This window comes from Mastigoproctus giganteus, chromosome 6 (assembly GCF_048544385.1).
Source record: "Mastigoproctus giganteus isolate SK-2022 chromosome 6, ASM4854438v1, whole genome shotgun sequence".
In the NCBI taxonomy this organism is placed as follows: domain Eukaryota; kingdom Metazoa; phylum Arthropoda; class Arachnida; order Uropygi; family Thelyphonidae; genus Mastigoproctus; species Mastigoproctus giganteus.
In genome coordinates, this window is record NC_143580.1 from 65,946,268 (window position 1) to 66,018,356 (window position 72,089).

Genomic DNA, 72,089 nt, shown 5'->3' on the forward strand with positions numbered 1-72,089 from the left:
ACACAAACATCTTTTCGAATTCTTCAGGCCTTTCATCGATCATAATCAACATGGTTTCTGCAGTGGCAAGTCAGTAGTCACAAATTTACTTCCTTTCTGGCAATACACCTCGTTGTTGTTGTTGTTGTTGTTGTGGGGGTTTTCTGGCGCATAAGCAGCTTTGGCTATAATGCGCCTATTCCTTTATTGTAATAATATATAAGAATTTCTTCTTATATCAGAAGAGGCAAAAATCAGAAATGACTATAAACTCCAATTTTCTTCAGAAAGTTAAAAAATTCAGGGATATTTGCATTGTCACCAATGACATTCTCTAGAGTTATTGGTTTGCGAAGGTTAACCAAAGATAGCAGGGTTGTATTTCTGTCTTGATTATAGTGTGGGCATTCGATGAGAATGTGTTTCACAGTCAGATTTAGAAAACAATGTGGACACTGTGGTGGATCATCTCCTGTGAGTAAATGAAGGTGAGTCAAATGTGTATGGCCTATTCTTGATCTTGAAAGGAGTACCTCTTCTCGTCTTGATGAACGGACACTGGAACGCCAAATTCTAGGATCCTGTTTAAATTGAAAAAGTTTGTTATGTGTTTGAGAGTGCCAGAGTGCTGTCCATTCTGTTAGGCATGCGTCACGAATGATTTGTGGGTAGTCTGATGCTGGAACAGGGATAGTGGTTAAATCTAAGGTAGATGGATTTTTTGCCGCTTTATCGGCCAGTTCATTACCAGAAATTCCAGAATGGGATGGAATCCAGCAGAAGGTGATCATTTGGTGGCGCTCTTCAATCTGCAGTAATAATCTTCTAATTTCATTTAGAAGAGGGTGAACTTTATCTGTGGAGTTAGATAATGCCATAATTGAGCTGAGGGAATCAGTGTAAATAACAAATTTTAGTGAGCAGTCAGAACAGAGGTTTTCTAAGGCTAGTTTAATTGCATATAATTCTGCTGAGAATATACTGAATTCAGGTGGAAGGGCTGCTGAAATAGTGGTATTTAGGAACACTGCTGCTGCTCCAACATTTGAGTTAGATTTAGAGCCATCTGTATAAATTGGAGAAAAGTCAAAATATTTGTGAGTGTGAATTGCATGAAGTTGTTTCACATTTGATGCTTGAAGAACATTTTTTCCCCATTGGCAAAGGTAAGTGTCACAGGTGGGTAGAGGAGTAGGAGTCCATGGTGGTTGAGTGCATGTTACTACTTCTTGTACAGAATGAATGGGAACTTTCCAATCTTGCATCAGTTCAAGAAGGCGAAGACCAGCTGGTTTTACTATACTAGGCTTACTTCTGTAGAGGTTTTCTAGTGGTGGATTAAATAAATATGACTGAATTGGATGCGAGGCACAGCTTTGTATTTTGACAGCATACTTCAGTAGCAGTGTTTTCCTACGTAGTGTTAACGGGGGCTCATGAGCGTCAATGTAGAGGCTATGTGCTGGTGATGTTCTGAAAGCCCCAAGTGCAGTCCTCAAGGCGCTGTGCTGAACTGGATCAAGCCAGCGCAAAACACTTGCTCTGGCAGAATCATAGACAGGAGCACCATAATCAAGACGGGATCGGATTAATGCCCTGTATAGCCGAAGTAAGGAGGTGCGATCTGCACCCCATGTTAGGGCGGATAAAGTTCTGAGTATATTTAACTTTTTTAAACAGGAAGTACGTACATTTTTAATATGGTCTAAGAAGTTTAATTTGTTGTCAAGGATTAATCCTAGAAATCTGATGTTACTATTGACTGGGATGGAGAAGTTGGAAATTTGGAGTTCAGGATCCAGATGGAGTTTGCGTTGTCGACAAAAATGGATGGCGACTGTTTTCTGTTGTGAGAGTCGATAGCCGTTTAGGTTGGCCCATTGTTGTATTTTATTCAGTGATATCTGAAGCTGCCTTTCAATTGATCTCATGCTTTGGGAATGGCAGGAAATGGAGAGGTCATCAGCATAAAGATATGACTCAACTGTGTTTGGAAGCTGTTTAGTGATGGAATCTATTCTAAGAGCAAAAAGAGTGGCACTCAGCACAGATCCCTGAGGAACACCTTCTTCCTGAATGAAAGTTGTAGAGAGCTCATTTTGGTATTTTACTTGAAACGATCTAGTGTATAGGAAGTTCTGTACAAATATGGGAAGGTTTCCGCGTAGACCGAGAGAATAAAGATCACTAAGTATGCCATGTCGCCAGGTGGTGTCAAAGGCTTTCTGTATATCTATAGTAACCATAACCAGATGCTCGTGTTTAACGAACGCATTGCGAATGGCAAATTCAGCCTTGATCATGAGATCTAAGCATGATCTGTTTTGTCGAAAGCCATGCTGACTATTGCTCATGAGATGTTGTGACTCTATGATCCAGACGAGTCTATTGTGGACAATTTTTTCAAGGATTTTGCTGAGGCAGCTTGACAGAGATATAGGTCTGTAGTTATGGGGATTGGTTGGGTCTTTTCCAGGCTTCAGGAACGCCAAAACAATAGAGTGGTGCCAAGAAGCTGGATAAGTTTTTTCTAAAAAAATACGGTTGTAAAAGACCAGGAGGAGGCGCAAAGCCTTGTCATCAAGATGTTGCAGCATGATATAATAGATCCCATCTGGTCCGGCGGCACCATTACGAGCTGTTTTAATGGCATGCAATAATTCAGGATATTGTAGAGGTTTGTTATATGGCAGAATGGGGGCAGTTTGGAAGTTAATAGAATACCGTTCTCGACTGTTTTTAATTCGTTGGAAAGATGTAGTATAAGCTGATGTTGCCGAGATCTCAGCAAAAGTATTGCCCAAAGCGTTAGCTATATCCGAGGGACTAGTTAAATCTCGCCCATTCCATGAGAGGACTGGAGAGGGTATGGTTGGAAACTTGCCAGAAAGCTGTCTAATTTTTTTCCAGATTAATTTGCTGTCAGTATTTCTGTTAATTGTTGATGCAAAGCGAGCCCAGGATTCTTTTTTGGCTTGCCTCTGTATGAAACGTGCTTTTGCCCTTACTTTCTTATAATTTATCAGATTGGCTGTGATTGGATAACGCCGAAACAAATTCCACGCTTTATTTTTTGCTTTTTTTGCTTTGGTGCATTCCTCATTCCACCAATAATTATAGTGCTTTCGACCCGGTGGGTTTGATAATGGTATTGTATCTTTAGCCACGTTTAAGAGATGCGACGTGATGTAGTCTGTCACATCATCAATATGATGGAAACGGATTTTTTTCTCATCGAAAGAGATTGATGACTTAAATTTTGCCCAGTTTGCTCTTGTAAATTTCCATTTCCTGCAGGGTTTAGTTAAAGGAGTCTGTGCTATCAATACCTTGCATACGATTGGGAAGTGATCACTGCCCATAGGGTCGTTTATAACATACCACTCTATGGTCGGGACCAGTACTGGAGAACAAATGGAAAGGTCTATTGCTGAAGTATTTCCAGTTGGGAGCTGAATGTGAGTGTGCGTGCCAGTATTCAGTATGGTGAGGTTTAGTGCATCTAAAAGTCTTTCAATGAGTCGACCACGTGTATCCAATTTAGAAGCACCCCATAGGGGGTTGTGCCCATTAAAGTCCCCTAATATACAGACAGGTGGAGGTATCTGTATGAGGAGGTCTTCAAGTTCTTTTAGAGAATAAGTATGGTTTGGCTGTAAATAGATTGAGACTAGTGTTATTGCAATATGGAGAGTTATACGAACTGCAACAGCTTCTATTTCAGTTCGAAGTGCGATATGCTTTGTTGGGATCTTTGAATTTATCAGGATTGCTACACCACCGTGGGCAGTATTTGCTGTATTGCGATCTCTTCGATAAAGGCAGTAGTTCTTTATCGATGGAGAAATTTGCGAGGTTAAGTAAGTTTCTTGGAGACAGAGAGCAACTGGAGAATACTGGTTAATTAGATTATGGATATCATCTGTGTTGTAACGAAAGCCTCTACAGTTCCATTGTACAATTATGGCCATTATTTGTGTTTAATTATTTGAGATGTATCTGACTGCTTTTTGAAGGTGATTGGTTTATGACGTTCCAATTTTTGCTTATCTTTTTTTAGGAAAACTGGCCGACCAGTGTCCATTTCTTCTTCTTCGGCATGAATTTCTAATATTGGATCTTCCGGTAGAGTAGGAGATGTCGCTGGTATTGTAAGAGGAGTGTTACTTGCCTGATCTGAATGCTTGGGGTTACTGGACTGTTGCTGAGAGAGGACAGCTCGAGCCCAGTCAGAGATTGATATGTTTGAGGGGACGGTAACTTCAGTTTGGGTGGATACTGTTTGTTGTTTTTGTGCAACATTTGCATAGGTACGTTTGGGCATGGTAGGAGCAATTATTTTCCTTGCTTCTTGAAAGCTTACCTTGTTCTCAACCTTATATTTAACAATTTGTTTCTCAGTTTTCCATCTCTCACAAGTTCTAGAATATGCAGGATGGTTACCATTACAGTTGGGACATGTCTTTTCTGTCGCCAAACATTCAGCCTGAGTATGATCGGAAGATCCACAGTTTGGACAAACTGGGTTTCCTCTACATGTTGTCTGAGAGTGACCATACTTTTGGCACTTGTAGCATCTCAAGGGATTGGGTATATACGGGCGAACACGACAAAGTAGATAGCCAGCTTTTACTGTTGATGGTAGGTTTGGGGAATTAAATGTAAGAATGATATTCCTGGTAGGCATAAGGTTATTGTCTTTTTTAGTCATGATCCTTCTTGATGCAATAACATTTTGATCCTGAAGTTCTTGGGTTAATTCATCCTCTGTCACGTTCAACAAATCCCAACTAGAAATCACACCTTTGGATGTATTTAAGGTAGCATGGGGAGATACTTTAATTGGTATCCCAGCAAAATTTGAAAGTTGTAAGAGTTTCTCTGAATGTTTACTTGTTGTTGTTTCTAAAAGAAGGTCTCCAGATTGCAGCCTTCTCACAGTCTTCGGAGAACCTGCAATACTCTCCAGGTGTTTCTGGATGAGGAAAGGAGATAATTTGCTGAGAGGTTGTTCTGAAAGTGAATGTAAAATTAAAAAGGAAGGAAACTCTTTGGTTGTTGAATTTGTTTTCAACCTCTTGGGTTGTGAAATGTCATGATCAATTTCAGTAAGTGGCCGAGAGCTTGTCGGCTCTAAAGATGGATAATCATTTTGCTCCATCTTTGCTCCTTTTCGCCCTTGGCAGATGAGCTTTTCTGCCAAGGTTTCCGGCCCCGCCACGGGGAGGCAGGAGCAGTGCCTGGTGTGACCAAGCGAGAAGTAGTAGGGGGTTAGTAATAAGAATATGAAAAAAGAAAGGTGGCTTGCCCTTCTTGCTCTGTACAGGTACTTTTGTAGCAAGAGCAGTTATAAAATAAATAGATTACTTAACGAGAGGAACGCAAAAGAACTATATATCACTTTTTGGAAATCGCACTATAAGGCACAGATAAATCGCTCAGTCACAATCGCTTGGCACCCGGGGCCAATACACCTCGGAAGCTCTTGATAACCACTTACAAGTTGATGCAGTCTACACAGACATATCTAAGGCATTTGATAAAGTCCCGCACGAACAACTTCTGGAAAAACTTAAGCTATATGGTATCCGTGACCCTTTGCTCTCATGGCTACGCAGCTATATTACGCATCGTTCCTTGAGAATTATCATCGATCAAGTGAACTCAGACTGTTTTATACCACTAAGCGGAGTACAGTACCACAAGGCTCTCCCTTAGGTCCTCTTCTTTTCATTGTTTTCGTAAATGATCTTCCTTCTTCCAACTACACCTCCAATGTTCAGGTTGCTCAATATGCAGATGATCTTAAGATCTACTCAGCAGTGAAGGAGATTACCGATGCTCAACAGCTTCAATGTGCTCTCAGTAAATTCTCTCTGTGGCTATCTCTGAATGGCTTGTCTGCTAACCCCTCGAAGTGCAAAGTAATCTCTTTCTCATCTTGCAGATCTCCACAACTAATGAATACGGAGTACACTGTTAACTCTGTGATCATCGAAAGGTGTGACCAAGTTAACGACTTGGGGATTCTCTTTTCCAGCAGTGCTAAATTCGATGCCCATGTCCTTAAAATCACCAGAAAAGCATTCAAAACACTGGGATTCATCAAACGGAACACATACAAGTTCAAAAACTACAGATATGCGGTTATCCTTTATAAAACTATTGTTCAGCCAATCCTTGAATTCAGTTCACCCATCTGGAATCTTCACAGAAAGACTTTAACTAACAAAATTGAAGCAGTCCAAAAAAATTTGTCCGTTACCTTACGTACCGCAATCCTTTATTCTATCACTCAGTGTATTATGAATCGCTGTGTGATTACTTTCATCTGAGGCCTCTGTGCACTAGAAGAGTTACTGCTGACATCGCCCTCCTAGCCAAAGTAATCACTGGAATTTATGAAGCATCTGATATCCTGAGTAAAATAAACTTCAATGCTCCTTGTAGACAAGTCAGGAACCTTACATCGTTTCGCCTTGACTCTGCCAACACGGACTTTATGAAGTTCAGTCCACCGAACAGAATCAGCAAATCAGCAAATGACTCTCTCATTGACTTCTTTGACAACTCCCAATCACTGATGAACTCCATCCACAAGTTTGCCTCTTCTCTCAAACTGCAAAGTGACTAGCTCACATCTAATTATTGTAGTTTATTATTATTTGTTATATTATTTTTCTATTCTCTAACGGATTAATTATTACTTGTTTTACCGGTAACTTAACTTAATACAATCCTCTTTTGTACATATGCTTTTATTGTTTGAATCTATATCAATGTTTATCGTCCTGTTGGATTTAATATTATTGTTATTATGTTTATTGATCTGATCTCAGATACACTGTTAATGGTTACCTGTTGTGTATCTTGCTATTAATAAAATAAAATAAAAAATAAAATAAAAAATAAATCTGGGCTTAAGTACAGACTGGGCTTAACGTTATTTCATTTTATATTTAATTAATTCATTTGAATAACCATGACAGAGCGTTTCCATTTATAGCTTCATTTAAAATTATTCTTGGTTGGTTTAAGTTAGGTTAGGGGTTCGAATTCAGCCTTTTCCGTTCTGTGTAGGTTCACAATACTATTTTAACTACTGTACTATACTCTCCCCGTGGGTATTCTTCATGGTGTACCACCTCTTGGAAGATCTATTAACGCTGCATGCATGCATTATCGAAAGTTTGTATTGCTCTGTAAACTGTTGATTTTGTGGGAATAAAATTTTTCTTCACCTATTTTCACTCTATAACGTTTACATTTTCATATTTTGCATTATTTGTGTCCTGCCTTCATTCGATATTTTTTTCAGTTATTCCGATAATGCTTTAAAATATCGAAAACAAAGAAAAAGACAGCTTACAAGCTTTGTATGAAAAAAAAATATTATGATAAACGACCACAAACCTCGTGTCCCATGACTTGTGGTGTCCTTTGTAAATCCAATCACAAAATAAGAAAATTAATCTTAAAGTTTTGGTAATTTCAAAATGTTTCGCGATATAGTGGTGGTCATTTTCACATCTACCGCTTCCTGATAGCTACTGGAATCTTTTTAGTTTAAAGAAATGAGTCTTAGAGGAAATATAGGTCCTAAAATCGCGTTGGCATTCTTCCATCAGTGTAATCAGATTTGTAGTAATTTCTACTAATACTTTCTCAACGCAATGCCATTCTAACTTAAAGCAATTCGTGACTGACATTTCTTGTAAGTATTAACGATATAGAAGAGGAAGACCGCTTTCGCTGAATACCACAATAACCCACTGTTTCGTAGAAAAGAAAGAAATAGTGTTCTAATAATTTATATGGACCATTATTCTCAGATTTCTTTTTGTATCTAAATAAGAAACACTCCTTACTTGAATGGAAACCTTTTAAGTACATCTAGAATTTCTTCCTCCAGAATGGAAAGCGAAATTCTTAATTACTTGTGGGGGGGAAAAAGAGAAACTTTTGTGGTAGCAGCTATTATGACGTTTCCCCGTTTTTTAAATCTCGTTACACGAGCAGGGCGTGTTTTATTCCAAAACTGGATTCGAAATCATGGGTCTCACGATTTCGTTAGCAGTTATGGAGGACGAATGATTCGTGATGGTACACGAGTTGAGAAATGCATTAAAAGAATTCAGAACTTTTGTATATTACATTTTTTTTACATTTATTTGTCCTATTCCTTCAGCATCAGCAAAGAGAATGATAAAAGAAGTCTCATTGCAATGATTTTCTGTAGAAGTACATTTGTTATCCTAACGAATACGGCAAGGGAGGAAAATTCTCTCACATACAATGAAATTAATAATATATTCGTAACAGTAATACATGAAGTTTCGCAACAGCGTGAATTCTTTGTTATAATTTTATATATACCAATTAGAAGACATAAGATATTGTCACTCGGATATTATTGCAAAATATAATTGTCCCTGTTGTTAGTAATAGGATTTTAGAAGCATCAACAACTAAGGCCATATTGCTCAGTATATATTGCGTGTTCTGTGATTGATTTTCTGTTTGCTGGATGAAAAATCCAAGTTTCCGGGAGAAAAACCCATGCCACCCTCAACTAAGACCGACTAACTCAGCCACGTTTTGAAAAAGGCCAATAAAAATTCCTCACGTCATCAACGGGACTCGAACTCAAGTCTTCTCCACCTGGTGTGGGGAGGACGGCGACCGACGAAGGCCCCCGGTTGTTAGCTATTGTCACATCAGTTGCTGCAGCTACAATACCCCCTCCTAGTTTTCTCTGAAGTCTAGTCTAAGGTTACTTTTTAATACCAACAGGCTGTGAGAGTGTACGGTCTCGATCACGCAATGAGCGTACTTGTGTTGGGGTATGTTATCCCAGGACCACAGCGAGTCCTAAGATGAGCCAGCTAAAGAACACCGCACGAGCTATAAGCTTTGGATTTTTTTGAATTCAATAAATTGATATTGAAAAAGCGAAAGAATATCCTTTGAACACAAACAGTCCTAATTTGATTTCTCTCAAATAATTCATCCTATGGAAATATTTGATTTAGCATCTCAACATTATGTATCATCACCAATTCTTTCCTAAAAATCAAGACTCCAAAACCTACAGATTCATTTTGGAGATGTACGTAGAATCAGTTTTAGTTTCATTTTCATCTTGTAAGCTTGTGATTTAAATTTCTCTCTCTCAACTCCACCCCCAGACCATATAAATTTTCTGTTTTTTACTTTACCTTCCCCGCAGTGAACAGTTTCCCTTGACCAGTTAAATGCTCACAATTTCAACTAGTTCTTTCTCAGTTTTACTAATCCAGCTGGTGCAATTGGTGAGGCATCCGCTACCACTGATGGTCAACACAAATTATGCATTGACCTAAAACAGAATCAGAGTACAACAGGACCCCAATACACTTCTCTTTTTTTATCACCAATTATCCTTTACGCATAGATTGCAGTTGCTAGCTATCATCCTGGTAACTCAGAACACAACGGCGTTAATATTTTTTGTTTCGCACATTTGCCCCACAACCAATTTTCATCTTTCTCTTATTTCCCTTCCTTTTTATCTTGGTTGTATATATATATCCTGATTCCAATAGATGCTCCACCCCATTGTTGCCCTCGTAGGTAACACAGTTGGTAGAATCGCCAAATTCCTGGAGTCATTGACGAGATTCGAGCTTTGCTCTCCAGTGTGGAGAGGACGGTGATTATACCAATTGTGCTACCCACGAGGGCGACTGTGTGAGTTTTAAATAAGACACGATTGTTTTTCTTTTGCTCTCCTTAAATAATAATTAGAATCTTAAATTAGAATCTACTACTCCAAAGACGCCTGGCTGCACTATTACGTTCAAGATTGAAGAATTGAAGAGATACCACGTGTAACAACCGGTGAAGGACTGCCTCATTTCTTTATATTTTGTATATTTCCCTCATGCTTATGTAATTTATAGCAATTTAGAGAAAATAATATCCTTTAATTCTTTTAATTATGTAAAATAATAAACACTAAGTTCTGTACCTGTCGGGTTAAGCATACATGGGCCCCATGTAACCACCAGGCACATGTCCCTGTCTTAACCTCTGTGTGTAATATCACCCCCCTAGCTTCTAGCTGTCCAGGGGGTGGCTCTTTGGCAGAGCAATAAACAGATTTAATAAATTTAACAAATAATAACCGTTCAAAACATTATCATATTTCCCCGATTGCAATCCTGAAAATTGCATTTTCAGAAATTCAAACGTAATATTCTTCTTATTTTATTATTTTTTGACACTCCCTCCTTGCATAATTCTAAGAATATCACAGTTTGTCTCTTTATACGCTTTATGGTGCAAGGACAACAAGGCCATAATGCGCCTAACTATGGTAATGTTAAAAACAGTTTTATCTGTATAAATGTCGTTCAGCGTTGTACACATGTATCCGTTTCAGGAAAGTAAAAATTTTGACCACGTGCGGTGTATCTGCTAGAGGTCAGCAATACAGAAAGAAGTATAAAGAATACCACAGATTCATTAGCATTTTATCTTTAAGATTATCATGAAATATGACGAAGATTCTACAATTTAGTACTGCGCGTCTTTGAACCCTAAGATAAGCATAGATTTGAAAAAAAGGAGGTACATTTACAAAGACATCTATTTCTGAAAGCAACTGATTCCTAGTTTGAAAAAAAAAATTAATTATATAAATATATTTATGTTTTCATAATTTCCTAAAAGTATATTTTTAATTTAAATTTTTAAAAACTACAAATTTTTTAATTTGTAGTTCTCTTAGCTTGAGGAATAATTTATTCAGAAATAGAGAAAGAGCAAAGATAACACTATCCGAGATGACATCCTTTATTGGACTTTTACAGTAACCACAGCACACCAAGAACATTGCCCCTTTGAAATGACTTTACTTTCTAAACAGCATATGGGTCACTCGTGAAAACTCAAGATGCATAGTTAGTTCACGTCTTACCCTCGTATCTTTACATTTATCTTACTGTCTTCTGTGATTTGTGGCTATTATCCTTTTGTCATTTGAGGTAGTTTTTCATCCGTTCCATTAGTTTGTTGTTATTAAGGAACTAAATGTGTTCCTCGGTAGCATCCCCATTATTTTTTATAAACTTGTTTACGTGATTGCTGCAACTTTTCCGATTTTTTTTTACTTCCTTTGTGTAAGATTTAGAGAACCTGATGTACTAACATTTCATTTCTTTCGTTCTTTCAACTTTATCATTAGCTAATACAGCGTTGACAATTATACTTACATGTAACGTTTTCTCTTAATTATTCTTCCAACTAGGTTATTATGCGATCTGAAAAAGTTACGCCTCCTCCTCCTGTGTTCCAACTTCCACCGACATGCGTGCCAGAACTTCTAATTCTATGAACTAACATCCTTGTAAATTAGTGTGCATTTTCTACACTTATCAATAAATGTTTACAAAAAAACGAAAACAGCTTTAATTTTCGGGTCTACTGAATAAAAGAACCTTAATTTTGAAATATTGAACCTAAAGTCTTCACTTATTGGTTAATAATCGTATATTACGACAATTAGATATATTAATACAAATATATTTAACTATTACGATTGAATAAGTAAAAAAAAATCATATTAAACTATATTTGTAAATTTTAAAAATCAAATATTTTTTCTCTAATATTCCATAATATTTAAAAGTTTTATAGAAGCCCCATTTATAATTTAACATACCTAATTTCTAAATGAAAAGTGTTGGGATAGTTGCTGTGATTGTTTTGCGTTAAATTTCGCTGTGGTTTCCCATAATTTTTCTATAATAGATTTTAACCATGATCGTTTAAATTAGACTGCTGCAGAATCATACACGAGTTCAGTTGAGTTCAGTACACTCTCCCTTTTTGCATGTTACCTCAATAAGATCCTGTTCCTTGAGAAATTCGCTGGTCCCTATCATGGACCACATAACGCCCACAGGTTTCCTACCTAAACTACAACTAAGGAATATATTTGACTGTTGTCTTGGCGAGGAAGGTTTCGTCAAATGCTTTTGGATTTCTGAAGGATTTTGATCAATGTAGAAGGTGCGAAGAAGACGAAGTGATGACAACAAAAACCACAGATTGATTAAATCAAAACCTTATGCTTCAGACTGTACAGATAAGGGAAAGCTGTAATAAATAAATTCGAAAATAAAGCAAAAGAACAAGTAGATTATAAAACTCTTGATTATCGGCTAGGAATATCAGCTACTAATTTATTTAATCCATAGATTATTTTGCGGTGATAAGATTTCTCATTTACAGGTGTATGACGTCCTTTATTTTATTTATTTTTTTTTTCGTCCAAAGAATTTCCAGCCATCGATTTTAATTTCTTTGATATCTCTTATATTGCTTGCTAAATCTTGAAATTCGCAGATGAAAAGATATGCAGTGGTGGCGGTTGGTGGTTTTTTAATGACGCAAAAACGATTACGTTTATAATGCGTCACATCACAATTAAAGTTTAAAAATATCGAGATTTTGGTAACCTTTATCCTCTTTCTATATGTGGTGTTGCAAAGTGGGTTTGCTACTTAGCTCATCGATTTCATATTGTATGAGCACTTCACCACAAGTTTCCTTGGTGTTGTACTACTCTGAATTAAAAACCTTACTCCAATGGAGCTGTATGTTACTTTTTTGTTTCATACTTTGAGGTTTTTCCTCTGAATTTACAGTTTTTATAATTACTTAGAGGGTTCCAAACATTCTTTTGGGAGACAATTTTAAAGTTTTATTTTGATCGTGTTACCTTTTCATGTTTTTTTTTTTTTTTATAAACGACTTCATCAATACGTGTCCACAGAGTTAAGGTTATTTTCCGTTCTCATTTAGTGGTAAATATTGGGAATACTCGAAAGTATTCCCAGTATTTACCATAAATACTGGGAATAAGCATAAAATTAATCAGTCAATGTTTAGTGAATTTAATAAAACTTCATCACTCACTATTAAAATGTTCTTTTAAAATTCTCTATTAAAATTAGCGATTGAGAAGAGCCCACTTTGACCCCCGTAGCGAACTGTAGGGCAACACTTTAATCACAAATGTAAAATTGCAGAACCAAAATTAAAGCAATTCACAACATGCAGTTTCATAAATTAAATTCGATAATCCGAAATCTCTATCATTCCTGAAAAGTTATATTTAAAAATGCTTTTTGCGTAATTTATTTAACATATTAGGCCTTTAACCGCATCAGTGTACCCACATTATAACTGAACGGCCATCAGAAGGTTGGTTGGTAACCTTTGCTTCTTCTTTTAGCCCAAAATACATTTAAATATCAAATTTCAAATTACAACCAGTTCTTTTACAGAATGGCTCACGTACGCTTGTCTTGCAAATCATCTAATGAAAAAAAAAAGAGAGAAGAACGAGAAAGGAATTGTAGATATATCTACAAAGTCGTTATTATGAGGTGTCTTTCCTGATCATGCGATGCCTCATGTTAATGTAAAGTTCATTGACTTTAGAAAAGTATCACCACATCTTGAGTAAACGTAAGATATTTTTATCCAAAAATGGATGATGGAAGATGGATAATAATATTTTCCGGGAAGGGGAGAATGTCATTAATAGTTAGTCGTGATAGATAACATTCGCAGTATCTTTTTAGAGAATTTAATCGTCTGAGAATGTTATATTTATTCACAAGTGCCTTCTACACCAAAGAGAAAACATATCTCAGTCTTCGTATGAATTGTTTTGGATTTAGTTAATGGTAACGTACAACGTTGAAAAATAATTCGTTTTCAGTGTTACTTCAGTGTACAGTTTGGTGAAAGTAAGTACCGTTATTTTAAGTTATCTAAGAAATTTTCCCTTTTCTGTCTTCTTAGAAGAAGACAGAAAAACGATGAGCTTATAAGAACTATAAATTTTAACTATGAGCTCGAGTTATTGGTAAAATTTCTGAAATTCAGTATCTACCCAACATAAATAAAAAAAAAAAGAAATAATTTTACAGAAGCCACTTTCGTGATATTATATATTTAATTACTAATTATGTATGATTTCTTAAATTTGATTCCGTTTTATCTTTAATTTTATATCTGTTGTTATTTTGTTCATTCGTTTTCTTTTTCGCAAAACATAATGATAGGTTACATCTTCATAAAGGAGTTGTCAATCGTCTTCTTCAAGGCAAAACATGCCATTAATGGTTTCCTTCCAATAGGTCCATTGTTTCTTACTACGTTCCTTCTTCAAATTAGATTGTCATAAAGGTAAACGAACGGGAAGCAAATGTTTTATTTTAAAGTAGTACCATGCTACCAAAACGTTGTACACAAATTCCAAAATATATTTGTATTCCTGAACAATATTTTGGATAATTAGCTACATACTGTTTGTAAAATTTCATATGGCTGTACAGAATTATTTAAACAAGCCTTTTATTATTTTATTAAAACTTCTATTATAAAAAAACAAAACTAATACTTTTAAATATCACATACACCGAACCTAAAACAATATTTAAACGATGTACTGTAATACAAGGTTTAATAATCTAAAAAAAAAAATACACAGGCCCATTACTCTGAATACAATTCGATATGATAAAAACAGTCTACAGTTTCCATAAAAAATATATCGAATTAATTTATTTTAGACTTATATTTCGTTATTATTTGAAATTATTTATTATTTGAAATATCATTCACCATTTTGAAAAATCTTGAAGCAATTTATTAAATGTAAAAATGCGATTGTATCAGCTTGGAGGTTACTTGTGACAATTCAACTGGAACAGTAATCATAATTGCAAGTTTTTGATTGTAAATTGTGTTTTTATCTGTAAATTAGCACTTTGTATAAATAAGAGTAAATACTCAACATCAGAGATTCCGATTTCAAATTAGCAAGAAAAATAGATGGTAAAAAATAAATGTTAATTATTTTTTCCTCTAAGTTGTAAACCGCTGCTCAGATAATTAGTAAATTTTCTATTTATATTTTTTCATGACTAAGGAGGTAAAATGTAATAAACTATGAAAAGTAACTTAATTATCTATCAGTTTGAATGTGTGCTCCAGATAAGATAAGCATCAAAGCAAGGATGCAATTTTTATATTCATTTAACGATGCAAAAATAAATATTTATTTAATATATGTACCTTTATTGCTATGCAAAATAAGTATTTTATCCTTAAATAGCTTCATTGGAACCATTTACTGAAATTTCCAATTCTTTCCCCCCCGCGCCGTTCCCAAAACCGTAGGAAAAAACCCCCTCGTGTCTAAGGTCATGTACTCACTCTGGATATTTTGTCCCCTTTTCCTGGTCCGTTCCAATAATTTTTATTTCGAAGGTAACAGGGTTCACCTCTGGGGTTGTCAGTAAAGCGAACAAGTTTGACCAGGTGATAAATGCGATGCAATATTCGCTCGTGCCATGCGTTTGATGCATATGCCGTTGACGAATTGTGTTATTGCGTTTGACAATCGGGAGTCATTTCCGATGCCCTAAACGTAATGACTTCCTTATTTCTTGATAATCACCCACCACCGCTGTACACAAGATCGTTGAGCATGGAACGTGGGCTCTCTATCGCGTCACGTGATTAATGTGCGCGTTCCATAATAGGTTATCATTGACATGTGTTGGTATGTTTATACTTTTTCCATTCTCCCACCCCCCCCCCTCTCGTCTCCCTCACTCGTAAAAGACAAACCAGTCCTTAGTTGAGGAGGCGGAAGAGGGGACTAATAAGAGGGAATCCAATGTAGAGCGGTCGTGTGGCGGAAGAGGTGAAAGAATACCCCTTGTCCCTCTTTGGGAACTGGTGACCTACTACGATTGTACAATGGTCGGGGCAAGCCGCCCATTGCTGGCCATCCTTCATTATTGAAACGCTGAATATTAATGGAGCTAAACAAAAATATATATCCTTCATGACAAAACCATTAAATTTTCGGGATCATGGACGTTTATCCCGATTTACCAGGGGCAGTTATGACGTCATCAGTAATATCAATGGTCAGTAGAGTGCAAAGATTATGGTCATGACGTAATAAAAATTTCGTATAAAAGGAACCCTATATCTCCACTCAAGCAACAGTCCTTTGTCTACTGCTTCTATCAACGAGCCATGGACAAGGTAAGTATTCCTTTAATTCTGTTCTGCGGTTCTCATATCTTCAGTGGGATTGGGTGTTTCTTGAGTCGGACATGAAGTCCGTTTCTATTTACGAAGGATTTACAGTTACTGCACTGGCATAGCCGAAGCTCAATGGAAGTATCCGTGGCTTTTCTTCTCACTGATTTTATAATTACCAACATCGCTACGTTATTAGTGATTTTAAAAGGTTCTTTCTGAAGAGTTTACTTTAAACCTTGATAAATTAGCTAACTGTCGAAAGTCTGGTGAGCTGACAAAGACCCAAAATAGCGACCGCAACACTGGTACAACAATTTATTTATAAAATAACGAATTTTCTTTTTGTAAGCTAACAGCAATTATTGCTCTTCACAGAGCAATAACTTATAACAGTAACTTTTCCAAGTTGTTCTTAAAACGTCTTTAGATTCATTTATATATATAATCTTCATTGTGTACAAAAGGATGAATACAATGTACCCTTCACAGCAGCAATGCCAAGAGCATTGGCTGATGTAAAGGACTGATTGGATTGATTTATACAGATGGAATACGTTGGTTGTTGTTGTGGTGAGGATTTTTTTGGCACAAAGGCCGCCTGGTCCATATTGCATGGATATATTAGCTGGGAACAGTATTTTAATATGCTCCTTTGGATTAAGAAGAGACTGAAGTTTCCATTTGTCTGTCTGTACGTAATAAAAACATCCTTCTAGCTAAATTTTAAATACATGTATATTTTATCCTCTTGAAACCAATTCCTTCGTTTTCCAAGCCAGACAGGCGGTCAATTGTCACGGGTTTGGAAAGATCTGAATTGGGATCCCGACTGGAGGAGTTCCTAAGGTCTCTTCAATGGAGGAATATGCGTATGCGGACCTTGACTTATTGAGTACTTCCTGATCTCTTCTTTATCCCGAACATTCAAATAGGCTGGTGGAAAAACGTTTTCACAGAAAAAAAATTATGCTTTACGTGTACTGAAAATTTTAAACCAGGTGGATTTCGGCTATGAAATCTGCGTATGCTCAACTGCTTTCCTTCTAGTCATGCACGCAGCTTTACAGAATTAACACTGCACTTAACGACACAACGGCTACTGAACCAAATTGTGTCTGTTCATGGTTTCTTTACATGCAGCATATTGTTGGAGATGTTAAATTTTTTTTTAAGCTGTGGTAAGTGAATTTGATTTACAAGAAACGTTATAATTCTGTATTACAATTTTAGATAAGGGATGACATTTTAATTTTTATTATATTAAAATTTTAATTAAATATTTATTATTTCCTAGATAATACTTTTTATCAGCTGTTTGCTGGCTGTGTACGCAGCCGATGTACCACATGTTCATTCAGGTCGGATAGGTGCATACCCAGGGGCGTATCTAAACGGTTACGCTGGAGGCTATCTAGGTGGATACCACGGAGGACGCCTGAACGGTTATCATGGAGGATATCCAGGTGGATATCGTGGAGGGCTTCCATATGGTCATCCAGGAGGAGATTATGCTGGTCATTACAGAGTAAGTAGTAATGTTTTAGCAAAATGAAAATCAGCTAGAAGGCTCAACAAGACTGATGTTAAGTCCACATTAACGTTACAAAACATCACAATGTCTAACTCACCAAAATAAATATTTTCTTTAATTTTGTGTTAATATTTTTCATCTTCCATAAGATTAAATGATCAGATACGAAATTATGTTAGACCATGACAGAATCACTTCAGATATATTCAAACTTTCTCTTTCAGGGTCAACCCGATCCATACTATGAGGCTCCCAAACCATTCTCTTTCACATACGATGCTCCAGCAATCGGAGGCTCCAGCTCAAGACAGGAAAATGCTGATGGCAGCGGGCGAGTTGAAGGTTCCTATACTCTTTCTGATGAAGATGGACGTAGCAGGGTTGTCGAATACGTAGCAGACGAAGCCGGTTTCAGAGCGACAGTGCAGACAAACGAACCAGGGACAGAGAGCCAAAGCCCAGCTGATGTTGTTTTGCAATCCTCCGTCTTACCTCATTCATATTCCGATGCTGGTCATCCAATCGCACCACCCGCTCATGGTCTTTATAATGGACGCTACGGTGGATACGGATATGGTCATCCCTCAGCCTATCATGGACTTGGCTACCCTGCAGCCCATCATGGACTTGGTTACCCTGCAGCCCATCATGGACTTGGTTACCCTGCAGCCCATCATGGGCATGGTCACCCTGCAGGTTATCATGGACCCAAGTCACCCCTAGCACCCATAGCTCCTCTAGTACCTCCAGCTAATAGCATAAGTCCTGTTGTACCTCATGCACATCCATAAGATTTTCTCTCGAAGAAAAAAAAAAAGTCCAAAGTATTCCTACCTGAAAATCTTTAAATTTGCATATATGAAGCCGTATTTGAATGTTACATGCATTTTGCCAAATACGTTTTGTGAAGTAGTGGTTGCGGGTTCGCTTGGATAAGACTGTGCTTCAGTTAAATATTTCTTTTTCTTTCTTCGGGTGCTTTTTAGTGATGCAGTTGGGGATGAGTTGGCATTATTATTAAAACTGTGTTGTTATTTAAGTTATGATTCATGTTTTACATCCTTTGCTCCTCGCTAAAATGCCAAAGTGAAATACAAAATAAAATGTAATAAATCATTTTTATATTTAAATTTGTGTCTTGCTGTATTCTTCAAAACTTTATCATTCCTCTGTACCAAAAACACTCTTAAACAAATATTCGAAAATTATTTTATTCTTTTAAAAGATGAGACACAGTTATCTCGTCCTATTTTCGGAATACTAGTCTCTCATCGTAGTAGGAAATCTCTATTGACTATATTGTGGCAAAATACCAATAACAAAGTTGATTGTATCACAGAATATTCTGAAAAATAAGAAAGCATTCCTCAATGACTTAATCTTGTTCATGCTGATTAAATATATAATAGTCGAAGATGGAAGAAAATCCTGGACTTAAGAATATCTAGACCAGCAACCTAAAAATGCTTATGCTATTCTTCAAATTGGTAAAAACCATCACAAATACTGTACTTTGATTGTAAGATATCAGACCACTAAATCTAGAATTATTCGCAGAAGAATCGAGATGAATTTCTTATTCAAAATTACACTGAATCTTCTGAAATTATTCTACAAAATATTAGAGGGGTAACACGCATTCCTCATTATTCTCTTTAAAGATTAAGGTTAGTCAGAAAGTGACCAGGACATTGCGGTTCGCTGCCTGAGATACAAACTGCCTCATTACATGCGACATATTTCCTTTGCCAGATGACACTCCTAACTTAGACCTCATTACACGAAAAAGGGTAATGAGAGCTGAACACGCATAGAAAGAGAGAAAGATGCAGGGGGGAAGAGTTAGCTTTCGCAACCACCGATAGCGTTCGGGTCAAATAAATTGTATTCTCCCTTTCCCCAAAGAAGGGCTTAATTTAAATAACAGCATACATTTCAGGGATGGTGAATAAACATTTCTGTCGTACGGAATGGTGAAAGATACTTTGTCACTCAGTACAAGACTGGAATTCTAAACAGTTTTCAACTATAATTTGAGTGCCTTTTACGTTCTTCAGACACTTAATAACCCTAAGAACAAGAAGTGAATAGCAATTCAATGCTATGTTTTACCATTGCGAAACAAGCCTGGGTAGGTAGTTAATGTTAATGACTACTCCTGTAAATGATGCACATTCTTTCGCTCCTTGGTTTTGACCTGAATGAAACAGACACTTAAGACATGATGTAGTACGAATCGTAACACCTCTAAAAAAATAGACCTTTTTTGTGTAGATAACTACTGGGTGTAGCAGTCAAGCAAACGACCATTTACAATTTAAAATTTACAATTAAAAATTAAATGGAAGTTCAGTAGCTTTGAGTATTCTTCAAGTGAAGGACGTGAGTTCGATTCCCTCTTGGTATTGTGTGATGTCCTTCATAAATGGACCAACTTAAGAATTGAGATAAAAAGGGATCCTCATCAGAACAGATCTGCGAAGTGTAAGATGCCCTGTTTATTTTAAAAACGCTAGTCCTGGAGAGGTTTTTCATTATGGGAAAGAGTTGGAAGTCGCAGGGGACTCATGATAGAGAATATAGTGGATGCTCAAGAAGTTTCTATTCCCTTACATCATCGTAAACAGAAATGTACCGGAAGTCATAAGCAAACGAAAGTACCGTTTTGCTAAATTTGGAGACTCTATGGGCCTGTAGTATTAAGGGATTTTCTAAACCAGAAGTGAATCTGAGATTTATGTCCTCGATGGCAATTAATGAGTAACACCTTATTATTATTTGAGAGTGCCCTTGAGGTTTCTTTTCTAAGAAATAAAGGTGTTCACTATCTGCCCAAGAACTTCAAGAATAGTGGATTCTCTGGTAATTTTCAAGAAACCTGCCTGCATGCAGTACCGTATATACTGTATATAAAATACTTTATATACACTGCTCGAAAAAATTAACAGAATATAATGTTTTTCGTGAATATTTTATTGTCAACAATGTCGCTGAAGGCGAATATTTGATATAATAGGCATCCTGGTATGCAAATCCCGAGTATCCAATAGAAATCGATTTCCACCTTACAGAGTCGCACATTATGCTAAAAATTGTGAAGAAATTTTCCCATATTAATGATAAGCATTTCTGAGTGAACTTCATATCATCTAGGCTCTGTTTTTGCTATTTTTATTTGATGCCCGTTTTCCATCTTTCAACAGTTTGTTTTCTCTCAATCTCTACCTCACTCTTCGAACAATAATATTTTTATTTATCTTATGAAAATCTAAAAGGGAGTCTGCTATTACCCACAGAAGTCAAATAGTCTATAAAACATTGCTTTCTCATTACCCGGGGCAGAACAAACTATGTCATTAGGGCTGTTGACCTAATTCCCCTTATTAAATCACCCTACTTAACCATATGTAATTTTTAATAATATGTCCACTAATTCTTCCGTGTGTACCCAAGACGATTTACACCGTCTGTGAGAAAGGAACATCTACAAGGTCAAACACAAGGAAAAAAATTGAAGACAAAGAGATGTGACGAAATAAATACATTCCCCACAAAGCAGATTTGCCTGTAAGTTGCTATCACTTTCTCCAAATTACAGAGTACGCATAACTGATTACTTTTATCTGTCTTCCAGACGGACTTGTCAATGACAAGCTACCATTTCATTGGTTAGAAATTCTTTCTTACAGTTAATTAAGGTGGAGGAACCTTAGTGTTTAATTATAAGCGAAAATACTAAAACAATGAGATAAGAAAAGGTGGACCGTCCGCATCTATAAAGACCCTGGCCATCTCCGAAGCGCGAGATAATCATCAGCCCAACCTCATCGAAGCTCATCATGATTCAGGTAAGGACGTCTTCTGTCCATTTTTTCTTCTTTCGAGAATTTCGAACTGAATAATCATGCAGTAGCGGGTTTTTAACATTCAAAGCCATTTCACCAACCAGGAGAAGAAAGGGATACCGAATTCATCTTCATAAAGAGAACATATCTGTTGAAACCAGGACAGGATTGATTGGATGATTGTTGTTTTTCATCGCCGATAAAACCTGGAGTGCGCTCAAAGAATCGGTATATATAATAACCCGATGATGTTGGCGGATTTCTATGTGGTCCAAGGCTAACTCTATAGCATGCAGCACTGAGTGTATATGCTGCATTCAGGGGGTTTTGAATTGATTTGATTTGGTTTTTAATGGCGCATTGGCAGCTAAGGCCATAATGCGCCAAGTCAAATTTTAAAACGCTACTAAACATTTTGGTAGCCAAAGCTACCACGTCAAGTAATAAATCATTGTCAAAAGATGTATAGTAAAAGTATAAAAAGTATAAACCTTAGATTCTTTTATAAAAATTAATAGACTGTAAAAAGTTAAAAACGTCAGACATATTGTCTCTGTCACCTATAATATGACTGAGTGTAAATGGCTCAGTCACATTAGTAAAAACGGTAAAATACAAACGTCGCGCTTCTATAAAATCAGGACATTCTATTAAAATATGACTAACGGTTAAAATAACATTACATATCTCGCACATAGGTGGGTCATCCGCCCTCAGCAAGTAGGAATGGGTTAGATGACTATGACCTATGCGGAGCCGAGCAAGAACAACTTCCTCTCTTCGGACCCTGCGTAGACTGGACTGCCATTGCGCAATTACAGGCTTAATGCGATGTAATTTATTTGTGGTCTGTCCGTGCCAAGAATCTTGCCATTGGGAGAGTAATTTAGAACGTATTATTTGCCTGTAGTCTGTATAGGGGACTGACAGGCAATGATTATCCAGGGAAATGGCTGATTTAGCAGCGGCATCCGCCGATTCATTTCCCCGGATCCCAATGTGGCTTGGGATCCAGCAAAAGCGAATATCATATTCCAATTCTATGAGAGAAAAAAGAATCTGCCGGATCCTGGACAGGATCGGATGAGGATTAAAACTCACCGATACCAGAGCCTGTAACGCGCTAGATGAATCGCAATAAATCATATACCTCTGGTAGTCGCAATTTTTAATGTGATCTAGGGCTGTGTGTATTGCATGCAACTCTGCAGTATAAATGCTAGTTTCTTGTGGGATCTTATAGGATATTGTTTTGTGAGGGAACACAACAGCAGATCCCACATGACATTCTAACTTTGAGCCATCTGTATAGATTGGCAGAAAGTCAGAATGCTGCTGTCGATGTACTGCAAAGAGTTGCTGGTAGACAGATGGCGGTGTAGTAGCCTTCTCCCAGATCTTAAGGGAGAAGTCGCAAGTTGGAAAATGAGCATGCCAGGGTGGAAAGAATTGCCTTGGTGACTGGGCAACATTGTCTACCGTCAAGTTCAGCTCATTCAGCAGCCCTTGAATGCGAATACCAAAAGGTTTGTTGGCAGTCCGACGGGTGTTGTAGAGATTTTCCCAACGCGGCTCAAAAACGGATGGCCACGTGGGATGATCGGGCAGGGATTTTAATTTGAATGCATACTGTAAGGACAACTGCTTTCGTCGAAGAGACAGAGATGGTTCATTTGCTTCGACGTAAAGGCTTTGGACAGGAGATGTGCGAAATGCTCCAGTGGCTGTCCGGATGGCTTGATGGTGGATTGGATCTAACCACCGAAGTGCACTATCTCTAGCAGAACCATAAACCTGAGACCCATAGTCGAGTTTGGAACGGACAAGTGCTCGGTAAAGGCGAAGAAGGGTAGAACGATCTGCGCCCCATGAGGTTGATGAAAGGGCACGAAGGATGTTAAGCCCTTTGACACATCTTGTCCTCAGCTGACGAATGTGTTGCAAAAATGTCAGCTTTTTGTCGAAAATAAGTCCAAGGAATTTGAATTCTGCTACAACTGGGATGTTATTTTGCCCAAGCCTTAATTCTGGGTCAGGATGAAGGTTACGTTTGCGACAGTAGTGTACACAAACGGTCTTCTGTGATGAAAATCTGAACCCATTAGCCAAAGACCAAGCTGTGAGACGATCAATGGTTTTCTGCAGTTGCCTTTCAATGACCCTCATATTGCATGAATTGCAAAATATGGCAAAGTCGTCTACATATAGGGCATTGTTTACAGTGGGTGGAAGTTGTTCTGTGATAGAGTTTATTTTGATTGCGAAAAGCGTAACACTTAGAACGGATCCTTGTGGGACTCCCTCTTCCTGAGAGAAAACTCGAGAGAGGGTGGATCCTAAACGGACTTGAAACTGGCGATTCGAAAGAAAGTTTTTAATAAAAACAGGAAGGTTACCTCTAAGACCAAAGTTATAGAGGTCTTTTAAAATTCCAAATCGCCAGGCTGTGTCGTACGCTTTTTCAATATCAAAGAAAACTGCTACCAAATGCTCAGATTTAATAAAAGCGTCACGAATGGACGTCTCCAATCGGATTAAATGATCCAGAGTGGATCGATTTCTTCGGAAGCCGCACTGTGTCCTGGAAAGCAGACCATTTGTTTCTAAATACCATACAAGGCGTGCATTAACCATTCTTTCCAGGACTTTGCACAAACAGCTTGTCAGAGCAATAGGACGATAATTACTTGGATTTCTAGGATCCTTTCCTGGTTTTGGGAAGGCAAGGACGATTGCTTTCCGCCAGGAGTCCGGAAATTGTTTATTAAGAAAAATTCTGTTAAACAGAATTAAAAGGTGATCCTTACATTGTGGTGTGAGGTGTTTTACCATTTCGTAGTGGATGTCATCGGGCCCCACAGCACTTGCGTGCGTGAGAAAGAGTGCAGCATTTAACTCCTCCTGTGAAAAGGGCTTGTTATACGATTCAAGCCCTTTTGAATAGAAGTTCAGGGGGTTTTTCTCATTTTTCTCTTTCAGGGCCAAAAACTCTGCGGGAAAAGATGTTATTGCAGATATTTTTGCAAATGTTTCCCCTAGAGTATTTGCTACTGCAGTTCGATCTGCAATTGGACATCCGTTAAGCTCGAGGATCACAGAAGGGCATGGTGGATATTTTCCCTTCATTTTCCGGATCTTATCCCAGACTACTTTTGAGCTAGCAGCCTGAGTTATGGAAGATGTAAAACGAATCCAAGATTTCCTTTGGCTCTGACGTCGTACATAACGTGCTTTTGCACGTGCACGTTTGAAGGATATTAAATTTTCAGTGGTGGGATATCGGCGGAATATCCCCCACGCTTTGTTTTGTGCTTTTTTTGCTGCTGTGCATTCTGAATTCCACCAAGGTTTGGGGAATAGTGGGAACCGGCTGGATGATTTTGGGATTGCAATTGCAGCTGCTTGGACAATCGTTTCTGTGACATACATGACTGCTTCATTGATTGGCTCCTGACTGACTGTAGTGATGTCAAAGTTTGCCAGATATTGAAAGGCATTCCAGTCAGCCTGATCGATCTTCCACCGCGGTAAACTAAATGGCAGACAGGGTCTACCATTAGTTAGGGTTGTTATCACGGGGAAGTGATCGCTTCCATATGGATTTTCTTCTACCTCCCAAGTAAGTGAAGGAAGGAGAGAAGGGGAGCAGATAGAAAGATCAATGGCAGAGAATGTACGGGTAGGCATGTGGAAGAAGGTGTTTGTTCCCACATTTAGGAGGGAGAGATCATTGTCAGTGAGCATATGCTCTATGGCTCGTCCCCTTCCATTGATGTCAGCACTACCCCACAGAGTGTTATGTCCATTGAAATCCCCAAGAATTAAACAAGGGGAGGGCAATTGCATGATAAGATCATCAAGGTCTTTCTGGGGGATGTCAATCCCAGGTGGCAAATAAACAGAGCAGACAGTTAATAAGAACCCCACTGTAAGGCGAATTGCTACAGCTTCAATGCTAGTTGTAAGCTGCAGAGCCTGAAATGGGATCTGGTTGCCGACGAGGATTGCGACTCCTCCGTGGGCAGACCCATCCACAATTCTATCCTTACGAATGATGGTAATGTTATGCATGGTGGGGTCATCATTTGCCTTTAAATAAGTCTCCTGTACGCAAAAGCAAACTGGTTTGTGCTTTTGCAGGAGTGCCTTGATGTCGTCAGTATTTTGCCGGAATCCACGACAATTCCACTGTAGGAATTTAGCCATTATTTGGACTTGGTGGGTCCATCAGGCGGCTTCCGAGGTGCTGAGGGCTTAATTTTGTCAGTCTTGGATTTATCTTTCCTGGGGAAGTATGGACGCTGTCCTGTGTCCATTTCTTCCTCAGCAAAGAGTTCCAAAACTGACTCATCATGTACCTCCTTCTGCTCGACATCCATGTTTTCCTGGGTACTAGGTGTTACTTCCCCTTTCTTATTCTTTTCTTTTGCTTTTGTTACTTGTGGAGCATTAGGAGGTATCGATATAGGTGTGGCAGCTGATTGGTCCTTTTGTGCAGGTTTTTGGGAGCTTAAAAGATAACGTGCAATGGGAGTAAATGATTCTTTTGGAGGGACAGACATGTCCGTCTGAGTCCCAATCGAACAGCTCCCTGCTACCTTCTGGGCGTAGGTAGGTTTTTTGATGTTAAGAGGTTTCACTGCTTTTCTTGCCTCCTGGTACGATATGTTTAGCTCTGCCTTCAGCCGTTGAATTTCTTTTTCTTCTTTCCACCTCTGGCATGCCCTTGAATAGGCCGGATGTTCTCCCTCACAGTTAATGCAGGTGGGTTTAGTGGCTGAACATGCTGTTGTTTCGTGGTCCTTTGCACCGCACCGGGCGCATGCAAGGACTCCACGGCAGGCCATTTGAGAATGTCCATACTTCTGACATTTAAAACACCGTAAAGGGTTCGGAATGTATGGACGTACTGGACAGTTGATGTATCCAGCTTTAATCTCATCAGGAGGTTTGGGAGAGTTAAAAGTCAGGATAACACTCCTGGTTTTAACAATTTTCCCATCCCTTCGCGCAGTGATTCTCTTGACGGCAGTAATTCCCTGTGGTTGTAATTCGGAGCAGATTTCCTCCTCGGTGACGTCGAGAAGGTCCCACTCCGAAATGACACCTCTCGATGAATTTAGTGTTCTGTGTGGTGTCACTGTTATGGGTATACCTCCGATTGATGTTACTCGGAGTAGATGTTCAGACTGCCCGTCATTTTTTGTTTCAATCAAGAGGTCCCCAGAACGGAGCCTCTTAACTGACTTGGGTGTACCTGCTAACCCATCCAACCCTTTTTGTATAAAAAAGGGCGACATTTTACCAATCGGTGTTTCATTGGTGGAATGCATTATTAAGAACCTTGGGACAGGCCCTGATGGTAGTTCGGTTCGCTGCCTCTTTGTAGCAATAATGCTATCTGCCTCTCTGTCGTTATTTTCAGATAGGGACCGGGTTGGGGCCCCTGAAGGAATACGTTTATCAGGATTCATGGAATTTTTTGAATTGTTCAGTGCCCGGGCTCCCCACCCACCATGGAGCCCAAAGGGACGCCCACTACCCGGCATGCAATAAATGCGCTCGGGAGTGGGACGCCAGGGCTACCCAGACACTATACCCGCACCGCCGCCAGCCTGAATCCTGTCCCTCGGACCATGAGGGTAGGGGCGTGGCATTGACACGGTTGACCCTCGCAGGCGAGCCTACTAGCCGATTGATCCTAGCCGGGCCTTCCAGGACCACCCGTCTTGTCGAAGCAGGGGCCAAAGTGGTGTATTGAAGCTGGGCCCCTCAACCACCAGGATCCCCCTTTCCGAATTTCCACGGGTCGCAGCGCACGGCAAACACGCCGGATTCCATTGATGTAAGCCTGGAACCTGGGCTGTGGGCGTTGGATCCCAGTGATGCTAGTCTGGGAGTCCAGCAGCGTCACTGGGAGGTCCCCTCACCACGTACAGGTGCCCACGTCGAGGGGCATTCAGGGGGAATCTGCTCAGACATACTATAGTCAGAAAACACAGCTGTAAATCCCACACATGATTCTGACTTCGAGCCATCTGTATACGCAAGCAAGAAGTCAAAATGTTGGGATCGGTGTTGTGAATATAGTTGAAGGTAGACGGAAAGAGGTGTATCAGACTTCATCTAGTTCTTAAGGGTGATGTCACATGATGGAGTTTGAGCGGTCCTGGGACTGCTGTGGTAATCTAGCAGCCTTGTCTATCTTGATGTTAAACTCTCTGAGTGGCTCTTGGACGCGAATACGGAATGGAAGGTTTGCAGTCCCACGTGTGTTATAAAAAATGTCCCACCTTGGTTCAAAAACGGATGTCCACGTGAGGTGGTCTAGCAGGGAGTTCAGCATAAAGCCATACTATACAGACAACTGTTTTCGTTGAAGCAACAAGGATGGTTCCTTTGCTTCGACATACAGACTTTACAGGCAATGTTCTGAATGCACCAGTAGCAATACGAATGGCCTAATGGTGAATTGAGTCAGGCCACCGAAGGACGCTCTTTCTGGCGGAAGAATATAGCTGAGACCCATAATCTAATTTTCAATGTATAAGTACATGATACAGACGGAGTAAAGTGCATTGGTCTGCTTCTCTAAGAAATAGAAAAGAAAGCATGGCGGATGTTTAGCCCTCTCATGCACTTCATGCCTAGCTCAAATGTCTTGGAGAAATGTCAGCTTTTTGTCAAATAAGTCCCAAGAATTTCGTCTCCGCTGCTACTGAAATGGTGCTTTGTCCAAGTCTTAATTCAGGTTCGAGGTGAATGTTACACTTGCGACAAAAAATAGACTCAAACGGTCTTCTCCAGTGAGAACCTTAAACCATTAGCCATGGCCCAGGACTTAAGACGGTCAATGTCTTGTTGAAGTTGTCTCTCAATAACCCTCATGTTGAATGATTGAGTAAATACGCTGAAGTCATAGACATAAAGTGGATTGTTTACGGCTGGAGGAAGTTGTTAAGGAATGGAGTTTACTTTAATGACAAAAAAGCGTAAAAACTTTGCGTTATTTCCACCTCTTGGCAAAAAAGGCCGAGAAAGGGTGGATCCTACTCGAACTTGGAAAAGACACCGAGATAAGAAGTTTTTAATAAAAACGAGAAGGTGACCTCTTAGACTGAGGTTATAAAGGTCTTTTAAAATACAAATACACCAAGTTGTGTCGTATGCTTTTTCCATGTCAAAGAAGATGGACACCACGTGCTCTCTTCTTAGTAAAGCATCTCTAACCGATGTTTCCAGTCAAATTATGTGCTACAAATTGGACGACCTATTTCTTCAGAAGCCACACTGAAAACGGGAAAGAAAATCATTTGATTCTAAGTACAGTACCACAAAACGCGAGCGCTGACCATTTTCTTCAGTATTTTGCACAAACAGCTAAACAAAACAATAAGACGATAGTTTTTAGGAGATTTAGGATCCTTTCCTGGTTTAACAAAGACAAGAACAGTTGCATTGCTCCAGGTGTCCAGAAACTGCTCTTCAAAGAAGATTCTGTTGTACAGGAAGAGCAGGTCGGGGTCCATAGATTTTAGTGAAAAGTGTTTAATCATTTTCATAATGAATGTTGTCTGCTCCAATGGCGCTAGCCTTCATAAGGGTGGGTGAGACTGTTTCCAGCTCGTGGACGGTAAAAGGCCCATTATATGGGTAAACCTTAGTCATAAAATTCAAGGCTTTTTTTTTCAGCTTTGTGTTTAAGGAGCAGAAACTCTGAGGAATAAGATGATGCAGCTGAGATGTTATAAAATATCTCCCCAAGAGCATTGGCTATTGCAGTTGTCTGCAATAGCACATCCAATATATTCCAGGATTGATGAAGGATGTGCTGTTTATTTTCCCTTCATTTACTGGATTTTTCCCAGACAACCTTAGCGCTGGTCATCTGCGTAATGAATGACGCAGAAGGGATTCAAGACTCCATTTGACTTGTAAGGACCCGTCCTTACATTAATTAATAAAAATTGTTAAATATTATGAGAATTTAACTGTAGTACGAATAGTGGTTTTCTGGTACAAACAACATGGGTTAAGTAGCACTGGAATTCAAAAATACCTTCCAGTCACTCCTTGTGTAGTTGTAGCTTGTTTGTATGGAAGTTCTTTGACGAGTCAGTGAAAGTAATATACCATGACAAATCCCCCATTAAGACAGAGGCAGATGCACCATAGTAAGGGCCAAGAGTGCTTAAGCTGGCCCTCTTAAAGATTTCACGGTGAAACGCTATTAGAGGTGGGCGACGTCACCAGGTGTGCGCGCGTGAGGTCACGGGAGGAGCTGTGACGCTTCTCAGTTGACCTGAACTTCCGCTTCTCTTTCTGGATTGTTCTGGTATGTTCGAGGTCCACGGAAGTTGGGGCACAAAGAATAAAGAAGACCCGCCCACGGAAGAGGAGAGGAGACAAATGAGAACACAGGAAAAAGGATGTGCAGATCTCCTATTGGCCAGGAAGAAAATAGAGGGAATTTTGAGAGGGAGATTCTGAAAAGGTTTTCGTGGCATTCTGGAAAAGTTTTCGTGAGATTCGGAAGAAGTTTTCGGAGGAGGCTGAAGAAGTTCACGGAGCGATCTGGAGAATGATTTGAATGAGTTGGAGAACGATACAAAGCAGAGCGGTAGTCTAATTTGGGTGATAGCTGCAGCCCTGAGGTAGATGGAAGCAGTGATAGAAATTCTGCGTATCCCGACAGCCCGTAGGAATGTTCACCTGTAAACATGGAAGCCGTAGTGAGGAAGAAGGAAGAATCACACCCTGAGAATTATATAGGCAAAGTCAGTCGAATGAGTGGTCGAACCATTGACCTACTCGAAAACCCCTCTGTCCACGGAAGAAGAAATGCTGACCGGTAAAGAGTATGCGACACTGATTGATTCCAGCCGTGCAGTACCCGGTAGGGAAACACCATAAATCACCGAGATCCCCAAATGAGCGCCCCCGCATTCCAGTACCTGAATGACCGATATGAAAGGAAGCCAAGCAGAGAGGGAAGTTCCAGGCCTAACACGTAAGTGCTAGAGAGTTTACCGACATAGGTGTGCTTAATTTATTAAGGAGAGGACTTTAGAATAAATAGATATTTATAGTTAAGGAGGGAGGTTTAAGTAATGAATATATGAATAAAAGTGTAAGGTATTTAAGACGGACGCAGCCTATAATTTGAAGTGAAACTCCTCATATAAATGCTTGCTGGAAGGAGAGGGTATAATAGATAACTGAGAATTGTTTAAAGTTGGGAAAGGTTTTCATAATATGTATGAAATTAAAGGTTGAAATTTAAATTTATTATGAGTTGATTTGTGGACAGTATTTCTGATTTGAGTAGGGGCTAATTAATAAGTGATATATAAAGGTATAGAGGATTAACTGTTCTGAAAGGTAATGTTTAATTGAATTGATTGATATTTCCTGTTGACCTGAATGCAGAAAGGGTGTCTAATTGAATAAATGCAATTTTTTTTACAAATTGAGACACGAACTCTGAAGGTTTTGTGAGCCAGTTCATTGGCTGGTAGTTGTTGGTTTATTATACAGACTGTTCAGAAGAAGAGTGGGAAGAATCTATGTAAAGTGTATGACACGACCTATTGAAGTCCCTGTAAAGAACATGAAGAGACACCATGTCATAATGAATAATAATGTGTATTAGAATAGGATATCTGATGAAGAAACAATTGAGTTTGAACAAGATATTTACACATATAAAGGTTAATGAAATAACAAGTCACCAGCCAAATATAGTTTGACCAAACACTATTGCTAATTTCTGTATGATATGTTAATAAACATTGTTTTATTTTACATTCATGTGTTGGAGTCTGTCATTCCGAAACTCAGCCAATCCTGTGGAGAAATACTTAAAATAATTAAGGTCCCCTACGAGTCAGGTAATCTTCTGAGAACAAACAAGTCAGATGCTAAGTGGGAGGATTGGACTACGGGGATATACATATAAAAAAGGGGATAAATTATAATAATTAAAATATAAAGAAAATTAGGGCAACAAAGAAGAACAATAATACCCACAAGCCCCACAATAAACAAGAATAACCCCCACAATTGGCGAGAACCCAGACCGACCCCCACAGACTCTTAACGGCTAATGTAGCGTGCTTGGGCTCGTGCACTTTTAAAGACTATTAGGTTGACCGTGGTATGATCTTGTCGGAAATCCCCCTAGCTTTGTTTTGAGCTTTTTTTGCTGTTGCGCTATCTGCATTCCACCATGGTTTAGGAAAATACGCAGGTTTTGAGATTGCAATTGCAGTTGCATGGACGATACTTCCTGTGATGGTCGTAACTGCATCACTGATAGGCTCTTGACTGACTGCGGTGATGTCAAAATTTTCCAGATGTTTAAAGGCATTCCAGTCAGCCTGATCAACCGTCCTCCGCAACAGGAAGACACGGTATACCATTAATTAGGGTGGTTTTCACGGGGAAGTGATCACTTCCATATGGGTTGTTTTTCACCTCCCAAGTAAGTGAAGGGAGGAGAGAAGGGGAACATACAGAAAGATCGATAACAGAAAATGTACGCGGAGGCATGTGGAAGAAGTTTTTTGATCCCACATTTAAGTGGGACAGGTCATTATCAGTGAACATATGCTCTATGACCCTTCCACTTCCATTAATGGCCAGCTTTAATCTCATTAGGAGATACTGGTGTATTAATTGTAAGGATGAGATTTTTAGTCGGGACTAGATTCTCATATCTAGTCCCGACTAAAATACACGCGTATCGAGGTGTTGGACCTGATATATCTTCAGTTCTGGATCATTTAGCTGACGTAACATTTTTTCCATGTCAGTAGTATAATATTCTAGTAGGGACTTGGTTAGAGCGCCAGAAGAAAAATTTAGACTATCAGGATTCATAGTGGTTTTTATGTTTGTTCATTGCCCTCACTCCTCACCCACCACGGTAAGTATATCTGTATTTCCCATCGATGTTAATAGGATTGCTGCCTACTGCAAAAGTTGTTGTACTGTTAAGAGGACCACAAGTTGGAAAACACTGGTCTAGAAGCCATTTAAATGCATCACCTCTTGTACAATAAAAAATAAAAACAGGTTTATCTTTTGTATGTGTGTTCTTCGGAAAACTAACGTAAAATTATCTCTTGTAGGTGCTTCTGTGCGTGTGTTATTTCCTGGCAGTGAATGCTCAGGACGGTAGCTATGGAAGTCCTGGAAATCCTCCTGTAAGTATCCTTTATTAAAACAGCAATAAACAACGAAATTAAGAGGGTTGTTTCATGGAATTTGTATAGTATAACACATGGGGTAAGATAAATATCATTAGTCATATCAAGGAAACACGCGTACTAGATATTATCAGATGAGACTGCGCAATACGTAACCTCGTAGTTGACATACATTCCTGTTTCCCTATTTTATTATTGATACACTTTATAATGATCTAAGACAAAAAAGAAGAGAATCTTGTAGTAATCGAAAACGAACCGTGGATGAGTCGAGGGTTGAGAATTCCGAATCTGTTGGCCTTGAAATATGTGTAGAAACTGAACTTCTGTGTGACAAGGAGCGAAGTGAGCTTGAGGACAGGGTTCATTGCTTAATATTGGTGTTTTCGTCTGGTTCGAGTGAAGGATTTTACAAAGAGGTTTCAACAAACCTTCCACATTAAGGAACAATATTTCATGATACAGAATAGTTGGCAATTGTGAAGGATTAAAACTGCTTTGAAGAGAAATAAAGCAGGAAGCAAAAAAGAAAGTCCCTTTTTCTTTTTGAGAAAAGGAAGACGCGATGAGGTATCATCGGGACTGCCTTTAATTAAATTGACTCCCACCTCCTGTCCTTGGGAATTTTTGGCACATCGGCTATTCAAGTCACAATGTGTCACTTATACTCCCGTTCACTCGGTTTGAAGTGTATTTTGTAACTACTACAAGCGTATGTTTCCAAAGACTGATCTGCATGTTATGCAGACTGAAAAAACTGTATTATTTCTGGGAGGAAGAGAACCTACTCCCTCCTTCTGAGATCGACTAAATTCCATTCCTCCAAGATCTCCAGTTCTTTGAATGCTAACCTTCAGAGTGGCATTTAAGTAGCTGGCTGAGGATATTCGAAAAGTTGTAGCTGTCTGGCAAAGAAGAAAAGAGAGAATATCACATTATTTCCAGTTTTATTATTTAAGGATTTTTTTTCTCGGCGCACAGCGACTATTTTAGTTACAATAGGTGAGTTAAGATTCTCATCCATCAGTTCAGTGTGTCTGGAAACTGGATGTATTCTCTAGTAGGTTTGCCTGTTTTATGGGATAATTATAGTCTGTATACCTCATTTTTGAATAATTTTACTTTTGGTTTATAGTTTTCGTTTATTTTCCGTTGCAGCCAAATGCGAATGAGAGGCCCATGCCATACAGCTTTAATTATGTCGCTCCAGCTATAGGTGGAGAAAGTACCAGAGAAGAAACTGCCGATGGTACGGGTCGAATAACGGGCACCTACACCCTCACTGATGTGGATGGCAGACGTCGCGTTGTCAGCTACTATGCCGACCACACTGGTTTCCACGCTGACATCGAGACCAATGAACAGGGAACCGCTAATGAAAATCCTGCTGACGTAACGATATTTTCTACAGCTCCAGCAGTGCGGTATCGTCGTGACATACGTCTACGTCCGGTGCGTTCTACATTTGACTTCTACGGATCCCCCTATGAGAAAGCGTACTTACCACGACTCCGTCGGTATCCGTACTTGCATGTTTATTAACACAAAAAGTTCCATTGTACAACGGTAGCACTGGGGTGCCATCTTGGAGATTGGGTCGGATTCCTTGAGAGACTCTTCTAATTTCCCAAGGAACAAATTGTTCGAATGTACTCTTTGAATACACTAGATGGCCTCAAAGCAAATGGAACCTTAGGACCCCAGCCAGTCACTCCGACGATCATCAACTGAATCGAAATAATGTATTAATTTTTATCCAGGGTTAACCAGATTGCAATTTTATCGTTGGTTCTATTAATGTATTTTGTGTACTGTTATATTGTATAGCGTGGTCCATGCATTTGCTTGAAACCATATATATTGCTTTCCCAATAAAAATGCACTGAAACTGGCTTCCTTTTTTTTTTTATTCATTCAGTAGTTTTTGTTTTTTTAAGTTCGCTATGACTATAAAATATAGAATAAAATCATATACGAGTATAATCGAAGTTTATTTAATAAAACCTATTCATACAATTAAAATATTTAAAAGATCAGACAAAATTTGTTTTCAATTATGCAACTAATTTATATAATTAGTACAAATTCAAATTTTCATAAATTATACGCTATTTCACGTTCACATAATTTTATTAATAAGCAGACGATGGAAACATAGTTCTGAAGTGCTGCCATCTGTTATCGATATAAAAATAAAATAAAATTTACTCGTTTTGATATCTGCATAATTAAAAATTTAAATTTAATAAGCAGATTAAATAGGTTTAGAATTATTAATCCACCTCTCTTCACCCATCATCATTATTAAATTTACGTGTTAGTAACAAAAATTAATAAATTATAATTTTCCTTCTTCCTATTATTCTTATCTAAATATATTTTTCTATAATTACGCAGAAATTAATATATAGTGTCTTTAAATGTAATATATTATTAATAACTTTCTGGCACAGAAAAACTATGAAAATATCAATATTTTTTGAATATTTTTAAATCAATAATTTCATTTGAACATCGTATTAACCATAAAAACATCTTAGTGACAATACACCATAAATAGGATTGATATAGATTAAACGACACAGCCTTGAATTTAATTTAAATAATTGTTAATCTCAATGAGCCTTTCAAGGTAAAATTTTTAAGTTATCAACTGGTTACTATACTTTTAAATAAATTTTGCAAGAAATTCATTTAATGGTAATCTTCAGATGGCAAAGGACCATGCCGGTAAACTTCATTAGGAGGTCTTTGATCAAACTGTCGTGGACGGTAGCCATTGTTGCCCGAGGGCCCAATAGGCTCCCTTTCCCTATAATATTCAGAAATCCCGGTGACTCTACTTGAAGCACGTGACTGAGGTAAGAAATGATCGTTGATGTAGGTTCCAGATGCAGACTGAAATAAAAAGAATAGATAATTTTTAAAAATTCATTAGGATAAGACATATATTTCGAAATCTGCTTGTATTAATAGAATTTACATATTTTCCGAAGTAATACCATGATTGTTGATTGCACTTTTTTTTCAAAATTTTCACTTTTTTCGTTCTTGGAATGAGTGACAATTTGCAAAACCGCGTATTGTTACGAAGTCTCCAAATTGGTTTGTTTGTTTAGTTTGGTTTTATTGGTGCATTAGCAACTAAAGGTGATGACTGACAAAGTCACTAGATTGTCACGGAAGAATCCACGATGTCTGTTTCGTTTTTGCACAGGAGCAACTAAGGCTATGAGGCGTCAGCGTGAGATGACTATAAACTCGTTTATTCTGCGATCAATTTGCATTTTGCTTGATGAAAACCAGAGTGTAGGGAGTGAAAAACAGTATACCCTGTCCACACAGCCTTCTTCTTCATTCCCTCAACAGGATGGGACCATGGAGATAACTTTAACTTGCTGATCCTGACTGGAAGTGGTTGTGGGATGATTTTTCCCATGATTACGGCTTGCTGAAGATCTTCGAATGTTACTGTTTCTATGTCGGGATGGGATTTCTCGAGGAAAATTTCTCCTGATGTGTATTTTTCCATTTCCTCCTATGTCTTTAATCTATATTCTTCTATAACTTCCGTTTCGTTGGCGGATCCATCTGTTTGATCCTCTGCTTTTCTGTAACTTACCTTCTCCTACAGTATCTAATATTCCCACTGTATCTAATTTTCCTTACTTTCACAAAATTGGATCAGCAAGATGATAGTAGATCCTGGCCGCCTCCAAGTGGCAAGGATGGGGTGGGACGTGGTGACCAGGTGTTGCCGCCCTTCCAACTTGCTAAGAACCAGGTGCCGGCCGACAACATAATAACCGAACACATCACAAGAAGTACAATAGCGACTAATGGGGGCAAACCATGGGGTCCGCAACAACAACAACAACACATGAATATCCCCATAATACCCTCTCCACACCACGACTAACCGGGCCACGTTGTCAAAAAAGTCAATAAATTGCTCAGTCTTGAAGGAATTCGAACCAATCCAGGCCACTTCCATACTATATAGAGAGACCGAGCATAATCACCGAGCCACCCATAAGGTAATTCCAAGAGGTAACATGATCCTCACATAATTAGTATGGATTACATGAAGAGTTTTGGAACATTGGCTCAATCCTATTTCATCGTTTGAGCAGATTTGTTTCTATTTTGGGTGACTGTTCTTACGATCGACCTGCCTGTTCTTAATATCCTATGGATTTAAAAGGTCTGCAATTTAATATCCAGAAGAAGTTTGTTTTGTTTTTGTTTCTCTGGAGGTTTAATGGCACATCAGCTGCTAAGGCTATAATGTGCCTTCCAGAAAAAGTGAAAACAGTATATTTGGATGACGCAAATGTGTTAAATGGATGCCAAAAAGTTGAAGAAATCTCCATGAAGATAAATAAATGACATGGAGATTGGGAATGCACGATTTTAATCTCACAATTCCCCCCCAATTTATAAAAATTTAAAAGATATGGATTCTTGACAACCATCTATTGTATTCAGATCTCTCGAGTAAATGCAGGAAATCTAATATTTTGATTATAATATTTTGACTAGGGGGCTTCGTCCCCCCGCTCGTTTATTTTAACGAAAAATAAATAAAATACTTACAGAAGCTTTCGACACTGTGTGTGTCTCTTCCTCAGCTATGAATACATAAATAAGTTACATGTGGAAATCAAGAATGGTACCGCGTGGTCACGCTATATAAACGAAGCACGTGCACGAGGTTTATCTAGCATGACCACGCTAAAACAGAAGCTTGGTTTACCACAGTAAAACAAGCTTTTACTGTGGCAAAAAAAATTCAAAATCTGTGAATATTTAGATTAACTATAATATAAATATCCATTATGTATTTTAATACAGAACATATATCTCTAAGGAATAACTGAATAATTCGTATACATTTAAAAGTTTTCATTGATCGTATTAATTTTGCCATCCTTGAAAACTGGCGCGAGCCTGGATGCGGTAGGCTCCTGACCACTTTCTTAACTCTATATGTAGACCCAAGGATGTGTACTAAAAATCGCTTTCGGTAATTATTTACATAATTATTTAAAAGTATTATAAAAACTAATTGGTTTTTCTAAAGATGTTGTTGTTGATTAAGGGTTTAAAGACACAAGGGCATCAATGGCCAAGATGTGTCTTTCCAAGTTTTTGATGGAAATCAAACATTAGATTTGTTTATCGAATCTGATTTGCCGAATAAAATTAAGTAATTCATCTATATTCGCAGAATTGTCTAAGATCTGTTGAAGGGTAACTGGATTATGGTTATTGCATGAACTCTGAAAACAAAGGAATCTGGAATTTCTGAATCGAGGGCATACCAAAAGAATGTGTTTTACGGAAAGCTGAACTTGGCATTGGACACAGCGTGGGGGATTTTTGTTTGCCAATAGATAAAAATGAGTAAGATGAGTATGGCCAATTCTCAGTCTGGCAAGTATTACTTCTTCCCTGCGACTCTCTCTGATGCTGGGGTTCCATATTTCTGGATTAGGTTTTATTTCCTGCAGTTTATTGTTGATTTCATTTTTCCATATTTGAGCCCATTCATTTTCACTTTCTCTAATAATGATTGGACTAAAATCAGTGTGTGGAACTATCATTGTTTTATTTGGCAGTTCTGATGCTGACTTAGCTGCAATGTCTGCTTTTTCATTGCCTTCTATTCCGCAGTGTCCTGGGATCCAGCAAAGAGTTATTTCAGATTGTTTCTTGTGACAGAGGTTGATTAGAAAGTCAATTTCTTGTAGGAGAGGATGACGAGAATGTCGTTTACCCTGTATGGCTGAAATAGCACTGAGTGAATCCGAATATATTAAGACAGAGAGGGACGACTGTTGACATATTTCACTTAATGCAAGCTGTATAGCATAGAGTTCTGCAGATAGAATGCTGCACTCAACTGGAAGGGATTTTGAAATTACATGCGAAGGGAACACGGCTGCTGCACCTACATGTGATTGGGTCTTAGATCCATCCGTATAGATTATGAGTTTCCCACTGTGTTGCGAAGTATAGTTGGCATGCAACTGTCGGATATTACATAGTGGAATGGTATTTTTTGGCCACTGAGCGAAATAAAGATCAGATTTTATATGATGTCTATTCCATGGAGGTAAAGGCATATTTTCACTTTCCGCAATTTTATTGAGATCGAGTTTCCACTTTTTGATTACTTCTTGAAGACGAATCCCAGCAGGTCTGGGTTCATTAGGCTTGGATTCATAAAGTGTTGGCCATAAAGGTTGGTTGAGGTATACCCAACAGGGGTGAGTTGGAAAGCTTCTAATTTTGACAGCGTATTGGCAGAGTAGGCGTTGTCTTCTAAGATAAAGCGGAGGGTCGTGTGCTTCTATATACAAGCTTTGTACAGGCGAGGTTCTGTAGGCGCCTAGTGCTGATCGAAGGGCACTGTGTTGAATGGTGTTCACAGACCGTAAGATGCTGTTTTTAGCTGATGCATATACTATAGCTCCATAGTCTAATCGTGACCGGATTAGAGCACGATACAAATTCAGCAATGACTGTCTGTCTGCACCCCAAGATGTTGAGGATACTGCACGAAGGATGTTTAGTTTCTGGAGGCACGTAGTTCGTAGATAGGTCACATGTTTACGAAAATTTAATTTGGTGTCTAAATTCAGACCCAATAATCTTATGGAGTCTGTCATCGGTATTTCTCTGCCTTTCAGTTTTAATACAGGTTCCGGATGAAGCGATCGTAATTTACAGAAGTGTATTGCTGCTGTTTTTCCTTCAGTTAATTGATAGCCGTTGCTTTCTGTCCAAGTTTCAATTTTGTTTATTGCTATCTGTAGTTGTCTTTCGATGGTAGCCATATTCGATGATTGACAGGAAATAGCAAGATCGTCTGCATACATATAAACTTCTACCGTGGATGGGATGTCTCTTATAATGCTACTGGTACGTAATGCAAAGAGTGTGGCACTTAAAATCGATCCCTGAGGTACTCCTTCTTCTTGTGTGTGAATTTTGGACAGCTCATTCTGGAATCTTACTTGAAAGGTCCTGAGGTGAAGAAAATTCTGAATGAATCTAGGCAGGTTACCTCTAAGTCCAAGTTTGTATAAGTCTTGGAGGATTCCATATCTCCAGGTTGTATCGAATGCTTTGGTAATATCGAAAGTTATCATTACCATGTGCTGTTTTTTAAGAAAAGCATTTCGAATCTGAGCTTCGACCTTGACGTGGACATCAGTTGTACATCTATTACGGCGGAAACCAAATTGATGGCATGATATAGCATCTTGATCTTCAGTAATCCAGACAAGTCTCTTGTGTACCATCTTTTCCATTATCTTTCCTAAACAGCTGGTCAAAGATATAGGACGATAACTATTGGGAGAGGAAGCATCTTTCCCGGCTTTCGCTATGGCTACCACAACTGACTGATGCCATGTATCAGGGTAAACATTCTCCTCAAAGATTCTATTGTAAAATTTCAGTAGTATAGATTTTGAGTTTGAGTTGAGGTGGCAAAGCATTATATAGAAAATGCCATCTGGTCCAGCAGAACTATTTGTAGAATTCTGTAGAGCTTCGTTGAGTTCATTCATAGTGAACGGAAGGTTATAAGAATGAGATTGTTTTGTAACAAAGTTAATTTTATATTTTTCCATGGAAATTTTTTTGCGTCTAAATGAGTCTTCATAAGATTGAGATGAAGAAGTGACTGCAAATGTTTGTGCTAAAGCCTCTGCAATATCAGTTGGAGAAGAAATATCTATTCCTTTCCAGGACAAGATTGGGGCTTTGGTTTGTTGACACTTTCCACTGAGGATACGGATCTTTCTCCAAATTATTCTGGGGTCAGTGTTTCTGCAGATGGTAGAGCTGAATCGAATCCACGCATCCTGTTTAGCTTTTCAACGAATTCGGCGTGCTTCAGCTTTCAGCCGTTTATAGTTTATAAGGTTCTCCATTGTAGCATTTCGGCGAAAGGTGTTCCAAGCTTTGTTTTGTTTCCTTTTGGCAAGATAGCAGTCCCTTGTCCACCAATTATTATACCTTTGTTTCGTAAGGTTAACTTTCGGTATTGCGCTGGTAGCAGCTCCAAGTAATTGTTCTACTATATGTTTAGTGGCATTATTAATAGATGCAGAAAGAATCAAATGGTTATCAAATTGCACTGTTTTCGAAAACTTTTCCCAGTTAGCTCTGTGAAAATTCCACGTAATTTTTTGGTTAGATGTATAGTTTGTATCCGTCTGTATTTCACAAATTATAGGAAAGTGATCGCTGTTGTGAAGGTCAGTTAATACTGTCCAATCAAAGCTAGGATAAATGGACGAGGAACATATGGACAGATCCAGAGCAGAGCTAGAACCTGTAGGCAAGTGGATATAAGTATGCACACCGGTATTCAGTAGTGTTAAGTGATGGTTATCAAGTAGAGTTTCGATCATCCTCCCTCTACGATCCATGTTCGGGGAACCCCACAAAGGATGATGAGCATTTAGATCACCCAGAAAGCATACAGGTTGGGGTAGTTGATTATGTAAATTATCAAGTTCTGCAATGGAACATGAAACGTTTGGTGGAATATAAATGGAGACAAGAGTGAGATTAATCCCAAGAACAATACGAACGGCTATTGCTTCTAGATTAGTGGAAAGCTGAACGGGTTTCGATGGTACATTACTACGAACTAATATTGCTACTCCTCCTCTTGCTGGAGAATCAGAACATCTGTCACGTCTATATAGTGTATACCGTGAGAAGTGTGGGCTATAATTTGATGATAAATAAGTTTCCTGTAGACAAATACATGCAGGATCATGCTGGTGCATTAGGTATTTTAATTCGTCAAGATTGCTTCTTAGTCCTCTACAATTCCATTGAATAATTTTTTGCATTACTTGGGTTTAGGTTAGATGGATTGGTCTGATCGTTTGTTTTTCCCTCGATCCTGTTTATATTTCTCTCGTTTTGAAAACACTGGGCGAGTGATATCCATCTCATCATCAGCATGAAGCATGAGAACAGCATCATCATTGTCTAATTTCTCATCGATTTCCATGGTTCGTTCAGTTGGTTTGTTTTGTGTACGATGAACATCTTTCTCTTTTAATAATGTACCTGAGTTTGGAATGTCTTGTTGTGGCTTGGATGGCTTTGTATTAGTAGAATTTGATGGACTCTTTGTCTTTGTTGCTGTTAGTGTCTCACCCTCCGCAAGGATGGATCTAGCCCATTGAATCAGAGATAATTTAGGAGGAATAGTAATATAAGTCTGTGTAGAAAATTCTTTAGTGTTTTTGACTGCATTGGAGTATGTTTTGGCAGGCATCACATTTAATATCTGTTTACGTGCCTCTTGGTAAGATACATTTTTCTCTACCTTGTACTTCATTATTTTCTTTCCCGTTTTCCATAATTCGCAAGTTCTAGAATATGCGGGGTGAGTACCCTGGCAATTGGGACACTTTGGCGTAGCTGCTGTACATTCAGTTTGGGAATGGTCTGATGAGCCACACAGGGGACAGATTGCTTTACCTTGGCATGCTGTTTGAGAATGGCCATACTTCTGGCATTTAAAGCATCTAAGTGGATTTGGTATATAGGGTCGGATCTTACAGGAAAGGTAGCCAGCTTTTACTGATTCTGGGAGATTCGGACTGCTGAAGGTAAGGATAACATTTCTTGTGGGTGTAAGGACACCATCTTGTTTGGTCATAATTCTCTTAGCTCCGACAACACGTTGTGCTTTAAGTTCTTCGGCAATTTCTTCCTCAGAAACATTAAGGAGGTCCCATTCCGAGATGACTCCCTTTGAGGTGTTTAAAGTTCTGTGAGGGGTTACCGAAATGGGAAGGCCTCCGAAGGTCGTTTGCTTCAAGAGTTGTCTAGAATGACTGGGATTGGAAGTCTCTATAAGAAGATCTCCTGAGCGAAGGCGTTTGACAATTTTGGGAGTACCTGCTACAGCCTCTATGCTTTTCTGCACAAGAAATGGCGATAAGCTACTAAGAGGTTTCGTTGATAACGAGTGTACAATTAGAAAAGCAGGTAGGTCATGTGAAGAATCATCTTTTTTGATTCTTTTTGCTTGAGATGACTCAAGTTCATGCGAGCACGTAGGCTCTACAGTCGGTGATATTAATGGATCCATAATTGCTCCTTTTCGCCCTGAGTATTATATTAATACTCAGACTACCAGCCCCGCCACGTGGAGGCAGGAGCAGTGCCACCAGTGACCAAGCGATACGAGATTAGTGGTTAGTTTGTTAGAGAAATGGGTTATATATATATATATAAAAAAGAAAGGTGTATTTCCTTCCTTGATACTAAGCTTAGTTCTTTATTTAGAAAAAGCCAAAATTAAATAACTTGAAATAAAGAAGGTTTTAACAATCTCTACAATCTATCACTTAGAGAAAAGACGCTTTCAAATCACTTTGGAAATATCGCTATGATCACTCGCTTGGCACTCGGGGCCTTTTCTAAAGAACAACCAATTTTTACTCAAAACAAACATAAAATACAAAAGCTTTTGTTCAACAGTAATGTAGAGTTCTGTTGTCAATAAAACTAAAATCCTTATCTGTGAGAGCTTCAGCTCATTATTATTCTGATGGGTTTTAAGAGAAACTTTGTCGCCGAAAAAAATAGAAAATCTAATATCGTTTACTATTTGTTACTTCCTGATTATTGATTGTTTTTTGGAGGGAGGAATACAGCGCTAATAGACATCTAAACTGCTGCTAATTGCCTCTCACAAACAAATCAATGTCTTTCGATTCATACACTTAAAACCTTCATTTATTATATGTTTGAACTGAATATTGCAAAACTGTTTTCTCAAAGCTCAGTTTCCTTCATTAGAATTCTTCTCATTAGCTCATTAAAGCAGAATTGAGCATAAAATTTTAATAAATCATTAAGAAGAAGAAAGCTTTAACGAATGTTTTACATTTCATTAAACTTTCCCCAAAGCCATTCAAGTACAATCACAGATGACCTAAATCGATGTGAGAGTTCTAGATTATTTCATACAAAGGAGTTCTCTCTCTGAAAAGTATTCGACCCAAAATGCACTCACTGGCCAAAAAATTAGAAACATTTATTAACCCAGTCCGTACCAACAGAACATACCCGCATACCATGATACTACCTCCAGAAACTTGAGTGATGGACACCAGACAGGCTGGATACATGGATTCCTGAGGTCCACACGACACTTTCACTCTACCATTGATGCAAAAGAGTGTAAATCGAGATCCGGCAGACCACATGAGCCTTTTCCACTGTTTCACAGTCCGATCTTGGCGTTGAAGGCACTACTCCAGCCGAATCTTTCGACTTTTTCAGAAAGTAGCTTTTCTTGCACGTTGGACCTTCTATTATGGGGTACCATTCGCTTTAAATCCATGCGGTCTCGTTCTTGGAGTTCCGTGTCCCTGCCTCATTTCTTCCTTTACCCCATACAACGTTTAATTATCTGTTTACGCCATTTGTTAAAAGTTTCTAATTTTTTGGCCAATGCGTGTACAATTAAAATTGCAACAATGCAAAACTTACAGCAGAAGCAGCTGCGTCGACCTTCCTGAAATGACCATTCTGCGCTTGCGCCATCAGAATGCAAGATAAAAGAACAAGTTCCTATTCAAAAAAAGAGAAAAAAATGATATTGAAATTACGAATAAATCACTTTGATTATTTTTAAACATCTTGTAAGCTACTTGAATTTAACATTTTAAAACTGCAAAGCGTAACTTGACTTTGAGAAAATGTTCTTCAAAGTAAAGCTAGATGGCAGCACGCACTTGCTTAATATTTTACAATGACAAGTAAATCGAAGTTAAACTATGCGTTGTGTTATTCTGGTTTATGATTATAATCTGTTGTGCTTTGGAATATAACTACAACGCTCTGAAAAAAAGAAAAGAAAATTATTTTAAGCAATTTAGTAAGCAATTACGACGATAGATTTTTATTTTACTGCACAGCTGACTGATTCGTGTGTTTTGTTTCAATTTATTTAACTTTTAGAAATGTTGCATTTATTTTTTTAAAAACAAATAGTAACTATATTATTTATTTTAATTTCTATTAAATTTAAATACTGTTCTGTTTTTCTAAAGAATAACTCAATGTTACCTTCCAACTCAATTCATTATTGGATATTAATAATATAAGAAAGTAAGGTAATAAAAGTTTTGTCTTTTTGGTTTTTATTTATTTATTTTATTCTTAACCAAACATTTTCACTTGATGGACAAGACAGTTCTACTAGGAGTTGATTATTATTATTATTGTTGTTGGAGGAAAACTCCTGAATTTTGAAGAAAGCATATAGCTGGCCAGTCCAGAAGGTGAAAGAGAAGGTTTTCTCTTGACTACAGCGTGTAATATGTATCTCCTCTTGACATTGGAAACCTTCAGTTGACTTCTTCATTTGGAGATTGCATCACTGTGAGATTGGTGCAAAAGAAATACGTAATATAATGTAGCTTGCGACCTTAGGGAGAGAGTAATTGATGATATATGGTGTAGGTTCCAAGTTCAAGGCCTTATTCAATGAGATTTCCAAATCAAAAAACATGTCTGATATAGTTGAGCTAGTTGTGCAATCCTGGATGCGTGGGCGATTTTGTCTTGTTTTTTTTTCTTATCGAAAAATGAGCAAATCATCTTGAGAACTGTATTTTGTTAATATGATTTGCCTCTTCTGGAAAAGTAAAATAAAAAAAATTGTCCATCTTCAAGATGCGAAAACTGTTCATATAAAAAGATTTCAAAAATGAATTTTAAGTTTCTTTATTTGTCTGAAGACATTAAACAGAAATTTAATTAGTTACTTTTTTCTTGTTTCCTAAATGTAAAATGATATATAATTCGTGAATATAATTCCTGAATGCGTGGACATTAGTGGTTTTCATATACGCTGTATAATGCAATATTTATAAGCAAATAAAAAGGCTTTCTATCTGTCATTCATCATCAAACCCGTCCTTGAATATATATTTACCCAGATTTTACCTTTGAGTTGTGTATAAATCATACAAAAGGTCTTGACAAGGAACAGAATTTGATACTGTCAAGAAGTAATTAATTTTTAATTAAGAAATTACATAATTGAATGAGACGCATGAAGAAGTTTTACCAACCAATTGAGCATTATGTGGTGGAAGTAAATTGAAATAAGTGTTTTTATTAATTTAAATTGTTTTAATCTAAATTCTTTTTTGAAATTCTTGTTCGTAATATGCAATTAAACACGGTTTAGTGTGGCAAGTGCTGTTTATTCATATACTAGATCAAACCGATCTATAACAGTTTTAGAATTCTCTGTTTTTTTATGTTGATTTTAATTCTTTTTGATAAGAAATAAAGAAAACTGATGTGAAGATATTCCTTCACTTTTATCTATTAGATAAAAGTCAGGAGTACTGTTAGGAGGACTGTTGGGGGTAGCATTAGGAGTTATAATCACCATCCTTCTAAACAGGATGGAACAAGCCTGAATTCGAATCCCGTCAATGACGTGAGGAATTCTGATGGGCTTTTCACAACGTGGCTGAGTTAGTCGGTCTGCCAATAATTTTTGGTTAGAGCATCTATTTACAATGGGCTCTCTAGACACAAATATAATACACAATCGATATATTTTTTCCTGTAGATCGGATAACACTAAACAAATTAAGTAGATAGGTTGATGCTCTAATCTTAATACGTAAAAGTCATGTATATTGAAGTACATAATTACCCTGGATAGCAAACTTACCGTTAGCATCCTTAAAGAAGAAAGAACATACACTGAAAAGTCTTACAGTGATCTCCATTTTCCATATCTTCTATACTTTTATATAAAACCATGAAATTTGCCAGTGGCGAAGTTTTTCTTAAGTAATCATAAATTTTATTACGTTTAAAGTAGTGAAGGACAAATGGTAAAGAAACATGTGGACGTCACTAACGAATTTTTAACTCAACAGTTTTCAAAAAGGCATACATGTTGCATTTTTATGTATCTGGGCTACAAAGGTAATTAGCTGCTTTGCTTATAAACAGTTAAAGTTAAATTTTAGTTTTTATTGGTGGAACTTTTTGATAATTAGCTGCGCGAGTATTACTCGAATAAGAAATGTGGATTTTAAAAATCAGTAGGTCAAAACTAGTTTTATAAATATATTTTAAAAACAAAACACTGGGCTTTAGGGCAAATTGGTTATTAGGTTGAGGTGGAGAAAACTATATTTTTCCTTTCTTGCTTAACCAAACAGAATATCTTTATCCTTTTAAAATATATTACCTCGTAAACTGTTATTTTTAACTACTCATCTCATTGAGCCAACAAGACAATGACGTTGCTAACATAGCTATTAAAATTAACGACAAATAAACCTATTTTAAGATCCTAGTGCAAATAAACCACATCTTAATGGGATCATTCATCTGCTTTGAATTTCTAATAATAGCAAGAACTGGACTAATTGCCAATATTACAAGACAAGGAATAGGTGTATTCACCAGCTCTGTTGTCATCATTCACTAAAAGCTCTTACTTTCCTTCTAAGGAATAGGACATCACGGATCTTACAGTCCACAAGACCCGTGGTAGCAAAATCTCATCCCTTTCCGTATTCTTTGGCTGAAGAATATTTACGTAAAAAGGATGGTCTAATAAACTCTCTCTTTTATATTCGCACTCGTTATCAATGAAGCATGACGGTTCATAAAACTCTTTTCAGAATTAACTGTGTTTGATAATAGTACTGAAAGGATTTTTATGTTGGAAAAAGAAGAATTGAAACTGAAAGGGGGATCGTGTAAAAATGCTGACTTCCTGAAGTCAAAAACAGCAATACACCAACAAAATTACAGGGATAGTTCTGGGTATCCTCGGAGTGATCTTCGAGGCAAAGTTCGCTTCAACTACCAACTTGAACATCTGCGCCTTCAAATGAGCAGAAATCGCAGAAATGGCGAAACAGCACCTTCTGTATGTCACAAAACCATGAGGTACATCCAGACCGTCATCTTCCAATGCATCCTTTACAGAGCAGAAATTTGGGGTTCTCCGACCAAAAATTACGCTAAGGCCACTATATGTATCCGAGTTTTGGTTGCTTAAATGGGCTGCATGGAAGTCTCAGTTACCTCCACAGTAGCGAACTACAGCGATGGCCACGGCCCTCGGTCTGCAACAATTGCCAGTGAAGATGGAACAGAGACACTGAACTTTCACTGTGAAGATGCTCACGAGAAAGATCTCTGCCCTCAACATCTGGGACATGATCCGCTGGAGAGTTCCTCTTCACGCGCTGAGAGCAAAGCCACAGTTGTGCTCGACCCATGGGAGACTGCACATGTCTGAAAGGTTCCTTCCAACACAAATGTTAACGATGATACAATCTCTGGACGTTGATCTGGACCAGTTTGCCCGTGACAAGCTGTACAGGAGAACAATCTCAACGAAAGCATGCGATTTTCTCCCCACTCAGTAAGGTGACGATCTGAACTGTAAAAATCTATCTGTGAACTCTGAAAAAACTCGATCTGTGCCATTGTATTATGTGAACCACGAATCCTGTAATCTAGATGTATGGAGAACTGGTTCACATGACATTTATTCATGGATTTTATTTTATTTATTAATTTTGTTATTTTTTTCATTATCATTATTTATTTTTTATCTTATTTTATTATATTATGAAACCCCTGGCAGCATACCGTGATGGGTGCATTGTGTCATGTTTTTACGTACAATAAAGATGAATTGAATTAATTAAATATAAAAGTTTATATAAACATCTATCCGATTCTGAGGGGATGCGGGCTTTTGGCTGTTTCAATTTCAAATTATGGGATTGGAGTTTTTCAATTGTCAAAAACAATAAAAAGTATATAAGAATAAGTAGACACATACCTACTTTCAAGTTTTTTGTTTGTTTATTCATACTCAGGTAGATGTCTGCTTATTATTTACATTTGATTATTTTTCATAATCGAGAACCCAATAGTCATATTTTTAAACATCAAACAGCCATGGCTCTGCAACCCTTCAGATAGCCGTTATGGATCTATGAGCTGCTATTTTATTCTTAATGTTATGAGAAGTTTCCCAAATAATTTGTCTTAATGAAGAGAACTCAGGAAGAAAACTTGTTGAATTCAACTACTGTCCTCATGATATCTTTGAGACTCAGAGATTCTACCCTCCCCAAAAAAGGCACTTTTGAAAAATTCAAAACTATTCATGGAACCTTATAGTGTTTACAATTTCTTCATATCAGCCACATCAGTATTATCAGATATTCGTGAAAATGAAACTATTGCGGTTTAACTGTGGCGCCATCTGTCTTTGGTTAGCCAATTTTTTGAAATGTATACTGTACAGGCAATCATAAAAAGTATAACAAAAATCCGGAACATACAAATTTGTGGCTCAAATTAAGGGACAGAATTTTTAGTATCTTTAGTTTGGTCACTTTTCTTGTCATAATCATGATAAAGTGAGACAAGCCAATAATGAACTATTCATTAAACGACCTTGAACGTTTGTCTTTTATTCGAGAAATAATATCTTTATAGAAATAAGGTCACTCTTGAAACTAATAAATGCTGAAAACCACTAGCCTCAGTTAAAATATCAATTATTTTACATTATTAAAAAATGATTTTCAAAATCAACACGAGATGGCGGTCATGAAAACTTTTGAAAACCTTATCCAATTTTTTTTTTTCCTTATCATTTAAATTTCAAAATTTTATAACGAGTTCTACTATTGTTTAATGCATACATTGCGTTTTTAGTTAATTTGAAAAATTTCACTTATATCTTTATTTAAACAATTTATTTAAATTACTTTTACTACTACACAAAACTGTCTTGTTCTGCTAACGAGACATTTTTTCCAAAAGGCCTTTTTTTAAAGTTATATTTCATTTATATTAAATACTACATAATTTTTAAGGAATGAGAAGAAACATTATACAATTATGTAGTCGAACTAGGCCTGGAAAACTCAAGTTTCGAAGTTTCGTAGTGGCGCCATCTATCTTGATAATCATAAAATATTTCTCATAATTCATTCGTTTAAAACTGAAATCTCTAATTTTTCTAAATCAGCTATTTTCTTTATTGAGAGAAATTTTCTTAATTCGCAGCATGATGGGAATTAAGAAAGAGGCACGAGAAAAAACACAAATAAAAAGAAAGAAAAGAATAAAAAAGTTCTTTGAATTCAATAAACTATAATATAGCTAATTAATATTTATTTAATTCATTTTGAAATAATTTGTGAAATTTGATTCACTGCTTAACTTTTTGGAGTAGCCCTTGGTTGTTTCTTCCCTCTAGGGTTTTAGGAGCATCGTCAACTAAGGCCATATTGCACCGTATATATTGTCTATAAATTGGGTGTTAATATATTTAATATATTAATGTTAATATATTTAAATATTAACATTAGACCTTCCAGAGAATGTACAAAAAAGACAACTACCATTCCTTATTAGGAATGGCTTTGGAGACGCGTTTTTTATTAGCTTTTAGTATGTTATAAACACCAAAAATATCTTATAAACATGCTATAAATATAAGAATTAAAAAACAATCTTATTCTAAAAGAGTCATCGTCTTCAAAAAGCACTCCAGTACTTGTTATATCATTCCAGACTAAACACTGTGTCCTCCCGCATTGGTTTAAATCTGTTGAATTCTATTTGGAAGGGGATAGATAAAAGAAAAACTGTTCCGTATCTCCGATGAAGAGTTATAATATTTAAAAGCGTGCTAATTTGCATGTGGAGATGTAAGAGAAGGATATTTAGCACATAAGGTCATTATTTCAGTGCCTGCTAATAATTGATTGATTGATCCATTTAACAAATTCATAAAATTTAAATTTCTAATTATGTTTTTCTGTAGTTTTCAGAGTAATCTCAGTTTGAGTGGATACCCACTTGGTAACATTGATGCTTTGCTTAAAAGCAGCCCTTGAAAATCCCTTACTAAAACGCCATTAGCTGCTTGAGCTGTGGATAGACGCTGTAATCTGTGTTTCCAAGATGTCTAAGTGGAAGTTTTTTCTCATGTCACAATGGTATCTGCAACCCATCTCTCTAAACCTCAGAGTATGGTCAATAGTTAGTTTAGATCAATTGAAATTGAAAATTGACTACATTTTGAAGACTTTAGATTTTATAAAATAACTTTGGATCGTTGACTGATCCAACAAGTTACTGATGCCCAGCATTACAGCCATCAGAGTGATTTTTATTGTCAACGCAGTAGGGGTTATTTTTCTTGCCGAAATGGTCTTCTGCAGAAGTTTGAGAATTGGTCAAAATTACGAGTATATCGCTATTCTCAGGATGGTCTGAAGCAGTATGGAGATTGTAAAAAATACTAGGTTGAACAACAGTAGGTAACACAGTACCAATTTTTAAATAGGGAAGGATATTAAGGGCAAATATCATTGGCAAACAAGTCATTCCAAGAAACGTTTGTTGCTATAGCATTTTCATCGGTAGTAGACGTCTGAAGACTGAACGAAACTTGGTATTCAGATCATAATTGAGACAGTCTGTGTGTGTGATGTCATGATAAAAGGGCAGTTTTTATTTGTGGGAACGATCTCAGTTCTAAATTATCAGATTTCAGTATGGAAGTTGCCTTGCAGTTCTTAATCGGGAATAATAGATGAGAGTTGAAGTTGTTGGAACTAGGTGGTTTTCAATGGATGTTGCCAGTTAGGCGATTTAAACATTATTTTGCAATGCTTCTTGATTATAGCAGATTTTCCAACAGTGAAAAAATTGTGCCTTGCCTGGATGTGCTGTAATAATTAGGGGCACATTATTACTTTTGGATTGCGCTGAGTGAAGCATGCAAGCATGTTGAGAAACAACTTTCAATTTTTACAGGCGCAAGAGGAGAATGACTCATGCGGTAAAATTGCAGCTGCAGGCATCCCAAGCAGTAAACGTTGAACTATGAGAAGTAAACTATTAATTAAAGAGGTTGGTCCTTGAAGGGGCTTTGAGCTTTCGAGGATAAACAACAGAGTAGATTAGCTGGTAGTACTAAAGAAAAAGAACGCTGTACTTAGTTGCATACAAAATACTGGCTGGTAGTGATCCAGGTGGGGGCAATCGCATTTATAGTCCTTTAAACAGATGAAAATATGAATAAAATGAAACATTTGATATCTGATGTAAAGAGCACAACTGTTTACCAAAATCTTGCTAAGATATTTTTTGTTTACTGTTAGGTGAAGTGGTAACTGATTTAGTAGCCTTGTCTGTCAATTCTTTACCTGGAATTCTTATATACCAGTTTTGAAGCTGAAGGTCATATTTCGTGGGCTGATCTCCAAGGTGGTGGAAGCGACTTTGCAGTGGTTTAAATGTTGTCTAATACGAGGACTGTTCTAAATCTAATGTCGCTAATGTTTGATATTTTGTTCAATCAGCTTTCTTCAGTTCCATCTTGAGCTTCTGTGAGGAAAAGTTGGATTTTTATTTAACGGTTTCATGGATACAAAGAAGTGGTAATTGTTAAGTGGATTACTGGTAGATTTCCACTTAAGCAGTGGGTTGAGGATCGGAGAACATACTTCAAGATCTGTTTCAGCGCCTGTACCCTAAGGAATGTGCACGCATGTGGATGACTCATCGTTAAGAAGAGTGAGGTTACTGTCACCAAGGAATTCTTTTAATTAGTTGGCCTCTACGATCTGCGTGGCTGTTACCCCACAGATTATGACATCCATTCACATCTCTTAAAATACAGAAAGATGTTTTGAAGTGTTGCAAGGTTCTGAGATTTTTACAATGTACTGTATGTATAAAACACAAATTGAGATATACATACCAACAGCAATCTCGACGCTATAGGAGCGCATTGAGTGGGTTCGTGCAGAGTGACGAGAATTACAACACCCCCATAAATAGCAGTGCGATGCTGGATTCTTTCTTCAGCCTTAGCGTCTGTTGGCTTTAAATATGTCAGAGAAAGCGGTGCATCGCGAAGACCAATGACATTGGCACAGAAACAGTGAAAAATCCGCATGATGAATGTATCTATTGTTTAGATCTTGTTGTGCCTTCGGATTATTCCCAAAGGGCTGAAGCTTTCCTTGTCTTGCTTGGTTATAACTCTTTCCGGAAGTACTAGTTTTCTGGTTTTATTAGAGTTTCTCTATATATCCCTTTTGTTTTAGGGAGTTGGGTGAGTTGATATTTGAGTTTCCTTCTTGCTTGGTAGGGTGGAGGTTTTTCAAGTGGTACTGAAATTCACGTATTCATATTTTGATCCTGTGATGACGGATAGTTGCCTTCGTGGGTTGCACAGTTAGTAGAATCGCCAACCTCCCCATACCGAGTGGAAAAGACCCGAGCTCAAGTGCTGTCGATGACGCGGCGAATTTTTAAGGGCTGGGTTTGTTGTTTAACTTTCGAAAGCTGTGCATTTTGTGTTACCGTGCATATTTTATAGTACCGTTCTCTATATTTGTAATGGTAGAGGAAGCATTATGCAAAATATCAGGCGTTGTTTTGCCTCATGTAGTTAATATTATTCATACCCGTCTCATGCTCTAATAAAACTTGAATTTAACAGCTCATACAACTAGAAATATCAGACAAATCTCTAGAAATGATTGATATTTTCTCTTCAGTAAAGAAAACCAAGGTAACTGGATGTATAATTGCGTGGGAGGAACAGAGCTACTAAGGGCTACTAAAATGTTCGTCTAGCCATTACATCTGACCTTCCGGACCTTAGTTTACTCCATCCCTATATGGCTCGATAACAGCAATCAACATTCCACTGTATATTTTAAATTCATTGGATATTCTGGACATACATCATCTGCTGTTTGATGGATGAAGAACGAACAAGGCTCATCTGACCAGACCACGTTCCTTGAATGGTCCTTAGAGACCCCAACTTACGATCTTGACACCATTTGGCTGAGCTTAGTCTAATGGGCTCTGCGTAATGAGCAGTTTGAAACTGCTCTGTCATTTTTCAAAATGCGCACATTGTCTATTTTCCGCTGGTTTATTTAATTTTTGGAATTAAATTCTTAGTTGATGAAACCTAAAAAAAAAGCACATAATTTCAGCAATTATGTGCTTTTTTTTGAACGATGTACTGTGACACAGAAAACATCAAATATCGTAATATTATATTTTATTGCACTTTGGTGGAGTAGAACAGCTCTTGAAATGCACTCTAAATACCCTCTGGAGGTTCAAGTGATTCCCCAGTGATGTCTCACACTCTCTGCAGACCAGTAGAAGCTGATGGTGAGAAAAATCCTGGCTCCCTGTTGCTTTGTTTTACGGTGAAAATATTTTAACTGATGGAAAATACAGGGTGGCGCAAAATAAGCTGACCATTTTAAAAAAATCATAACTTTTTTAGATTTGTAATTTTTTGTGTTTATCTTACAGGTAACCCTTGGAGAATTTAATTATGGAGAGGTACACAATTGCTCACCGGACCAAAATAGTCATAATGTTCTTGGAAAACAATAGGTCAGTAGTTCTAATGCAACGAGCATATATACAATTTTATAACGTTCGCGAGGCACCGATTAGGAACACAATTTACACTGCGGTTCGAAATTTTGAAGAACGGGGAACTGTTGCTGATGCCAGACACCTCGTAGTGTCTGGCATCAGCAACAAACATCGACCAGAAGACGCTCTGCTCAATTTACGATCTCTCGTCGCTCGCTGCAGCGAATTTTGAGTAAGGTTTTGCATCACTTTCCATACAAGATTCAGTTAGTCCAAGCGCATCTGGATACACCCGTGCCTTCATAAACCTCGCAAAAAATGATGAGAATTTCATTTCAAATTTGAAGATGAACGACGAAGCACATTTTCAGTTAAGTGGCTTTGTTAATAAACAAAACTGTCGATTTCGGGGCAGTGCGAACCCAAGAATAACTCACCAAAGACCACTGCATCCATTTAAGGTAACGATTTGGCGTGCTGTAACAGCCGAAAGCATCATTGGACCTTATTTCTTCGAGGATGATGATGATGATGATGTTGTTCAGACGATCAATGGAGAGCGCTATTGGACAATGATTGAAAATGTTTTGATGCCACAGCTACCAGAATACCGCAATATATGGTTCCAACAAGATGGCGCCACAGCTCACACCGCTCGAACCACAGTGGACCTCCTAAGTTAGAATTTTCCCAATCGCATTATTTCGAAAAATGGTTATGTGAGATGGCCACTGCGCTCACAGGATTTGGCCGCCCCAGACTTTTTTCTTTGGGGCTATCTCAAGGATAAAGTGTATGCTTGTTGTTATTTGTTTAGGAGCATTAGCAACTAAGGCCATATTGCTCCGGGGATATGCGGTAGTCATTCCCTGACCTTTCCGCATCCTCCGTATTTGGTGGCGACGGGCTCGAACCCCGGTCTAATCAAGAAGCGTGTGCTACGCACTGCTGCTCCTTCCCACCTGGCTACGGAGGCGCTTATAAAGTGTATGCCAATAACTCTCAAACCATAGATGCCCTAAAAGAGAACATCCGGCATGAGGTAGCCGCAATATCTCATAAAACTCCGAGAAATGCCATGGGAAGCGCCTTGAGAAGAGCCATCTTGCTCGCAAGAAGCGAGTGGTCATTTGGTCAATATTATTTTTCACATATGATGTAAAAATTTCCAAGAATAAAGCTTTCATTCACCATTTAGATAGTTCATTTATTACATTTCGTTCTAAAGTTACAGAGAAAACAAACTGTTCAGCTTATTTTGCGCCACCCTGTACTATCATAGTGAGCAGTTTACTTCATCAGGTCCTGTGAGGACAAAAAACATGGATCAGTGGAAGCTGTCCGCCATTTCCGAAGTGCGTTAAAGCGAGAGTTTATTGTATTGGTACGCGCATTTCATTCGAAATCTGATTTATGTGACTTTTAATTTACGTGCACCCTAAATCAATAATTCTTAACCTTCCTAACTTTACAACCACCATTTAATTGAACAAATATTTGGGGGGGGCTAACAATTTGTTTACATTTTTATTTATTTTATTAAAATAGTCCAGGTTATGTCAATTATTATTAAAATAATAATTAATGCAAACAGATATTGAAAATAAGTCTTTTATTTTTAAAAAAATGGAATCAGTCCATTAGAATCGAGGCAAAATATCAAGACTCAGATATGCAATTTCATTTACCCAAAATACTTTGGTTTTTAATGCCATTATTCCCAAGTTGTAATGTAACAGAAAACACAAAAAGTAATTTAAATTAATGATTTATTTTTCATAAATCTTCCACAATACTCCTTGTGTATTTTGGAAGCTAATGCACCGTTTAATCTTATTAGAAAATAACGATTGTCATAATTACTAATCAGACACTGGATACAAAACGGTTTATAAACTCAAATATTTATTAAAAAAAGATTAACAATAGTTGTTACAAAGAAATCTTTAAGGACATTAGAAGGAAGTAAACTATTGTCATTCTCAGCTATTTGGTTAGTTCAGATTCATCATCATGAAATCCTCTGTAGCCTATATTCACTTTACCAGGCGCTTGCTCCGTACGGATAACCATGTCCATATTCATGGGCATGACCACGAAAGCCGTGTCCATAGGGAAATCTTTCAGCTCCGTAAGCACCCCGATAGAAAGGATGCCCAGCTCCTGTGCGATAGCGAGATCCATGATGGTAATCCTGGAGATAACCCCCATATCGGCCGTAGTCATGAGGATATCGATAATCCTCCACTCCATAGGCCTCAGATCTGAACACTGGATCAGCGGATTCAACAGCCTAAAAAAATACCAAGATAACTGATTCAGCATTTATTTATTATTAGGTTTGTTATTAAGGCGTTTTATTATTGTGTTTTGATTTAAATATTTTACAAATCATCATCATTAGTTATATCTTAGTTGAAAGAGATCTTTGTTTTAGTCCTCTACCCAAAGATTCACAATCGGTATGGAATACTGATTACTCTAGATTCTGGATATCAGGATTTCTGATAAACAATTTTTAAATGTCTTGTTTTGAAAACGTTTCCTACGGTAATCTTCCTAGACCAGAACGCCCAGAGGTATGCCCTAGATCCCTTACTATAATCTTTATCTGTTTTTAAGAAATGATCTTTCGATATACGGGAGATTCTGGAGTACATACAGTACTAGACCCTGGGAAATACAAGAATCAATGTGAACCAACCGAACTCAGGCGCAACCGTTAGGGGAAGGCGCTTTTTCACAAAAATAAAAACCCAACAGGAAAGGAGCTATAGAATATATAGAGCAGCTGAAAGAATAACCGCACAACCTTACAGGATCAAACTATCACAGCCATAAAAATTCCTTTTGTGTTGACTGGATTCAAACTTAGGCTGTGTGTGGGACTTATTATTCAATATTAAATGCTTTGCTTAGGAAATATTTTAATAATGCAAATATATAAGTATATAATTTTAATTTTTTGATGATTTTTTTTCTCGAATACTTAAAAAATATACTAAATATATTTAGTTTCAAAGAATACTTACTTCTGCATTACTATCTTTGTCCTGGGCTGCGAAAACTACCAGGACACAACACAACAGCACAACTTTCTGTAAGAAATGAAACCTCCGATTAATACTATTGTGCTAGCACAAATTTAGGAATTAAAAACAACGAAATAGTTTTTTTTCTGGAATATATAAGAAATTTTCATTCATAATAAAAAAAAGGAAATAAAATGGCAAAACATCAGCCAACTCGTCAACTCTCAATCTAACAGAATAGATCACTTCAACTTTAAACGTTAAATCCATTTCATTTAACGTTTATCTTTATGAGAAAAATAATATTTCTATTATATATTAGTGCATCATTTTAATATTAATTTATTATTATTTTAAAAATAAAAAATGAATAAATTTTAAAATAGTGAAAAATGCAAACTAGAATACACCTTACAACTTCGAACAATAGAAATTGAAGTGAATTCAAGTTAAGATCACGATGCTTCCTTTATAAATTCTCCTAATTTGGATGTTTAATAAGCTACTTACTGCAAGCATGTTGACAGAGTGGAACTTCAGAACCTCGAACTGTCAATCGTTAGTCTCTCTGTGTTTTTATAGTACTGTGCAAACTTCCAATGCTGTAAACCAAATGACATTGAAAAGTTGATTTTCCCAATCGTACACGTCAAAGCGGATATGGACATAATAAAATATAAAAGTTTCCTAATCACTTTGGTTAGACTCGAAATTAATTCTTATCACGTAAGAAAAGCCATATCTTACTGTGAGAATGCAAATGCCGTTAATATTTAATGAATCCATCAGCCTTTCGCTCCAGAGATTTTTGATTTCTCATTGGTCATAAATTCCATTGAGATATTTGTAATCTATCATCCACTGAAAAGAACTTAGCAGCGCCCAATATTTCTATCTCAACTTGAAGTTAAAATATCTTCAAGTTGAAAATATCAAAATTTTCTTCTCATATTATTAAAAAATAAATAAATAAAATAAAATTTGAAGTTTGTTAGTCCAGCATCCATGAAGACACCTATCCGTTGTTCCGATATTAAGATACTATAGTCATAATAGTATGAATTCAACAAGATTGTAAAAGATTAATATTTTTTAGATGTTAACTTAAATTAAAGACATATCAAGGACAGAAAAAACAAATTATCCAGAATAGATAAATATAATAGAAAGCGACTTATTATTATAAAATTCTAGTGAAATGGTGGATAACACTGCTTAATATTCTTTGGGTTGACAATTTATACACCATGATCAATATATTTATCAATCTGTATAAAACTTTTAGCTGATGGAATTAGCGCAAAATTGGTGTTAATTTTTACAATTAAGTTGTGAAGTGTTCTGGTCATTATTTAGAATGCAAAAAATTGCTTTAGTGAGGTGTGTACACCCAAGTAGAAGTGATTGTTCAGCGCCACTTAGAACAAAAGTAATTTATACTCTGGTACTGTTTTACCATGTTCATAAAATGGTGATTAAAGGGGTGGCTTCGCGAAACATGCCATAACAGGGGTTTTTACAACAGCAGAACAACTACTCGGTGTAGAGACAACTGTTAAACAAGTTCTTTAAACTCAGGTCACTGAATCCATTTCGGTTCTGACCAGCTCTACTGACTTTTTCCCACCACTGTCTCAAACAGAACCACAGTTACTGGAGCCATGTTGTTTTGCAAGAAGGAAACTGTGGTTTTAATTACACTAAATCTATCAGCCGAAGTTTAATATGAACAAGTTGATAGATGCATGCTTTCCTCTTGATTGTTCCTTTTGGTTAACGCCCTTCCAGTGGCTTTTGTTTAGAGTCTATTTGGTAGTGAATATATTTCATTAAGGATGCAAACCCAATTTGATATATTTTGTTCTCCGGTGTCAGGGAGGAAAGGAGTTTTTATTGCGTGTTTCACTGGATTATTTTAAGCTGGCTACAGTATATAAGGGCAGAAAAAGAAATGAAAATATATCTTTCGCTCTTGCAGTACAAACTACATTTGGAACCATGTTACAGGTTAGTATAGCTTTTGTCTGTTACATTCTACAATTTAAATGGAGGCTTCTGTACACTTCCCCACTCCATTATAGATATTGTACCTATAATTTAATCGAAGTATAAGAAAATGTCGTAAAATTTAGTTCACTGTGATAAATCCACATTTAAATGGGTCTGTGTTTTACAATCTACAGTTAAGTGGGAGAATGGAGTTCAATTTGTTTTAAGAAACGACAAGGATTTTGTTCTTTGCATCTTCTCCAATTATCTATTGAAGTGTAAAAGGTTCACATATCCAGGAACCTGGATATGTGAAGGTTGCCAATAAATTTAAAGCAGCTTCAGCTGTATTTTCGCATTAGATGATTCTGAATATCCTATACAGTTAAGTCCTGTAGCTTGCAGATTATAGGAAAATTATCATTACCAAATGAATCATCTAACAATCACAGCACTAGATGAGCACTGATCATGTTGATCTTTCCATCAAGCAGATGGAAATATTGATGGCCTAAACTGACCCAGTAGGTAGGTGTATATAAGCAGAGGAACCACTATATAGTAGAGCAAAGTTCTGATCATTATCAAATAACGAATCTATTAATTTTCATGGTTTATCCATTTGAGATAATCTCCATAATGGATGGTAGCCACTAACATCAGTGAATAAAGAGAACCGAGTTTGAATTTCAGCTCCAAGATCTTTAATAGTATAGGTGTGTGGTGAGAGAGATGTGGAGACAACAGTTAGTACAACGCTAAGAATAATACGAAAGGAAACTACTCCCAAAGAAGTTTTAAGGTTGGTTGGCTGGCTGTTGTGAAGTATAGCCTCATCAACGTCTTAGACCATATTGCGCAATATATATGATATGTCTGTAAATTACGTGTGTTCTGTGGTCGATTTTCTGGATGAAAAGCCCACACTATCCTCGCCTAAGAGACCGACTGATTCAACCATGTTCTGAAAAAGATCCATGAAAATTCCTCACGTCATTGAAGGGATTCCAACTCGGGTCATTTCCACCCCGTGTGGGGAGGACGGTGATTTCACTGACTGTGCTCCCATAACGGCGAAAGTTTGAAGGGGAATCTTCTGGATGGAGTTCTAGAGTATATTAAGAGTGCCATAACTCCACGTGCGGAGGAAGTTGATTTCATGCCTTTTCTATGTGCACTGTAGTTTTTGATATTGGGAAAAACATGTGGAATTAATTTATTCTCCTGCAGAGGTGCTTTAGGGATTATATCGAAAAATCAGCTCATGATCAACTACATTACTACATAAATCTCCACAGTTCCATTGTATGATATATTCCATTATTTGGTTCTGGAAGAGAAAATTAATCTGTCTACATTTATGAGTGGGTCGTTTATGGAGATTGTGTTTTGATTTTTCTTTTCAAGGAAAAGTGGGGCGTAGCGAATCTTTACTATCTCTTATTTCCTTGCTTAGTACATAACATCCGGGTTCCATATCATCGTCTGCATGTATCTCAAGCAGTTCATCTTAGCTGATTGTATCATTCGTATCCATGCTTGCTGGTTGTGATTGTCTCACTCATTGGAATTTAGCTTATACCAATTCTCTGCAACTTCGTAATGGGGAGAGCTGATATATGGATCTGTGAGAACGTATTATAGCTTTGGTCCACTAGACGTGGTTTAGATGGAAGTTGGATCGAGAATATAAATACAGTAAATTTCCTTCTGCAATTGACACGTCTGGGAAGTCTTCCCAGACGTATCTAATATTGTAACCTTTCCTAAGATAACATCAACTTTCAAGATTCAGATCTGTAGTTTATGAAAATTTTAATTTTTGTTGTTTCCTTTCAGATTATTGTCTTTCTGGGCTGTCTTATGTTTGCCAAATCACAAGAGGAACTAAGAGGGCGTCAAGAATATCGTCTAACTGCCACAGCAAATGCCGTATGTATAAAAAAGGAATAGTCATAAATATTTTTAAAAATATACAAATTTAAATGCACAAAGTGGTTATGAAAGGTTCTGATTATTATAACTTCACTATTACTTGTGCGGTTATGCTGATTGCAGCGTTGGGTTGCTGTATGGCTGTCATTTTTCTTGTAGACATCACTTGCTTCTTCAGGGGTTTTCTTTTCCACCCATGTTTCCTACCACGGGGATACAGGAAACATGGGTGGAAACTCATTGCCACGGGGTGGTGCTGAGTGACCAAACGAATAATATAAACTATACAAACGAATAATATTAATTAATTAATTAATTAATATGATTAAAATTAATTAATATGAATTTATAAATAGAATTTTGATAAAATATTATAGTTTTTATATGAACTGAAAAATAACTTTAAATAACTCTCTTTCATTATAAGTTACAGCAGTTTCCTTTGCCGTATATTAACTTTTCTTAACTTACTGTAGTTGGGATAAGTACATAGTTCAAACAAGATGAATCTGTGAATCATGAGACAATGTCATTCAACTGCTTAAATTCATTTTAATAAATAATACCGCTGTTACTAGATTTTGAAAATTATTTTTATAAAAAAAAGTTTTTATATTCTTTAAGTTGATAAAAAATAAAGAAAAAAATTCAATTTTAAAGTAATACTTAATAAATACAAATTCAGCAAAACACCTTTTCTTTTCCAAGATGAAATCTATTAAGTACACTTAGAGAAGATTGAACTGAACAGTCTCTTGTACTGCTCAGCACGTATTAGCGTTGTAATTAAATTTATGGTACTTGTAATTGTGGGGCCGGATCCAAGTAATTGGGAAAAGGATTAATACAAGGTTGTGGCCCTAGGCGACTTGGTTAACATATTTCGCCTGAACCTGGAATTTCACAACAATTGTGGTTTGAAATAAATTATTGTTTGCATGTGGCTGCCAAATGTTTATCTAACGGTCTCTATAAATCTGTCAAATACCAAGGATGCTTAGTAAGATGGAGGTGCCATGGTGTTTAGCTGTTCCATCTGCATTCTCATTACCCGTAATGCCTCAGAATCCAACAAAAACTTACAGTACGTCTGTTGTCCTAAACTACTTAGAAACCTTCCGTCTAAATCGATGATCGCCAGTATGGATTCCGTCAGTGTCGATCCACTGGTGATACTCTGGCTTATGTTGTCCATTTATGGAAAAGTTCGGTGAAACACAAGCTCTTGACATCTCAAAGGCTTGCGATTGTATTTGGCATAAAGGTCTTCTAAACAAGCTTCCATCTTATGGTTTTCCAACTATTTTTTGTAATTGGTTATCCAGTTTTCTCTCGGATCACTCACTGAGGGTGATGGTAGATGGCTCTGTCTTCTAACTTCTCCACTAATGCTGGTGTCCCTCAAGGTTCAGTTCTTTTCCTCTTGTATATTAATGATCCTCTTCCATTGGCCGGAAATCCTATCCATAGTTCTGTCGATGATAGCACATTGCATTGCACTTCCCATTTTGAGAAACCTTGCCCTGCTCAATCAGCTTTAACTTCTCGAATATCCGCTACCAATTCCTTAAATGCTGATCTCCAGTTAATTCTCCAGTGGGGCAAAGATAACTTAGTTGATTTCAATACTTCTAAAACTCAGTCCTGTCTTATATCTCGCAAAAAGGATTGTTCTGCTCCTATGCTTATCTTTGGTGACACTCCCATTTCTATGCAAGATGGTATATCTCTTTTGAGGATTACCCTGACTTCTAATCTCTCTCTTGGCACAAGCACATTACAACTGTTTCTTCTTCTGCATGTAAAAAACTTGTTTTTTCTTTCACTCTCGGCGTTACTTTTCTTCCAAACAGCTGCTCACTCTGTATAAATCGCAAATCCGCCCTGCCATGGAATATTGTTCCCACATCTGGGGTGGTGCCCCCAAAACCTCTCTCAGGCTTCTTGATTCCATTCAGAAGAGGGCAGCTGGGTTAATTAATGACTCATCTCTAACAGAGTCTTTCCACTCGCTGTCTCACAGACGTACTGTTTCTGCTGTATGCCTCTTCTACAGATACTTCCCTGGACACTGTTCTTCTGAATTGGCTTCTATAATTCCCGCTCTCTCTTTCAAAACAGTCCGAACACGTGCCGCCACCAACCAACATCCATTTACTGTCCAACTTCAAACCCACAGAACCAACTTTTCATCTTCCTCATTTATTCATTCAACTGCCGTTTTCTGGAACAACCTTCCTTCGTACGTATTTCCTGAAAATTAGTCTACAGAAGTTCAAGTCTAATGTCAACAAATATCTTTTTCTCAGCCTCCAACCCAAGCACAATACTAAGTACTGTAGGTTATATACCTCTCATGGTTGAGGTTTTCCTAAAAAAAAAAAAAAAATCCAGCAAACGATTTAGACAAGACCGTATTTGTTTTTGTGTGGAAAGTTGAAAACTATTACCATTGCAAACACAGTTCATATAATCGGTGTATATTAAACTATTGCTGTTGTGATAGGTGTTGATATTATCTAAAGCTGATTGAATAATATTGATTCCTGTAGTGTAACTGCTGCATTGAACCAGGAGAGATACCGATACTATAAAAGAGGAGAAAACTGCCACAGCTCCCATGGTGGTGTCTGTTTTAGAGACACCAGCATGTTAGGCAGCTCTGTGCGTTGTTAATAGCATGCCCTTCGTGTAGTTGTTTGATGTTACGATTTTCCAAATAATTCTTTCCCCATGTCGAAAACAGATATCAAAAAGAAGTAGATTTATGAACAAGGGCGGATGAGGTACATCATTCTGTTTAAGTATATTGTCAAACTGTACATTACATTAACTTTTAGAATCATACCAAAGAGAGTGTTTTCAGCAGATTCACTGTCACAGAATGTTATCAATAACTATGACTGTAAACATGTCATCATGATTACCAGTCCGGTGTATTGGACAGTACCAGATTCAGCCATTTAAAACTAACTCAATGTAGCTATCTTTTGTGGCTGACGCCTGGATTGAATCCTTCATGGAGCAGTTCTCTGTAGAAAGGGCTCGGCCTTTTCCGGGAAGGCATGGTAAATATTGAGTACTGCTTGAGTAAGAACAGAGAAGGCGCCTTTCTGTCTTCAAAACTATTCTGTCTAACAGAAGCCAATGTCCTCTCATTAATCTGCATCTTTCTTACTGAACGTTTCATGAGAATTATTAATGATTTTTTTTATTTAAATTTATTATTCTTTTATTTCTTTATTTTTAAGAATAGAGTAATCTATACTTTCTTTTCTAGGGGGACATTCCTCTTCAGTTTCCGCCATCTGCTAACAATATCGTCAGCTATTATCCAGTGGTTATTCAAACGCACGTTCCTCATTACCATTCGCACGTGCATGGCTTGCCACATTTCCCCTTGGTGCGTCGTCCACTGGTACCTCGCATTCCTCCATTCCGCCTCTTCAACTCGCCGCCAGTATTCGACCCTTCGTTTGACGTACGTCCCACCTATCCATTTGGAGTAGGAGGTCGACGATAGATTGGCCAACCTGTTTTTGTTTCTTTTTTTTTTAATTCATTTTTTCTCGGTTTCTTATTGAAACCTCTTATAATACACTCCACGATATAATCGTAGTCCAAAATTATTACAATAAAGATTCAGAGCTGCAATGCCAATTTGTGTTCTTTGCTTAGACGTTTCAAATTCGTATACACATAATATGAGTAAAAATGGATGTACAGAAGGTGGAAGAACATAATTGTAATTGTGACGTGTATAATATACAATGCCTAGTCAAAATGTGAGAATCGTCCAATCTACTCTATCTCAAACCTAACGATACTGTGTTCATGCATGAAGTTATTTATGATTAATTTTTTCTTGTTTCTGTTGTTAACGATACCTCTTGACGCCAATAAGACTCGTTTGTTTGACTGAAAATTATCACAATGTAAAAAACATAAAACTTTTAAATATAAATTTATTTTTATTGCAAGAAATTCTGAAGGCCACAGTCACTAACTTAGATTCCTTAAAGAAATCTAAAAGATGAGGAACGAACTAACTGAATCCTGCCATGGTATGAGAGTGGTAGATACATTTTTCAGCACACATTATCAGTAAAAACGGTCGTGCAAAATTTCTCTATTATAAGGATATAATCCACGGTTATTAAGCCCCAATTTATGAGCATGGTTGCCACAGGAAAGATGTTGCCCTTCGTACCAGGGATCTCCATAACTGCTGCTGTAACGATCATATCCATGAAAACCATATCCAGGATGAGCCATTCTGTAGAGATCATTGGCGTATCGACTTGGTTGATTATGCTCATAATGTGGATACGGGTCATCTCTTATCAGAAGAGGATGGTGAGAGCGTTGCGATGGCGCTAATTTTAGGGATGCATTTTTCTTCTACAAAAATGAAAGATAAACAAGAAATTAAAATTGCAATAATTTAAATACGGAGAAATGTGTAATAAGTTTTAATTTAAATTAATTTCTTGTATGCAAGCAACGTATCTTAATGGTATTGTTAATGCACTTACCTGAACAGATTCTTCGGCAGGAGATTCTGCTGCTATTGCTCGCAGAATGCAACCAAGGACGATTATTACCTGTTAAAAATGATAAAACTTTTTACTGATATTCAGATGTGGAATTTACCAAGAATATACAAGAATTTGCATAAGGGTCGTTCAAAGTAAAGTAGAATCGCGTGTACGTTATGTGAGGCATACAACTTCGCCCGACCTCGACACAACATCATCATGCTATTAACGATTCAACATTTATAAAAGTGAGTGATCAGGTGAAGACAAATCTTTACGTTATGGATGCGAGTGCTGTGGTATTATACCACGAATAGAAGAACGCGAATAGCAGCTGATTGTTGGTAGAGAAGGGCCATGATAAATTATCACTACCTAGATATTAGCTTTCAGTGGAAACAGAACTCTGCATCTAAGAAAGATTCATGGCATGTTATTCACCCTGAGGCCCTGGTCCATTTGCTTTGGTCGTGAAGGAGACTTATTCAAAGTTTCTACCAATGACACTAGAATAAGTGTTGAGCACTACTGCGAAACAGTAAATAATTGCAGCAGAAAATAACGGTCAACCCTTGAAGAGTGTTGATGTTGCGCTCTTAGAGTGGATTATGAAGATTATACTGAACAGATTTCATTGGTAGGCGCTCAGACATAACCTCTTCAGTACGGATCTTTCATGTGCGATTATCACAGCCTTGATCTCTTGAAGCTTCAATTTTAAGTAATTCAACCATGACAAACAAACGAAAAAGAAATACTTCTTCAAGAGCAAGATAAGGAAGCAAGTCCATTTTCTTCAGATAAATGAAACCCTCATTCAAATAACGAATTAGCTTGCAATAAGAATATAATAATAACCTAAATACCATACAGAACAGGGCTGTATATTATAATTCCAGTCCTGTTCCAAGCCGGATCACTTAATGTCCAACTGATTTGCAACGGTAAACGTACGCAGTCAGTTATCAAACTACTCTACTCAACAAGCTTTAGAAATGGCAGTATCCGAGATCTGTCATTAAAATAACCAGCCCATATGCATTTCCTGCTACTGTGGAAATCTTAAAATTCACTATTCTTAAGCCATATTTATTCTAGCAATAGAAGACCTATTCAGCACGAGAGTTGGCTGGTTGTTTGTTTGGTTGAATGTTTTCTGACGCAACGGCATCAAGGGCCACGGTACGGTAAGTCTGTTGTTGCAACAGTATAAAGGATTAAATAACTATAAAATATGCCAACATATTAGTCTTCGTCAATTAAAATCTGCCTGGGTGTAATCAGCAAGGCAGTTGGCTAAAAATAATAATAGCACTACATCAGTTAGTAATAAATTGAGGGCGGGTAATTAATAAATGTTCGATTGTTAGGTTAATGTCCCAGAATTCCTGTATAGTGAAATTTCCCTCTTTCAGGAGATAAGAGAGCAAGAGGTGGCTATGTCCTATAAGAATTCCGACCAAAACAACTTCCTCACGGCGAACTGCACGCATACTAAACTTTAACGGCTCAGTCTCGAGTTTAATATAATATAACTTGTTTATCCCCTGTCTGTTCCAGCTTATCTGCCAGAACGAAATTCATTTCTCATGAATTACAGGTTCAAAATCTGTATAAGGAACCAAAGTGTTCTGTGAAGAGGTGAGATGGTTTTGCGACTGGTCGGATAACCATTTCCTCGATCCCTGAATGACCTGGGATCCAACAAAAACGAATATCAATATGGAAGTCATACAAAGAATGCGGCATTTCCCATGCGACACAAGATCGGATGTGTTTCAAACTGTATACTTACTAAAGTATGCAACGAACTCAATGAGTCAGTACACAGTGAACATCTATTGATATTGTTTTAGATTCAGATACTCCAAAGCAAGTATAATAGCTGAAGGTCCGCATAGTTCTTAAGGATGTGTCAACGTGCTTAAGAATTGGGTATAGGCAGCCAACCTTGATTTGGAGTTGGTAAAAAGCAAATCATGATTTCAATTAAAGAATTGAATTCAAAACCAACAGCAGATCTATCACAACAATGCTCAACATCAGAGCTTGAAAAAAGAATCGTTTCTAAACTTATATTTTATGCCAGGCATTCCATTTCTCTCTACAAATGGTGGTATGCAGATGGCCTAAAACGTCATTCTGAAGAGAAATGTCATCTTTGAGATTATAGGAAATAAAAATGCAATCCCGTTTGCTTTTAAACGAATGCCCTCAAATCTGGCCAGTGTAGGTTGAGCAGTGAAGTGCACTGGGGCTCTCCCACATCGTGTTGGAAAAGGCTCTGGTTCGATTTCCGTCGCTGGCAGAATTTTAGAAATACTTCCATTGGGACAAGAGGAACTTTTTCCAGAACTCGGGTTTTTCTTCTCATAAAACAAACAGACCGAGTAGAACTTAGGCAATTTACAAATACGATGTATACTTCATAACTATAACAGTGGCCTTGAGATATATTCTACACAATCGAACTTTCAAAGCCTTCTGCACAAAAGACTATTTTTAACTATTCCATTGAGTTGGGCAATAAAAATAATGCCACTACAGTATACCATCAGTAAAGTTTACAAAAAAGAAAATATGAAACAGTGCCATCACTGCAACAACTGGATTTTTAGAAATAAAATGATCGATTAAATGCACTGGAAACGGTGAATTGCAAAGGAGAACCAATCACCGGTGAAAAATGTCTGAAAGTCGATTGAAAAGGCTCTTTGAAATTCAAGCACACAAATTAAAACGTTTAGTCCTCACAGAGCCATCACAATGTGTTGAAAAAACTGTACATATCTCTACTATAAATTTATTTACTCGTTAGTTGAAAAAATAAATAAATGCATCATGATATGTTTGGTATACCAAAGGATCCAGCGTGGATTTGAATCTCTAATCTTAAGCTAGAATCGGTTACTTTTCTTCTCTATCCTATCTCCATTTTATGCTCTTAAAAAAAACATCTAAAGTGAGCATTCACGTCAGCAAAGTCATATATTTGTCACATACTTACTCGAATCATGGTAATCTCTTCTAAAAATATAAGCACATTTCTTGGTAGCCACTCTAGCAGCTTTTATATCCATGATGGGACTTGGTAATGGTTATTGTATATTAAAGATATCCCTGACCTTTCCCAATAACTTGAGGAACTAAATAAGACATAAAACTGTATTTATGGAAAATAATGACAAATATTAAATAACCTCAATAAGGCCAGTGATGTTACCTCCATAGATAATCTAATTGCACTGATTACTTGTACGATGAAATATCTCCAGCATAAAACAAGGTCATTTTTTGTATACCAGTTCCGAAATTAGTGCTACTAAAGAGCAATGTCATCCTTGGGATTATGGGATATAAAAACGAAATCCTGTTCTTTTTAATATCGTTTAACCGAATGCATGATAAAAATGTACCCGTCATAGTGTTTGTCCTTTACTAGATAAGGTAATAAGAAGTCTCTATTAAAATATATTCCGGGTTTGATAACTTAAACAACTTAAGTTTAATATTGTGTGGTCACTGTGTCGAAGGTGCTTTACCATGCCATTTGCGTAAAAAACCATGAATTCTACATTGACAACCGAAACATGATTAACAACTTTGGGCATGAAAAAAAGATAATTTTTTATATCAGTTTCTAAAGAAGAATAGCAAATTTATATTGAAAACGTTACCTAATTGCAGTCTGAAATCGCTTTGACACTTTAGAAATTGTTTAATTAATATTTTTCTATTCTTCCTTAAATATATACACTCAATGACCATTAAAATATGATCCCACTCCACAATGGTGTAGGACAAATTGTTCCAAAGTTATAAACTACAAGTGAGCACCACTGGTAGCATTCACTGTAAAATTCTTCCATGATTTGTTAGAGTCAGATGACTAGAGTCCTGGAGAGCACCCACTTTTACAAAATAGCACTTCTATTGGGTTCTTCTGATCTATTAAATACGTACGAACTTGCAAAGTGAGACAAGAGAATCAGCCATTGTAAACGTTCTGACAGAAAGAAATGGAAGTTGCATCCGTACTTTTGCTATTATTTTCTCCAAGCTGCAATTGTATTTATATATTTTTTATTATATTAGTTTCATTTATATCAGTGCTAGTTTTTAAACAAATAAACAGCCTGTGTATGTTATCTTATGCATTAATTTAGATCCTTTTGTTTTTATTGATTACATACTCTGCTTTTTATTTAGGGTTTTTTTCAGCAATAATAAACAATAAAAGCTTTGTTCTTGGCTTAATTTAAAATATTTTATTTAAAAATGGGGTTCATAAGATGTTCGCTAGAGGGAGCTATTACGAAATACTAAACGGACTATTATAACTGCACAATATTCAATAATAATAAAGATATAGTTTAATAATAATAGTAATAAGGTTTCCAAAACTATAGTAGCTACTGTAATTAGCGATGTTATACACTCATTTATTAATTATCTCTTGAAATATTCATATACCTATTGAGAGAGAGTAGTGGAATGGTGAAAATAGAAAAAGAATGATAGAATGCTTAGGATTAGTATGAACGTCATTCAATGAACTGTACAGTAGCAAATATTTTAAAATCTAGAAGTCTGACGAAATACAATTAGGAATACGTGCCGAGGGGCTATAACTTCTTTACAGCCTCATGAATCAAGAAGTAAACGGATCTGGAGAAGTAGAGCATTCAACCACTTGATATCTGTTACAGTGGACGTGTCCTTCATTAACATCATCTATCTAACTACGATCAAATAGTGTCGCATATTCTGGATGTTTTCGGTACGTATGCTCCAGCTGTAAATATCTTTCTCAGTTCTGTCACGTGTATAATGATAGAAGAACGCCTGTAGCTTTGCAGATTTTGTGTATTGTCAAGGAAAGGACCTTGATGAAAATTTACAATAGTTTCTAAACGTCTTTACTCATTCGCCCATGAAATATTACTTTAAAGCCATCCATTAATGTTTGTATAACTAGGACACCCCTGAATATTTAACGCAGTATGGATGGTGGAGGCGAAGACACCTCCGTCTAAAGTCAGACCAAAGTAATAATCTCAAGGCTAGATGGGATGATATGCAAGACCTTATTGCCTAATTTAGAAATGGATACCTCCGATAATCAGCTGCTCGTATGTCTTTGTTTGTCACAAGTAAACAGGGCAGAAGGAAAGTAGAGAAAGGGTTGTACATATAAAAGGGATATTTTTCATCTGGCGTCTTTACGCTGTTTTTTGTTTGAGCGAAACAGTCTTTACAATGATCAGAGTAAGTAGAATCATATTTTACTTTTTAACTTCGAATATTGAGTTAAACATATTAAAAAAATGACACCCTATCTATAAACTCCTATTGATTCACCTTTGAACACCAATCACCTCTTTCCATAAAGAGTAAAGTTTTTATTACGAATCTGTACCTTCTCTGCGAAATGGTGTTAGTATTCAAAGCCCCTTAATCTGTCTGACCTCCATCAAAATAAGATTACATCATCCATATATTATCAAAATTAAATTAATACGTGTATAAATTTTAGTTATAAATGGTTTAAAAGCTTTAATATATTAGTAAAAAATCGAATAATTAAAACACAACGTTGTTCTTAAGTTAACCGTCAGGGGGATTAGTGAACTACCAATGATGTTTATGCATTATCTTTCTCTCTTATCGTATCTCAATACTGTTTACCATCCCTAGATCAATACTTCCATGCCAAGATTCAACCTGATTCTGGCCCTGTACGAATATTATTTTCATTTCACAAATTCCAATTACTGCTTTTCGCTTTCAGGGAATTGTTTTCCTGTGCTGTCTCTTCGTAGCTGGAGCTCAGCTTTACTACTCCCCTTATGACTACCTAGGAGCAAGATATTATGGAGGTGGATATCCACACCTACGTTACACTGTAAGTATAATTTATTTCTTTCAGTGTTTTCGTTGATCAGCTTAGAAATCAATCTGTACAATTATTTTTTCTAATTAAACAAACGGAGTTCCAATGAAAAGCTTTAGCTTTTCATTGGAACACGAATACAATCAGTCTGAATCTTCTTCTTACAAGCAGTGAATTGTATGTTGGTTGGTAGTACACAAAGCATTTTGCGCCCTCTATATTCAAGGATAAGATACTGTTCACAACTATGTACAGCAAGAGCTTTCCTAGCTTGAGACTTTTGTCTTGAACTTAATTATGTCTACTTTAAATTTTTTTATTTAAATATTATATAATATACAATACACTATTATTATGGGGGACTTCAATGCTAAGGTTGGAAAAAGACAAAACAGCGCAGAAAGAGGAACTATAGGAAATTTTGGAATTGGTGAAAGAAATGAAAGAGGTGAAGACTTGTGGAATTTGCAGAATCGCAAGGACTGTCAGTAATGAACACTTTTTTCAAGAAAAGGGT

General features: G+C 37.2%; 4 protein-coding genes across 4 annotated transcripts in view; 3 read left to right on the forward strand and 1 right to left on the reverse strand.

The window, feature by feature from the left end:
- Nucleotides 1-16,041: 16,041 nt before the first annotated feature.
- LOC150084374 (uncharacterized) lies at nucleotides 16,042-18,420 on the forward strand. Its single transcript, XM_090375191.1, has 3 exons — nucleotides 16,042-16,098; nucleotides 17,393-17,623; nucleotides 17,854-18,420. The coding sequence occupies exons 1-3, from the start codon at nucleotides 16,090-16,092 to the stop codon at nucleotides 18,418-18,420; spliced, it is 807 nt and encodes a 268-aa protein (XP_090231317.1). The 5' UTR covers nucleotides 16,042-16,089.
- A 2,970-nt stretch (nucleotides 18,421-21,390) lies between these two features.
- LOC150084375 (cuticle protein 16.8-like) lies at nucleotides 21,391-34,421 on the forward strand. The gene is made up of 3 exons (XM_090375192.1): nucleotides 21,391-21,477; nucleotides 32,607-32,681; nucleotides 33,843-34,421. The coding sequence occupies exons 1-3, from the start codon at nucleotides 21,469-21,471 to the stop codon at nucleotides 34,224-34,226; spliced, it is 468 nt and encodes a 155-aa protein (XP_090231318.1). The 5' UTR covers nucleotides 21,391-21,468; the 3' UTR covers nucleotides 34,227-34,421.
- Nucleotides 34,422-56,226: 21,805 nt separating this feature from the next.
- Nucleotides 56,227-57,756, reverse strand: LOC150084376 (uncharacterized). The gene is made up of 3 exons (XM_090376207.1): nucleotides 57,728-57,756; nucleotides 57,218-57,283; nucleotides 56,227-56,478 (listed from the first exon to the last, which is right to left on the reverse strand). The coding sequence occupies exons 1-3, from the start codon at nucleotides 57,734-57,736 to the stop codon at nucleotides 56,227-56,229; spliced, it is 327 nt and encodes a 108-aa protein (XP_090232333.1). The 5' UTR covers nucleotides 57,737-57,756.
- Nucleotides 57,757-70,848: 13,092 nt separating this feature from the next.
- LOC150084377 (cuticle protein 14-like) overlaps nucleotides 70,849-72,089 on the forward strand; it is a 4,530-nt gene continuing 3,289 nt past the window's right edge. The window contains exons 1-2 of the mRNA XM_090375194.1: nucleotides 70,849-70,947; nucleotides 71,471-71,584. Coding sequence (XP_090231320.1) covers nucleotides 70,939-70,947; nucleotides 71,471-71,584 — 123 coding nt within the window. The 5' untranslated portion in view covers nucleotides 70,849-70,938. The remainder of the gene's footprint in view (nucleotides 70,948-71,470; nucleotides 71,585-72,089) is intronic.

Excerpts from the sequence above, each read along its gene's own strand:
- LOC150084374 (XM_090375191.1), top strand. Across the intron at positions 17,624-17,853 it reads ATTATGCTGGTCATTACAGA|GGTCAACCCGATCCATACTA; the intron begins GTAAGTAGTAAT and ends TTTCTCTTTCAG.
- LOC150084375 (XM_090375192.1), top strand. Across the intron at positions 32,682-33,842 it reads GAAGTCCTGGAAATCCTCCT|CCAAATGCGAATGAGAGGCC; the intron begins GTAAGTATCCTT and ends TTTCCGTTGCAG.
- LOC150084376 (XM_090376207.1), bottom strand. Across the intron at positions 56,479-57,217 it reads ACAAAGATAGTAATGCAGAA|GCTGTTGAATCCGCTGATCC; the intron begins GTAAGTATTCTT and ends GTATTTTTTTAG.